Genomic DNA, 70402 nt, shown 5'->3' on the forward strand with positions numbered 1-70402 from the left:
ATGTGAAGATAATCCAAGTAAATGAATATACCACAGTGAATTTAGTTTGCTGTTTGCCTTTTTTTCCTTTGCAAAACACAATAGCGTCTTGAAATAAGGAGATTCCTTCCAAATTAGTCTTGTGGTAAAGACTGGTCATTTGTTGATATCCCACAGCCTTATCTGGCCTATATCACAAACTACTTTGATGATATAACAAATAAACGACTTTGAATGTCAAGCTGTGACGCGCTTTTCCTGCTGATATGTAGGGATCGTCTAAAAAGTGCATACAGCAATATGTAAGACTGCAATGTCATTTAAATTACAGGACTAAATATTATTTTATTGTGATCAGAAGCACTCACTCATTTTCACTTCCAAACAAACAGCAATTGATGCCTATATTTAATCAATCATTAACACACTACACACTCGCGAGATAACTTTTCTGGATTTGATTTTTGATAGCTGCCATTTTTTTTGTATTTTCATACCACATAACACGTTTATATATTTCATATTGGTGTGAATATGTTGTTTATGGTTGCTTGTTTTTTTATAGCTCCCTCAATTTGTATTGGATTGACTTTTATATATTCAATAATATCCCCACGTAACTTTTAGTGTATTATATAAAGGAGCAGAAATCGGACACATTGGTAGCAATATCCATCTTTATTCATCTTTATAATCGGCGGCTTACCTTTTTCCATCATGGGCCATTTCTATTTACACTGATATAAAGCATAAATATTGAACTACTCCTGAAATGTAGGCCTAGTTCTAATATCAAACTTTTTTAGTCTTATATAAAATAATTTAAATGGAACAATCTTTCTCAGTAAAAGTCATACAGATTTTTGACAACTCAAGAACAAAGTATGACCTCTTCTGATCTTTCCACTGCAGTGGTTCCAGACACAACAAACAATCACTCCAGTTCAATAAGTGCTAATAAGTGCTACACTTTCCAAAAAATACAGCTATCTTTTTTCAAAGACTGGATGAGCTCTAATCCCTGATTTGAACTTTACAAAACTTTACAGACATCACATTTTAAAATTGTTATCCTACACAAGGGACTCTTTAACAGCAGTACAATGTAATACAATATAATTATGCAGCATTAAAGTAGTTTAACATGAATTCAACTTGAATTTAACCTAAAGACCTGAAGAAGGCTATTGAAAGTTCAGTGCTCTGTGGTAACGAGGTTAGAGCTGAGAGGTGGTGGCTGCCTGCAGAATATCATGCAGAGAGGAACACAGGTTCTGGAACAATGACTCAGCATCCGTCTGAGGGTCAGCTTTCCAAGCAGTGATGGACATCACAATCCTAAAAGGAGAGCAGAGTTAATATTTAAATTACAATGTTTAAAATGGCAGACATAATCATTGTTTGTCAAAGATCCTACAAGCCCCAAAGATGCTATGATGCCCAGCCTTTTAAGCAGACACTTTAAATATGAATGTTTGATAAAAAAGATCTATATTCATCAGTTGCACAGTAAAGGCTACTTAAGGTAACTTATCAAAGTACCTTCCTACCTGTCATCTCTGATATTATAGAAGCAGCCGTATCCATGCGGTACCATTGGAGCCCCAACACCAACAACTGTTTGGTACCCAACCAGACTGGACGATAACACAAAGTTACCACCTCCACCACTGTGGAGACACAGACACACTTACACTCTCACACACCGCAGGGTCCTCCCAGTTGACTATACCAGAGGCAGCAAGGATACACACTGAATTACAAACTGCCTGCCTTAACAATAACACTTCAAATAGGCAGTGATAAGATTTAAATCCATGCATTTTCCCTTTTGCTCTGAAAGCAGAAATCTAACTATATTTCTTAAACATCAGAAGCACCAATTGTTTTGAAGAATTCATACATGCCTAAACATAAAAAGGATAGTGAGAAGTACTTCGGAAATACACGTCAGCATTGCTTTCTATGACAACTCCATCGAACGCTAGGTAGCTGGAATTTAAGTTTAGCTGGTGAAACTTTAGTATCGTTAACTCCTTTTCACCCTGTCCCTCAACAAATCAGACTCTAGCATGGTCACAAGGGGCCTGCTGGGTCTAAAAGAAGCCCAGAGTTCACATTGTCAGAGTATTGAAGGTAACTAGACAAAGAGTTCACATGGTCAGACTATAGAAGGTAACTAGAAAGAGGGTTCACATGGTCAGCCTAGAAAAGAAAAACGTTCTCATCCCAGGTGCGTCCTGGTGAAAGTGGTCATCCCCTTACTACTTAAAGGATGCACTCTGGGTAACCAATGATTGTATCTTTATATCTATACATTCTGCTTACGTGGGAAACCACTGCTTTGTCTGCATATTCAAACCAAATGTAAAATATTATCAATGGATTTCTTATTTCAAGTAGTGTACCATGCGATGCAATGAATAATTGCATAATAAACTCTTAATAATATCTATAAATAAATACATAAATACACAAAGGTTAAGCAGGTACTGCAGGCCTAACCACACCTCTTGGCATAAAGTGGATCCATGAAGAGATGTGGCGAAGGAAGTCCCTCCTCCTTAGCGACAAGATACAGGCCCAGCAGATGCCTGTCAAAACCTGCAAGCATAATCCATTCATTATTAGTAGTTATAAACTATTGCAATAATAAATACTGTTTAAAGCAAACGCTTTAAATCATTTCGCTCCCAACAAGAAATTAACAACCACATTAAGATGACTAATAATGTCCGTCAGAAAATTATAATTAAATAATCAGTGCCATTAATTACTGCGATTTTCTCTGGCAAAATAATGACGAAAGACACAAATAAACCTCATGTCACAGAAAGAGGAAACCAACCTTCTCCGTTCTGGGCCAGAGCCATGAGTTTGTTATGCTTGTTGAACGCCTTCAGCAGAGCTTTCCTCTTCACATCCTCCTGAGAGTTAACATGGAGAATAATGTAGGATGTATACATATACTCAATTCCTTATCCTTCTGTCACAAGCTCTCTCTCACACACACACACACACACACAGTGCACGTGGGGTCGGTCATGGCCTGACACCAGAGGACGGCCTCATGGGTGCAGGGTCTCATGGTCTCCGTCCGGCCGTGGTAGAACCTGCGCGTCATCGCGGCCTCATAACAACTTCCTGGTCTGAAACAAGGGAGAGAAGAGTTGAGTCCAACAGGTCAGAGGATGTGTGGTGATGATGATTGAAGAAGGGCCAGTTTAAGTCTCCAGTACCTTCCATGCTTCCGGTAGTAGGCTAACTGCATTGCCAGTTGAACAAAGGTATCAGGATGGAGTTTCCTCTGTTTAATGGCGTATTTTCCAAAGGAGGTGAATGCACAACACACGAGCTGTAGGTTGTGTGCCTGGGAAATCAAACAGATGAGATTTAGTCAGTGTAAATTACATTTAGATGGGTGATTATAACAACCAGTGTTGCCTACTGTCTTACCGTTTCCAGGAAGTGTTGTTTGGCAAGTTGGACATCATATCGTACTCTGTCATCCAGCCTGAACAGCAGCTCTTCAGGGAGAGATATGTCTCTCACCATATCTGAACCCTGGTAAAACAAGTATGGGTAATCCCAAGGAATTTAGTTCCATTCGGAATTTGAAACAAACAATGGAATGTTTCAAGCCAAAAAGACTGTACAGCTGAATGGCTTACCTTCCACTTCCCATCAGAGGCTCTAAGTCTGCAGTCTATGTAGTAAGACAAAGACACCATAATCATGCCGTCATAGGGTGCATGCTGGAACAGAGTTTCACAGGTTGGGAATTTATGAAGAATGGCGTGTGAGATTACAAGAATAGATTTTGAGATGAAAACTCACGTCACAGTTGCATCCAAATGTTCCATCTGCATATGAAATGGAGTTGTACGATTTGTCTCCCCAGCGAATGGTGGGGTCACCTGCCAGAGCGGCCAAAGTCAGCTGAAATGCCAGCAAAAAAATAAAAGCTCATACTGTCAAATGTTTTATCAGTCAACATCACAATACACTGGAAGTGTTCTAGTGATCTGGTTCTGAAGTACGTACCGGGGTGTAGTCTTCTGCGGTGGCATAGGGTTTAGCTTCGTCCAGAGAGACAACAAACAGACTGCTTTGGATGATCTCCAGGATGCTGGTGTTGACGGGGTCAAGGCTGATCAGATGCTCTCTGGCCTGGGGAGGTGGACAGAGGGGAGCTGATAACTGAGGTATGGTGAGAGGTTTGTCGCTACACAGTTGAGTTTAACAAACGCCTCTAATGCGGTACATGACAGCCTCACCTTGGCCCAAGTGGTTCTCTCTTCTGAGGTGAGGGCAGCGACCCCATCTCCTTCTGGCCCTCCTTCACAACACTCGGTCACATACTGCAGCTGCCTAAATACAACAGAACACACAAACATACAGATACATGCAAAAGCACATTAAAGTACTTTCCTCTTGTGGTACTGAAGCTTCAATATATTTATGCGTGTGTGTGAGGGCGTGTGAAACCTGAGCAGCTCTGGAGGACTTAGAATCTTTCCTTCATGAAGAGCATCAAAAGTAAAGATTCTTCCACGACGCAGCACCACAACATGGGAGGGACAGGGGCCCTCACTCTCTGGAAGAATATCCCAGAATAAATGTTACAGTCACACTAACATACTCCCCCTTGTGGATAATCACACCTACTGCTGGACCTCTTCCTACTCATGCCCATATTACCAATAGGCACTAATACCCTAAGCAGGCACATTGCTCAATTACCGCTTCAACTCCCCTCGATGAGTGGTCAGTGTTGTCAGATTTCCCACCCAATCTGGCCGAATCTGGCAACACTGTGAGTGGTAGGGGAGGTGGACTTGCAGTAAAGAAATGTAAACTGTGCTGGTGGAGAAACCTCACAGCTTTAGTACTGATGTTCAAATCAATCTAGATAACCTTGTGTGATGTTTTATAATAGCCTGGCTATTGCCAGACCAAGCTCAATCGTAGATTGCACGTTGATCTGGGGAAGCTGCTGTCATTTTCTTCAGCATAAGAGGCGTGATCAGTGGGCCTAGTTCAACTGACTCTGTACGCCATTGGCTGCTTGCCGTCGCTTCCCTGTCGTCATTGTTTTAAACCAGCCAATAGCGCGCCAGGGGGAAAAGCCATCTTGGTGATTGGCACCGCAAAAACGTATGGAAACTAGAAAGAAATGTATTGTTCTTCTCCAGACCCTTCGGCAGGGCGAACTCAAATCGCCGGCAGAATGGGCGGGGCTACCCAGTCTAGTTTTATTATGTATCACCCTCCAGACCAAATATAAGTTTTATCGCTGACATTTCTGATTTTATTTATTCTATTGTAGTGGGGTAATTTTTTATCAGGACCTCAACTTTAATCAGCACATTAAGGGTCTTGTTTAATCCACCCTTTACAAATCAGAAACAGTATGTCAGTCAAATCAAGGCTCCCAAAAAACATAGTTGAATCAACATCCATATTTCCTCCTGCCTGGACTACGGCAACTCATTTCTCAGTGCGTTTATATGACACTCAAGAAAATCGAATTATTAGCTTAGTCCGACTATGATTGGATTATTAAGATGCATGTATACACCTTAGTCAGACTAAAATCGAATCTAATCGGGTTGCTCATAGTCGGATTAAGGCCCCTAGATCATTCGATTGATAGTCGCATTAAGCGTGCATGTATACGGTCAATTCGATTGAAAACGGATTTTGCGTTCTGTGCATGCTCGAGATCTTTTACCGGGGCCGTGAGCTGGAAGTATAAGGAGACGATAGTTGTGTTGTTGTAGCCATCGGAAAACGAGAAACAGCGATTTATTTAAAAAGGTGGCAAAGAAGATTGAGGAAGCTGGTGTTGTGCCAATGAAGTTAGCCCCTATAAGAAGTGTATCATCATCAACATGCATTCAGTACAAACTACGCTTCTGTTAAGAGAGTAGCGTATGTGTGTCCGCGAGAATGGCAGTGTGTGTGTGAGTGACTTCAGCGAGTGAGTGGACGAGCGAGGAGAGCGAGCAGTTGCGCGTGTCAGTTTAGTGAATGAACGAGTCCGGTTGTGTCTGTGCAAACGTGTACTGTAAAGTTAGTGGAATTACGAATAAAGACCACAACAATGACTACACCCTACCGCTTCATTCCGACCTATAAGCAGACCCACTGTCGGTCAAAGTGAGGGGTGTTACCCCCAAGAGAACATCGGCCCTGGAGGGAACGTCTCTCCTGTGCTCCTGGACTACAGTCTGGGAGCCGACAGCAGGAAAGGATTAACACTTTGAGTTTTTCACCCAAGGCTGAATTAAGTGTAAATCTTTCTAAATGTTGGTCATCAACGAGGTTGTAAAGTAGTAACTTCGGGCACATCTGTCAAAATAAATGTTTTTTTCTTCCAACGTGTTTACGATGTTTATTCACTGAAGTCCAGATTGAAACACGACATGGAGGAGAAAGGGATTGTTGCCGTATGCGGACGCCCGGAGGAGCTGCTCCGCAGCTGCCGTAGGAGTCTGCATACGACCGAGAGGTCGGAACAATCGAACGTCAGAGAAATTACATGGACCAGAAGTGAACTGACAGCTGTCTACTGAAAACTTCTTTCTCGAATGCCGCCTGAGTTTCTTATTGCTAGTGACGTAAAGAGGTCAACCGGTGGCTCCCACTAGTTGCAATGGGTACAGCGCCACCTATCATACCGGGGTATGAAATGCGTTGGCCAATGAATCGATTTTCTCACCGCCATGTATGCTTGGACAATTGCAGTTATCCGATTGAGGTGCATAGTCAAACAATGGCTTTAATCGGATTAAGCCGTGCATGTAAACGTATTGACTGACTTGCCTAACGATGCAGCAGTTGCCTGTTTACAGTCGTTCCAGAACATGCAGTACGACTCCTCACAGCACTGAATGTAGGTGACACGTCCCTCTAGTCCTGGCTGATTACACTGGATGTAGGGGACACATCCCTCTAGCCCTGGCTGATAACACTTGATGTAGGGGACACATCCCTCTAGCCCTGGCTGATTACACTGGATGTAGGGGACACATCCCTCTAGCCCTGGCTGATTACACTGGATGTAGGGGGTACATCCCTCTAGCCCTGGCTGATTACACCTGATGTAGGGGACACATCCCTCTAGCCCTGGCTGATTACACTTGATGTAGGGGACACATCCCTCTAGCCCTGGCTGATTACACTGGATGTAGGGGACACATCCCTCTAGTCCTGTCTGAACACTTGCTCCCCATCCAGTATAAAAGTAAATTCAAGAGTGTTGATAACTTTCAGATACCTAAATGATTCAGGCTCCACCTAACATTTCAGAACGCCTCGACATTTATTCTAATCAGAGAATCAAAAGTGGTTAACAGTTCCAGGGTCAAGGCTTAAAACAAACATGATCATGCTTTGACGCAGTGGAACAAACTCCCCCTCAGTATCAGGTCAGCACAGTCAGTATGTTTGTGTTTATTTATGAAGCTAAATATAGTCAAATGCTTTAAAGGAGACATATTATGGTGTTTTCCCAACAAGTAAACATAGTATTTGAGTTATATAAAACATGTTTTCGAAGCTGTTTGCTGGAAATAGCTTTTAGGAAAAAGAATCTTGCCTACCACTATTCCCCTCTTTTTTAGTCCCTTGAGAATGCACTGTTTCTGGTGTCTGTAGCTTTAATGCAAATGAGCTGCTGCCCATTGACCAATGAGCTGTCAGACTGAACCACAGCATGGAGGAGAAGGGATTGTTGCTGTTTGCGGACTCCTGGAGCTCTATATCTATATCATATAATATAATATAATAAAAATAATATTATATATGGGTATTTATTTATATAACATTATATCTAATATCACGGCCAAAAGCTATGTGCGCCTCGGATGATATTATGAATCATAAAGACTGCGTCTGACGTCTCTGGCACTTCCACAACAAGCAAAGACTCGTAGTGGGGCATATTTCGGCCATGGTTGACAGGAATTGGGGGAAAGGAACTTTGGCCTTGACTCTCTGAAGTCCATGAACCATGACATGGAGGAGAAAGGGATTGTACTCCGGAAGCTGAGCTGCCGGACTTGCCGCCGAGCTCCCCGCGCCAGAGCTGCCGGACTGCCGCCGAGACCTACCCCTGCCGGACCTGCCAGCTTCGGCAGCAGTCCGGCGGAGAGAAAGGGATTGGGAAGTGGGAGGGAATATTCAACTGTGACCCCTTCCTACGCAGGAGAGGCGCCGAAACTGACTCACTCGTTTGGCAACTGTAGGCTGGGTACTTTCAGAAATGCATATCTCACTCAAAAAAACATGTCCAGACTTTTTTCAAAGTTTGTATGCGTATGGAAGCACCAGAGACCCAAAACAACACCCCAAATCCCAGGAAAAGTGTTGTTTTCATAATATGTCCCCTTTAATGTTATTTATATTTTGGTTTTATTTCTCTATGTTTGACAACTTCTGGAAATCCCCGTTTTCATTTCATTTTCTGTGTGTTAATGGTCCGTGGTACAATTTTGCTATGTTTGCACTTACATTGCATCGTATTGTATTTTGTGTAGCACCTTGTAACTTTGGTTTTGAAAGCCACTTTAGAAATAAAGTGCACTATTATACTTATTTATTTCTGCAGGATGGAGCATTTTACTTGTTTGTAGAGTGAAAGATAGCGATTTGGACCAACACATTGGTTTAAATCATTAAAGCAGGAATGTTACCTGTTTTAAAGTAGTTGAGGATGGTATCCTTGGTGACTCCAGGTACCTTACAGGTGCAGAACAGCATACGGTACTGGTCCATGTCCAGCCCTGATCTGCCAGCCTTATGAGGAGCCATCCTCTCCCTAACAACAAACATGAAGACCATCCATCTCATTCAGCCCCTGCACCATCAGGCACAGAGCAAACACCCCTTTGATTGGTGATATCTGTGATCTTACGTGCGGATCAGGTCCCAGAATTGCAGCGTGTGCCACAGGCCAACACTGTTCCTCTGTAGCTGAGTTCCCTCAGCGGGGGGCCAGCAGTGCTCCAGGTAGGGGGCCGGTCCTCCAAAGTTGACGTTGAGCTGAGAGGGGGTCCGGAGCTCCAGGTAGGCCGTGTTCAGCCACCACTCCTCCAGCTGGGGGGAAGGGACTCTTGATAAACGCACCACATCAACTAAACGAACCCGTGACAACATGGGGACTAGCCCTCACCCAGTTCCTCCTGGTACTCGCTCTGTGGAGTAGTTTCTGCTGCAGGACTTGACCAACGCCCTCTTGGAAGCTCCTGACATTCTCCACTGTAGCCTCGTACTCCTGCTCGGTTGCAAATGGACGCACTGAGGAAAAAACAAACCCTCCAGAATGAGTGCTCCGGCAGCCATATCATGGTAGTAAGGGCCCTGGTGTCCCAGCTCCTCCTGGTGTAACCACTCGGAAACCTTTGCTTAACACTGAAACCATAAGTTCCGCTAATCCTTTGTGGAGCTGAAGTTCAGCGTAAATCATTCAGAATAGGCAAAAGTTAAATTTACATACACTTTTAAGCAATAGAAAAGCAACAACAATGACTACACCCTACCAGGTTATTGACTGTTAGCAATGCTTCCCTCTGGCAGACGCCAGCGGATCATCCAGACTCATAAAGGGTTCGTACCCCCAGGCCATGAAGCTTCTCATTCAGCAGTGAATCATTACCTAACTGACCACACACCTGCACAGCACATTCAATGGTAATCAAATTACCAATCTGGGTTTTCATTATTATCTATGCATAAATATGTACACAACCACTTCACATGCCAATATTCTATTTTTATATTGTAACCTAGCCTGTGCTTCACTGGGATTTGATAAATACAACCCTTGGATCTAGTACATTAACATCGCATTCCCCCACCAGGTTTTGTCGATATAAACATTCAGAGCACAATAAGGACGATAAAACACGGTCTCTTCTTTCTCACCTGCATCCAGGTACTTGGACAGACTCCCCTCCAGCGAGGGGACCGGGAGTGGAGGGAGGCTGTCTTGGTACTGAAAGGTCCGCTCTTGCAGAGGATCTGATAATTCATTCGTCATCTCTCTTTAAAGTGTTGTAGGGACGAGCAAGTTTTGGTTTGAGTTAATTATTTATTTCGTTTTTATAACATTTAAGTATTTAGTAGGCTATATAAAAGAAACGCCACAACTGTAAATGCGCAATCCTAATTGTACGGATCAGTTCTATAAAATCTTAAGATAAAGTCGGTCACATTTTTTACATTGGTTTAGTTGAGAGGTTCAACTCACCCCTCTCGATTGCGCATTAATGATGATCTTATCAGTTGTTTCAGTTCTGGTTGTTTAGTGCGCAGTATGCCCACTGCGCAGACTGCAGTACAACGTTTGTTTTTGTGCTTGAACACAAGTTCCCGGATGGTGTTATTGCGCATGACTGCTATATCCTGTTATTTCTGTTAGCCGTTTTTTTTTCCTGCACTTTCCTTCCCTTGAGGCATTTGAGGATAGGAAGTTATTTTAAATATGCAAACATTGCAGAGACTGAGACAGAGATATGGCTTAAACAGGCCATATTGTATGACATAAATATTCCCCATTCCAATACGCATAGGGATAGATGAAGAATGAATGCAAATGTTGTTCCAACAATATTAGGTGCACTGTGTAAGATTTAGACAGGTCTACTTAAACCTGCAATATAATCTTTCTACTGCAGCTATAACTCAATGAGAAAACTATCTGATCTAAAATTTTTAAAGACACACACACACAGGCAAACTAAAAGTAAGACAATAACTTCCAATATAATAATGTCTGAACACAAAAGTACACAAAGTAATTAAAAAAAAGAGTAGGAAATGTTCAAATGTTTATTTTGTAACATATTAAGAAGTTAGTTCATCATTTAAATAACATATTGTTCAATTAGTGATCCTTTGCAAACAAATAAAACCATTAAGAAAACCAAATTGCATGATATTTGTTTGGGTGAAATGCAGTGATCACACATTTATGGTAACACAACATAGGATAGCGGCTTTGTAGTATGGGTTATGTACCATGTATATGACAGTGGTTTAGCATGTTTTCTTTAATAATCTCACATCCCATGTTTTTGGATTAATTCCTTTGCCAGTGCGATGTAGGCAGACATGGCATCTTCCTTTGACATTCCTGAAAGAGTGTGTATAAATGTAGACAGAAGTCAACAACAAATTTCTGTTAAATATCTCCCTCATTTGAATAAACCCTTGGCCATAATTATCATAACTGCAGCAACAACACAGATTCATGGTTTAAGCATAACTTTTTATCCCTTTGCCAGCCAATCTCTGTAACATAAATATAATATAATAAATAAATTGTATTTGATGTGTCCGAAATGCAAGCCATTAGAAATGTAAAGCGTTTTAGTATACCTTTCCTTGTGTTCCAATACTCCCACTTTGCTTTTCCTTTCATATCAGTCATCCCAGGTTTATCTTGTAAAAATATGAGAAATACATACAGTTTATCAGACAAGTAAATTAGCTTTACAAAATGTTATTATGAAATCACTCTAATTTCACATCCCATAAATGTGCCAGCCCCGTCCTGCATATGAAGACATACCGATGTTGATGTCTCCCACGACAGCTTGTTTATAAAGGCCATACAAGTCCAACAGCTGCAGGTCCGAAGGCCTGGTCTTCAACTTCTTCACATCCTCTGCTATCTTCTCAAATTCAGCCTTATTAAGGGAAGGATAGAGACACGTTGGTGACTGAAGCTTGACGAATGGCATATTTAGTAACACAAGCACGTGTGCATAAAGATTTACTTCATGTTTTTGCACATTCCGCTACCTCATCTACAAAATGGGTTTGCAGAGTCATGTGTTGGAATGCATTTTGTAGAGTATATTGACGTACAATATGCATTAGTAGTCCTTAATCCAATAAAATTGGTATCCTATAATATAATGTATTATATTGTGGTAACTACTGTGTATTCTGAAGCTTTTTCATGCATACAATGGCTGCAAACAAATCGATATTATCATTCATATTGTAACAAATTCTGCCCACGAGCAATAATTATTATATGATTCTCCATCTGCAATTTGAGACAGGTGTATTGCATAATCATCCCATCGCTAGATATTTGTTACTTTGATCCTTTGCTTGTTAGATGCCCATTTTGGTTGATCTCATCGTAACAGACCCATTGCGGTGCTTAGTCATCACGTTGGCCAATTGATACTAACGTTACCACAGGTTAATGTCGAACCGAGCCTACAGATAAACTACAGATTGCTACAGTTAAACTCCGCATCAGCTAAATATCATGGATCAAGCCTACCTGTTGAGACATGTTCTTTCCTGATTCTTAATGCTGTTCACCATAGGACTCGTCAGCCTCCAGTCTCCAGTCCCTGCAGCGGTAACCTGACTGAGGCTGTCACCCAGTGAGGTTCGAGAAAAGGGGGCGGGACAAGAGAGTCCTCTCTCTGATAGAGCCCTTTCATTGGTTGTCATTCATCTTACGGAACAATGCAGCATAGAGCAACATATTGACATATAAGACAGAACTAATAATGTGCATGGGCATAATCGTGTCTGGATTTGGTGTTTTTGGCCAACATAAAACAATTGTACACTTCATAGGGCCAACATAACCACCTGCCCAATCGAGGCTCCATAGCAACGCTGGCCAAGTCATTGTTGTGTTTTCAGATTTAATAAAGTTGGTCACGTTCAAACGCAATGGCGGCGCCCGTGAAACGAGTCATGTGTTGTTTTCTGTGCTGAGGCGTTATTAAAACGCACTCGCTGGTGGGAGAAAGACGAATTAATATCATTCGCCACCGCTGCGTTCAGTAGGTAAAGTATGATCAATGATATTGAATGGTAAAAACATGCTTGATACTTGGGAGAACCTTTATGGTCTCAGTTCATGTGTAGGCCTCATTACGTTTCGTATAAAATATATTACGAGATTGTTCATTGTCTGTCTGTTGTTTGAGATAATGCTTGGTTGGTTAATGTTGGGCTACCGTTACTTGTATTGTGCGCGTAATTGACAATGACCCGATAGTCTAGTCTTGCAATTGTAATAATATAGTAATATGTTTAGTATATGTATATGTTTGTGTTGTTCTAGATCATCATGGCTACTCCGGGCAAGGCAAGCAAGAAGGAAGCGAAAAGGCAAACCCCAGCAAAATCTTCCCTTAACACACCTTTCAAAAACCAATGGCAACCACTTTCCAACACGAATTGGTGTTCCATTAAAAAGGGGATCAGATGTAAACTGGAATCAATGGAGTTTAAGAAAGTAGAAACAAAGGGTTTTTGCAAGTTTAAAGAACGGAAAAACAAGACACCATCTGTATCCCCAGAGTGCGTTGCTCCAGAAAGCAACGACGCAAACGTGCTGAACATTCCAAAGACCGGGTGGACCGACATGTCTGCCAGAAGACAGCTTGCAATTGGCATCAATGAGGTGACGAAGGCCTTGGAAAGGAACCAGCTCAGGTTGGTGCTTGTGTGCAAGTCGGCCAAACCAAAACACATGACAGAGCACTTGATTCCACTGAGCATATCAAGAGAGGTCCCGGCCTGCCAGGTGGCAGCGCTCAGTAATATCCTTTCTGAGCCGCTGCGATTAAAAAGTGTTCTTGCCCTGGGTTTCCGTCACTGTAAAATAAAAGAAGAGGACCACTTTTTGGATCTTGTTACCGACATCATCCCCATGGTGCCACCGCTACATGTTTCCTGGCTACAAGACAAGGGTGTCCCTATTGGGACTGATGAGGAACTGTTTAACAGTGACAAGAGGGGCCAAAAGCGTAAACTGGAGGACGAACGTGAGATCACTGAATGTGACATCACACAAACGGAGGTATCAGAAGCTGTGTCTGGAAAACTTCAACCCCTGTGTGTAAAAAAGGTTATTCCTAACCAAAATAAAAAGAGGAAAAATAAAATCAAAAAGTAGAAATTTCCCTAGATGAGTTAATCAGTAATCTCTTGAACCATTGACTTTTTTTCATGGATGGATTGAAATGTTTGGCTTTGACTTAATAAAACGGCAGCATATGCAAATCTTTTTTAAAGTCAAGTTTATTTAATCGAATATCCATGCTGTTTGAACAGACGAGTCTTTGCCGAAGAGTAAGCTTTCTTTGCATGGGGCCATGTCTAAATTATGCTGGTACAAGCTTTGAGTTTCACAAACCTTAGTGGCTTTGAATAAAAATATTGTTCTTCATTGATAACGCTTTTACCACAAGAAACTTTTCCAAATAAGGCAGTTAGTCAAGTTGTCAGTTTGACTAAAAAATAATACAGAATTGTAAAACAGACATGCTTGTAATTCATACAAACTTCTGTGGGAGTGACATCCATGACCAAATACATGAACATGTTACACTATCTGAATGACTCGCTGTATATACCCATTTGAACCTTTGACCTGTAGTAATTTTCAGTGCACCTTTCTTGTTATCCTATAAAGGTATGATGAACAAATATTTCACAAAGAGTAGTTATACAAATACCCTAAAACTTAAACTTTGTTACAGAGCCAGATCAATATTTAAAGCAGTGAACTTAGATTGGGTTGTGAAGGAAGTGGAAGAATTTTGGAGCTCAACGAAACAAAACATTGCCTTTTGAAAGTATCACATTCTAACTGCTCCTAACAGTCCGCCACACTGACTGGGGGTGGCTGACTAAGGTTGACACAGCAGTCTTAAGATTACTGTCTGCTCCTCATTTCTTTAAAATGATTCAGCTGTCGGGCCCCTCTGGCTGATGGACAGGGTTGTATTACTCAACATTAATGATGTATTTTGCTATAAATGTTTGGGAAATACTGGACGTCAGCACACATTAAGGGAAACTTTAGCCATTAGCTACACAACACACAAAAAAAACAACTTAAGATGTTGACATAACCTTTCAAAAGCAAATAGCCTACTGAAACTTTGTCCCATTTTTAACTTGCCTTTTGCATGTTGTTTACTGTTAAAAACAAACTCTTGCAACTTTCAAATGGGCCACTACCAGCTGGAGCAGTTAGGTTTCAGTGCTTTGCTCTAAAGGGCTGGATTTGAAGTGCACCTTTTCCACAAATATAACAGGCTGGTAATCAAAGCAGATGTCACAAGCTTGTATCTCAAGTATGGTAAGGTGAAAAAAAGCATCAACTAAGTACCACCGAAGTAGGCAGGCATTGCATGGCTTTTTAATCCAGTCCTAGAGACAAAGCGCTAGCCTGTGTACAGGTCATCCTCGTAGCTTTGAGCAGATCCACATTTTGACCACGTTTGCCTGAATAGGACACTCGAGACAACGCTAAGACTATGGGACTTGGGTGAATGGTCAAATGCATTGAAGACTTTATACAACAAAACAAAGATCCATCCTCAAGACAGGTTGGTAAGGTTAATGACTAATTTATAAAACGAGGGAGGGAAAAAAATGCGTCCTTGAAGAATTGAAGGCCCTCCACCCTTTCATCAAGGACCCCCTTGCTCAACAAAGAACTGAAAAATTGTGCTTTATTAATGCAATACATTCTTCATCAAACCCCCCGCTGGACCCACAGCATCTAAAATGGCATTACAAACTCCAAATGTCAATAACATCTATACTACTTAAGAGGAAAATGCTTTGGAACAGTCCTTCCAACCCTCACACTCACTACAGGAATAAATATGATCTGGCATCAAATGTACAGATAACTATATATTTAACAAAAAAAAAACATGTATAAATGCACCAGTTGGATGAGTCTTTCCTTGAAGATGGTCTCTTGCGTGCATGTGTGTATGTAGTGCTGTGTGTGTGTGTGTGTGTGTGTGTCTGTACATGCTCAGATACCTTGCAAATTATTTTCTTAATGCATCTACTAGGTTACATTGTTTCAATAAAGGGAACAGTTTCTACATTTGTGAGGCTGCTTCCATGGAAACCACTCTATCCTTCCTTGCAAGAGCCCCTGACAACGACTAGCTGCTGAAGGAGGGATTTTCTTGTCCAGCTCACCAAAGCACTGTATGTGGTAAATAAACTTTTTACACACAGTGTAACAAGTACCAGAGGAGGCAAATGAGCCAATCAGCTTCATACAATAAATGCTTGCAGTTTCATAACAGGTAACGATAATATAGCCTTACTGGTCAGAGAGATTAAAACTGCAGGACAAAGATTGTGGGATTAAAAATGTTTTCAATATAAATTATATTTAAAGAATGTTTTTGCAGACCCATGTAACAATGCCCTGTAGAGAAACACCACCAGGATTCCCTTTATGGAGGTATATAGGGGTCAAATATTGTTCTGTTTAGCAGATTTGTGTGTGTGTTTGAGTGTGTCATGTTGCATCTCTAGCACTGTAGTGTAGGAATATTTCAGGCATAGCATGACTTCACATTCAGGATTTTGATGATTAAAGAGTTCCCCTCCGGGTGAAAAATAGTGAACATTCTTGATGAGAACCGATTGACGGATGAATGCTTCAAATATCGCACGTCTCCCATTCACCTGTTGGACTTTAGTGGAGTCGTTCCCATTGTCTAGCTCAGGCTACCAGCGTGTCCGGGGTTAGGTACAGGCTAGGTTCACTGCCAACCCCCTTCAGTGGAGTGTGAGGAACATTTATAGAGACACGCTACTGAAGCACAAGGCCAACCTGAAACACAATAACAAGCCAGTATTCAGAAGCACATTTAGAACTTGAGAAATGTAATTTTAACTCTGACATAATCTAAATATGAGTAGCATAGACGGCTGCAGAACAATTTGACTGAAATGGAACCATTGTTGGGGCAAATTTTATAAAAGGGCTCAGGTAGAGTGCAGCATGTCAACATGCACATTGCTTTACTGACCTTATCTGCATCCATAGAGGGGCATTTCCAGTTGTAAAGGTAATACTGCAGGTTCCCGTCTCCAATACCAAACTTAAGCTTCTCTAGGAACACCTTGTTCTCCATCAGATCGAGAGCATTGAAGACGTCAAATCCTTTCTGTTTGACACAACAAATAGGACAAATTAATTATTTATTATTATTATTATTATTATTATTATTATGACTGTAGGGTCAATCATCGCTGACTGATAATTCCTGTTAATCAGCGATTATCAATTTTAGTTTCAGAACGTTATTTATATTTGCTGCAAAAATCCATTGAACCACTTTGAAATCCCACTAGCAATATATCTGGCTCACAAGTTTGAGGTTCTTCATGCACTTTGAAATCCCAATAGCCATATCTCTGTCTCACAACTTCGAGGTTCCTCATGCACAACAAAAAGCCAAAAGGTCATTACCATTTTTGCCAGGATCAGTGAGTCATTCATGAGGTCAAGAAGTGGGGTTTGTGTGTGGACGTTGTAGAAGGAGTAGGCCGCCTTCAGACTCCGGTGCAACGGGTGGTGCATTACAGTAGAAGGCAGCGTGTAGAAACTAGTGAAGTCTGTTAGGACACCGCCAGCTCCCTGAGAAGAGACAACACGTAGAAATGTTTCTTCATCAGTAAGCAAAAATAAAAAAGTATTAACAGACATATACACTTTAAGTTAACATAATGTTATCCTTGCGCTAAGGGTCTCTAAATCAAAACAATAACAAAAGATGTAGTTTGATGACATCAAGGAAATTGTGTGGTACTCATGGGAGTGGTTGTTCTCACCACCATTTCCGGTGAAAAATGACATGACACAAAAATACTGTTCACGAATGAGTGTGGAATGTATAAGCGGTTAATTCAAGTCACATTTAGCCACGTTAATAGACGTGATGTCATACATTCTAATACATAGCCGCAAGTAACTTAAGCTTGCGTAACGTTAACTTGCTAACGTAGCATTAGATGAGTCAACTACCAATACGGCTGTAGATAACGTTACAGGGCTTATTCAACTGTGGGTAGCCCAGTACTGTTATCCGTGGTCAAAACTGTCACAAATTCTTTCGAATAATTTTCCAAGTACGAAATACATCAATAAATTGGGTCTCCACTGGATTACTTTCACTCCTTTTACCCTGTAAATAAGAGGGAGATGGGATGTAACTCTATTCACAGGCGACCCAAGGAAATATACCGTTACCTTAAATTAAATGGAATAAAATTATGGATTCTTCTTGGTCTGAACTTTGATTCAAACATTTGGGGAAATGTAAAAACACAACTCAACTAAATATATAACATAAGTCTAGTCAGTTTCAGATATTTTTATGCGGGATTCGTTACAATACCGCAGTACACACAGTACCCCTTTAACGTTGTGTTAGAATGTGTTAGAATTAGCAAGTGAGCATCAAATACTAAGCATCGAGGTATAGATGATAAACCATAATGAAGTTGTCTCTCTCCATACCTCCACCACATATGTGTCTATGATGTTCTCCTGGGGCAGGAACCAGTGGGCAACCTCCTCCTCGCCCATAGAGGGCGCCAGCTGGAAGCGGCGCAGGTGTTTCTGCAGCAGCTCCGTTACCTGACGGACGTCGTGCCTCTCCATTGGCCTCAGGCCGGGGGTCTTGGTGCTCTTCAGGGAGTGAAAAGAGGAAGAAGACACACATCTCTCATGGCTGCTGCGGCGACAAGGGACCATGTGAATGTGCGGTGATGCCGGCCGTTACGGCGCTTACATCTGGCAGCCGGTAGAGCTTCATGGTTCTTTGCAGGGTCATGTTTCTGCTCAGGTGGGAGAACTTTACTTCCACAAGCTTTCTGGGGTTCAGGGAACGATGCCAGTACCTGTGTGCAGAAACACAAAGCATGTATCAACGCAAAAAGTCTGAGAAGTTCCATCTTGGGGTTGACACTGACAGGTGAGACTTTGACATGCCTATCATGAAGACCACTGTATCCATGGTGTACCTGCATGTGGACACCGGTTTGGGCAGGACCACTCCGGCTGTGTAGACAGCCTGGAATATTCCTTCTAGATTCACCCTCCGTGTGATCTCCCTGATGAGCACCGGAGCCACGCGCTTTGAACGCAGCTTCTTGTGAACGCACAGGAAGTTGATTTCAACCATCCTCTTTAGCCTGTAACAGGGAGGGCAAGATAAAAAGCTAAAGCCGCTGGTCTTTCAGAGCCTGTCTGATGCGTAACCTGTAGTCAAGCAATAGATTATCGTTATTATGGGTTAATATATGTAGGGCGAGCCGCGCCTCTTACGTGTCATAGATATGTATGCTAGCGGGGATGGCGCTGATGAATCCGACCAGCTTCTTGTTGGATGTTACCCTCACTCCACAATGCCACTGGGGGAGCCAGCCGGGGGGACGCAGAGCCCTGGGGGGGCCACAAAGAACCAGTTCAGATAGTATAGGCAGATTCCTTCAAGATATTTAACTAAAGGCTGGGACTAACTGGCAATAGCCAAAAGATATAAGGTTCATTCAGCAATTCTTACCATTTGAGAAAGTTTGGCGAATAATCAAATCTAAACATGTTGTCATCATCTTCCACGTAGTTTTCATTTAACAGCGTGTACAACTCCTTCAGCTAACAGAAATACAGAGAGAGAGCACAGGGTAGTTTTGGGTGTGTTCATTGCTACAGAAGTGTTGTAACTGTGGCCTGGTGAAGGCACAGGCAGCAGACGGCACTCACCACGTCTGCGTTGCTGAGATCTAGGGTGTCCCACATGAAGCCTTGCGGTAAGGAGTAGGGCTCTTGTCTGATGTTCTCCTTGTCAGCCTCGATGGGTCCATGGCTTGTTACTACCTCGTCTGTATGGTTAAATAAGGTATGGAGCATTTAAATCTATTTAAAAGATAAAAATATCTACCTGCATTACTCTTCCACACTGTATACTATATATATATTGTTTATATGTTTTGGTATTAAACAAGATTTCAAGTAAGAATTTTTCATAATTAAATTAAGCCTTTTCTCACCTAAATGGATCCATCTCTAAAAAATGTTTATTCCACAAATCTTCCCCATTACACCAAAAACATCTCAGCTAACCTGAGTTGCCATGGAAACCGTTCAATGCAACGTCAACAGCCAAATGTGTAATAAAGCAAACCTACTTTTACAATGCAATGTAACTTACTCCGATGGCACTTTAAACCTTAGTGGAGCATTGTGATTCAGTTAGTCGGTCAAATGAACTAAACCATAGCTCCAAGGCCACTCAACTAGCCCGTGGATCAGGGTTCATTTCTACACAACTAAGAAGTTTGTCCACTGAACAGCACATTCTATTTTGAAAGTTCTCTAGCACAAACATAATTTGGGTTCAATTTGTTTAGTTTATAAAAATGCACACAATGCTAAGGACTAACACAAAACTCATCTTTACAAGTATGAGAAAAGTATTAATTGTGTTATTGTTATTTATTCATCGAATCAGGTGGAAAATGGAAAATCTTGGCGTAACTAAAATATACATACTTAGCTTGGGCACAGGCTGCGTGTCCCAGAACTGGTACTTGTGCTTGGCTGCTTCATCGATGCTTTTGGCAGGACCCTGACACGACAGAAGCTCCATCGCTCTCTGGATGTCCTGTAGCTTCTGCATGGGCAAACCAGGGTTCTAGAGGCCAGGACACAGAAAACAGATGGACACATCCACCAAACAATACACACTCAGTGAAACAGCATGAAGAACAGGGCGGACACCACGGCGTCACATGGTGCTTTATTATGGCTCCCATCACACCTTCATCTCCTGAGAATCAGACGCAGAGTCCGATTTTGTTCCCCCGGAGCTCGTCTTTTCTTTCTTTCTTTTTTGCTTCTTTTTCTTCCTCTTAGCCCCCAAATCTCCGCCTGGGCTCCTAAATAAAACACACAGACGAACTCCATTAAAAAAAACGATTTCTAGTCTAGACGCTAAAACAAGCGTAGCCCAATCACACCACAGGCTAACGTTAGCCTTCGACTGGGTGTCATTCCCATGCAGCAGCACCAGCATGCTGGCTAGGAGCCGTGCTAACCCTTTCATTTACACGTGTGGCCATTGAGAACACGTCCTTCTACCCGTGTTTCCCCAGCAGTGTATCCAGCTTAGTCGACCCTGAGTAACACATGAGGGTTGTGGGGATGTCCACCAGCACTAGCCGACCACTGCGGACCGCTGCGTTAGCCGCTGCCCCCGTCGCTGCCTCCACAACACCCATGAGCGGCGTAGCGTACAAAGAGGCTGTCTGGAGAGCCACAGCGGTTCTGAATCACAGGAACAGGCCATCCTCACCCTTGCATGTGTTCATTTTCCTCTTCGTTGTCCCCGTCTATACCACAGGTATCCTGGTCGTCCAGCTCCAAGCTCTGCTGGCTGGCAGCAGACTCACTGTCCTCCGCCATCATGAAAATGTAAAAAAAATGGTCTGCTACCGTATGATACAGGGCAGGAAAAACAAAGAGGATGACAATGGAAACAGCGTCTTCTAGCGGATGTTATGGGAAACATGGATGCGCCCACATCATAAACTCTTTATGACCAAATACATTGAACAAAATAGTACGTTTAGTAACCATAACTGTTTAATATAATCGTACATATTCCACATTTGGTTCAATAACACACACAAGACAGGTGTTTTGCTGTTTATTTCGAATAAAAGGCTTTCAATATAACAAGCAACCAATAACCACACACAGGGTGTTGTCAGTCAAATATAGTGCAACACAACCCTTGGCTTAATGGTTTCTCTCGGATACAAAAAGAGCGCAGAGTCATTTGTAGCCCAGCACTAGATCACAGATTACTAGACTGGGCAGCGAAAGGAAATTGACAAGAATAAAAAACACCCGCAAACAAACTATTACTGTAATCAGTTCTATGACTACACAAACCTGGATTCTTTGCCATCGTAGTGATTTAGAATCAAAGAAAACTCTTAGTCTGGAGCAATGCATAAATGAAAATATACATCACATCATTTAGTCCCACAAATATTCAAGTTATCATTGACACAACTGAAAAAAAAAAACACAGGCAATTTATTATTGTCACATTGCATCTTTGCTTGATTCCATGCTACATTGGAATTGCATAAGCTATACATGTACAATTTCTCAGAGGCCTTGGTTTAGCAGAAAGGCCTTTCAGAGTTGGAGTGTAGTTTGTGTGAAATAGTGGTTAGGTGCATGATTTCATTCATCATAGAAAGGGGTGTGAAAGGAGGGGCGGGGGGACTTGTCGATGGGGTGGGGTGAGGTAGCAGAGAAAAGCTGAAGGCAAAAGAAGGTGAGAAATAAATAACAGTATAACGCTAAACAGATGCGGAGAGTCAACTTGTTTAAAAGGCACTTGGAAGACAAGGGAGAAAAAAAAAGCAGAGGCAGCAAGCTCAAGCAAAAGCAGTTTTTTTTGGGATCGTTTGTAATGATTGTAATTCTGACTATAAGGCAAGTCAAAAGAATGTGTAACATATATGGATAAAACCCCAAAAAGCCTATCTTCATGTAAAAAATACTTCATGTTGGCCATTCAAAATAAAAGAGTAATAATAATTACAAAAAGAGGCATCTCAAGCAACTGTATAAAAGTGATGCATAGCCTTCAGAGCATAATATGCCAGAGTCAGTGGTTCAACAACAATAATAATACAAAAAAATAAGAATATAAAACGTATTTAGAGCCTAGCCATAGTGGTTGGTCATACTTAGCATAGCAGTGTGCATCACAACATGTCGCAGTGATTCAGCTTTGGTGAGCCTAAAGTGATGATTGTACGCGTCCTTAATCTCACTGCAGAAATCCAACATTCACAACTAACAAACAAACGCCGGGGCGACAAACCCTTTTCCTGTAAAAACGTACAGGGGACCTCTCTCAGATTGGCTTAATTAACTTGGCTAAAGTATTTTGTTGCAATGCTTTGTATGGATGAAACATGAGTCGATGGTCCTGACAGCTTGCCCTCCATCATCATAGTGTTCTCCCTCAGACAGCATTTAGGAATTGAGGGCGATATGGCTCAATAGAAAAGTTCCTGCACACACACACACACACACACACACACACACACACACACACACAAACTAACCTCTGTTCATTTTTCTTCATGGTTTAGTCATCAGCCCTGCAAGACTAGCAACAAAGAAGGCATAAATTCTGTTGTGCATAAAATAAAAAGAGTATTTCTTGGTAGGCTGTGCCTGATGATGGGTGGGGCCATGTGTCTCTGTGGCATGGCGATAACTCTGTGACATGGGGCCATTGAGAACGGGGGGGGGGGGGGGGGGGGGGGAGTAAACTTCTACGGTGGTCCTTTTTAAACAACAGTGACCAGGAAGTTAACATCGTTGGAAATCGTCCCATTGGAGAGAGTTCAGAGTGCCTTATGTTTCCTCAGTGCTTATGTAAAACGGGAGGGCAGGGGATTCATAACTAAACGCACTCAATCCTTCATGTGAAGGAGGCTTTTTGGATAGAGGCCGCTCTTTCTCATTGGCCAAGCAGTTTGGTGTTGGTCATTTCAGGTTGAAGGACAGCAGGGGGCGCTCTTCTCTCTTCTGCCAGGGGCTCTTCTTGTCTCCGTCGTCTTCGGGAGAGGCTGCCAACAGGTCCTTCGGACTCCTGAGGGTCTCTCCTTCTTGGAGGGGCGAGGGAGGTGGAGGGGACACTGAGGAGGAGGAGGTGGGAGATGGGGACTCGGACCGGGCTATGACCTCCTCTAAGGTATCTGCATGGCCCTTGGCCACGTCCGACCTCAGGTCTCCCACTGTGCTGTCCTGAGGGCTGCACTGGGGCGACTCCCCCTCGCTCCCTCCCCCCTCCATGTCGTCCACGTACACCAGCTGGGTGTAGGTGGCCATGGCTGGGGGCGGGCTCTTCGACGTGTCTTTATTGCTCTCCCCGATGTCCTCCTTCTCCTCCTCCCGGCCCTTGCGGCCCAGTCTGGGCTCGTTCAGATCCACCCCAGAGTCCAGGCTGGTGTAGTTGGCGTTGCGCCGTCTGCCACCACCAACACATCCCCCTCCCCCACCTCGTACACCTCTGTCTCCGTGCCTCGGACCCGTCCCTGGCATGTTGCCCTGGCAGCCGGCCCGCTGGAGGTCGATGTAGGAGTGCCGGATGTGGGCGTTGGAGTCGCCGTCCAGGGAGACGAACCAGGCGCGTGGGTGTGGCAGGGGCTTCCCTCCCCGCAGCGCCATCAGAGTCTTCTCAGCCAGGAGCGTGTCCTCGCTGTTGATCTCCACCAGTCCCCCCGCCTCCCCCAGCCCCGTGGGGATGGAGAGGGACTCTGACAGGCCCAGCTCCTCCCGCTCGCCCCGCCCGGCGGGCCCGGGCCCACAGCCCCCGTTGGCCTGCCCCGGGGGCTGCTGGGAGTGGGAGGCGTTGAGCTCGGCTTGGAGGTCCTCCAGGTCGCTCTGCTGATCCGTCTGCAGCAGCAGGGCCTGGCCGCACAGCGGGTGCTCCCCTGGGAGCCGCATGTAGTGGGCCGGGATCACCAAGGTGGGTCGCACCCGTGGGTACCCGTCCCCGCCACTCAGGAGGTCCAGGGAGCCGCAGCAAAGCAGCTGGCCCGGCCGCGGGAGCAGGGGTGCGACGGGCCGCTCCAGGTGGTCCACCGAGCGGGACAAGAGGTAGTCGGGGGGGCGGCCCTCCACCACATCGGCCCTGCTGGGGGTGAGGGGAGGGGAGGAAGGTGACAGGCAGGCCCCCTCTCTGCTGCTACCCATCTGGCTGGCCAGCGCCTTCACCTGATGGGCTGACAGGCCGTCCGAGGCGTGGTGGACCGAGGAGGAGACGGAGGTGTACGACTGGCGGTAGCCCCTGTCTGCCGGGGTGCAGACGACCGCCTTCAGGGGGAAGGAGTCCACAGACTGCCGGTAGTCGTGGCTTCGCGGCGTCAGGTTGCCGAGCGACGAGCCGTGTCGACTGTTGTCGGCCAGGGAGGAGCGGCTGTGTTTACCCCGGGAGACGGAATCGTGCTGCTGGTGGTTGTTCTGCTGCTCGTAGGACGAGGGCTTCAGCATGGGCGTGGTCATATCGGGTTCAGTCGCCGTAGACACCAGCTCCACCTACAAAATACATTATGAAGAATATTGGTATTCATTCAAATGCGAGCCGGATAGTCTAGTACGGGCTAGGGGGGGGGAGAGATTCAGAAAATATTCAGTTTGGTTTATATCAAGGTTTTGGGGTCATGGTTTTCGGTTTGGTACGGTACTTTTTGAAGAAACAAGGGAGTGTCTATACTTTCATATAGATGAGAGATAGAGATATAAAGATATATATGTAGATACATATATTCTGTTTCTGTCTTCTGTTTGATATAACGAGTGGTAATGAGTGGTGCTGCAAGGCCTACCAAAGCTTTGAGGAGTGCTGGAAGTTATAGCGCGGCTGCAGCGCGGCGCTGGTGTTGGAGCAAGACCCATGTAAGTTCAACGAAGAAACACTGCTTTGATCGTATGGGGGAGCTTCAAATGATCATAAAACTAAAAAGTTGGTTTAAGAGCATGCGCAGAAATGCACAGAGTATATAACCTTGGCAGCCTGTTATTTTTAGTAGGCAGGTCTTTTTGGTATTAGGAGGAGAAGCGCGAATAGTTGGTTTGTGAGGAAAGAGACGTCTGCTGACTGATGAACTGATGGATAAGTGTCGGGACTGCTACCCTCCCTGGAGTCATAGAGTTGCATCAGTGGCGCTCACCTCGCTGCTGATGTGGTTGAGGTGGGACATGGAGGTGGCCTGGTCCCTCTTGCTTCTGTCCAGAGCAGAGGAGAAGGTCAGCTTCCGTTGGGACCCTCGTGGCTTCACACACCGCCGCCTAACCACCGGCAGAGATAAAGGTTTGTGTCACAACTAACATGTTGGCTCTTGTTTTGCCTTTATCAGAACACATTGAATACGTTGAATACGTTCTATTGCAGGATAATATGAAAATGGATTAGGAATTGGGTCCGAGTTGGTGATAATTCAAGGGAGGTATAGGTGTTCATATACATATACTGTATTTTTGTAGAAACTTAAAATAAATATAACTTGTATCCAATTAAATCCATCGCTTTAGAGAAATATTGTTTATATTTAACTATTTTAATATTTGTCAGCAGGCTAGCAACTTTGAATAAACAAAAAAAGTCCAGACCACGATATGTTTTGTTTCCATGCTGCACATAAACGTGGCACTGAGGCCAAATGATTTCACTGTGTGAAGCTGCATTCAGCACTAGCCTTCAGTGTACCATGGTTTTAAAATGTATGGTTTTGTCTGTCCACACATGACATCATCATTCTGCTCTTCCCTTTGGGAATGATGTAAAAATGCAGATGTGATAAGCTTCTGGGTAAACTCCTACACACCAGAGCCCGATCGTAGGACAAATTGGCAATGACCAAATGACAATGCTGAACTATAAGTGCAGAAATGATTCTCTCCAGTTTGTGAATTTACGACCTACACATCACATTTACCATTTTATGAGATGATCACACACACCCACCCACCCACACCCACACCCACACACCTGCAGTAATAGAGCAGCAGGCAGAGCAGGCAGAGCAGGATGAGGGCCATCCCGCCCAGGATGGCCAGCAGGAACACAGTGTGGTATGTACTGATGTCTTTTGCGACCAGCAGGCCTGGGGGAGAGGAGAGACACCAGAGTGAATCAGAGGTGAGCCGATGGAGACACTGAACTGCTGGTGTCAAATGCACAAGGTCACCCTCTTACTGTATTTATTGCTTCCAAGTTCCAAGTACTTATGAAAAACAAAATGTTGGAAAATTAGCTGACATGCCTTGGCTTAAATTACAAGATTCGCCACTCCTTATATCGTGTAGAAGTGTGTATATTTTCTCTTGAACACTTAAAATACAATCGTGATTAAAACCATGATTCAGGTTGAGTGTTTGGAGAGTGAGGATCAATAGCGTAACTGGGACAGTGTGGGAGGAGCTGCTCACCGGAGTGCAGGGGGGACATAGCCGCCACCCAGTATCCCAGCTGAGGAGCGATGTAGGTCATGCTGAGCTGCTGACCCTCCCTCTGCACGTAGCCCAGACTGCTCTTTAACCAGGCCCCTGTGCACACGCACACAAACATACACTTAGTCATTTAGCAGACGTTTTAATCAAAGGAACTTTCAAGTGAGGCCAAGAACCACATTTGAGTAAAAACAAGTTTAAAGAGATGCATGACCAACCAAAGACCAGAACACGCAGGCATGAAGGTACACTTTGAGAATCTGGCAGCATGTTTCCGTCAGACACATTCTCAGTCAGTTCTTAAAAGGCTTGTTTGAATAGCAACCTTGCAATGGGCAGCTGGCTCTTATCAACCAAGAATAGATCTGACATCACCGTGCTCAACTACACTGCAGTTGTTCATTTCAAGATATTTAGGCACCAACAACTAGACTCCACCCCTAAAATTCTTGGGGAGCTCATAATATCCGAGTAGTAACATCTTGGAAGCGTTCAAATACTCAGGCCAAATGTTTTTGCAGTTCCACATTTCACCACAGGAGGGCAGTATTCACAAAGAGTCGATCGTTGGATCGCGTGTTGAAAGCCACGTTAATAACAGCACCGGGGTCTGCGTCACAAAATAACCTGCGGGATTGATTGATTGTTTAACACTAAAAGATTAGAAGGAAACAAAACACACCGTCAGGTCTGTGACCCTCGTCTAGCGCTCTGAGAACGTGAGAGCCAAGTGCCTCTGTTATTTATAGCAACGTCAAGCAAAGAGCTGTGTGTTTATGCATCTGCATCAGAGAAAGGAAAGGGAAAAGGGAAGGAAAGAGAAAAGTCTGAGGAATAAAGAAGAGGGAAAAAATATTATCAGGAGGAAACGATGGGGGGGAAAGAATAGCGATGGAAACAGGATAAAGCAACAATACTGGACAAGACAGGAGTGTGGTAGAGAAGGGACAACTGAGTGACTCAGCACCCTCCTCCAATACTCTATCCCTCTTGGTCATCAGACACACAAACATACACCTTCACACACACACACACACACACACACACACCAAGAACTAAATACGGTGCTAGTCTACCTATGTGGAATGGGGACATGTGTGTGTGTGTGTGTGTGTGTGTGTGGTGTGGTGTATGTGTCTGGTGTTGTGTGGTGTGGTGGTGTGTGCGTGTGCGTGTGTGTGTGTGAGAGATTTAAACATGCTGCCACTCAACCCAGGAGAACTTGGCAGCAGCTGTTTGCCAGCCCAAAAGCTCATACATGTAACCAAAAGTCCATATCATCCAACTTCTGCCTTGTTATTTACGGAAAACAATCTAAGCTAGGGGAGTTGTGGACATCTGTGCTCTCCCCTGCTCTCTGGGCCGCATGTTTTCTAAACTAAATCCCCTTGCAGACACAGCATGGGGAAGAGAACTTGATATGTTCAAGTGTGACCTCATCCTTCCTTGTCATACAAAACATTCAACGATGCCAATATGACTGACAGTTGCACAAGTAGAACAGGTTTCCACAATAAACATTGGAGGTTTTCCTGCATCCACTAAGAAACTGGTTGAATCGAGTGTCTTGTTCAGAAGACTGTTTTATACTTTGTGTCTGAAGCACTGTAAGCAGTTGTTCCAATTTTTACTCAGATCATGCGCACATTGGCATGCAAAAAAACTCAGACATACCACACAGTGACTTCCTTACTGGAGAAAATCCACTTGGAAGCTGGCCATTTTGCTGCGTTATTTATTTGGCTGGTTGCTAGGAAACAAAGGCCTATTCGAGTGAAGGGGCTAGCGATTGTGTCTGTTGTGGAAATCCAGCCTCAGGCTCTGTGTGGGCTGCCATGGTATATATGTGCGGCCGTGGTCTATTAAAGCCTCTTTCACTGGGTTACTAGTGTTTGTGCTTAGACTTAGGGTTGAAATCCCGAAAGGCCATCAGAAACTTGAGATTATATGTTTCTGATTGGCCTGTTATATAATATTAATAAATCATATAATGCACTGAAGTATATACAACATTCAGATTTAAAAGAAAACTGTCTATAAGTATTCAATTGGTAGACTTCATGCAATGACTTAAAAGACCAATAAAAATAAAAAACTCCCTTTCCTCTTGAAAACAACATTTATATATGTAGAGTTATAGTTATTCTTCCAAATTGGAGGTAATGAACCTTTTGTCAAACCCAAAACCAATCCCAGATTATTTAATATAGTAAACACAAGTATTTCTAATGGCCAAGCAGGCCAACGGTTCCATTATTGATTTCCAACATCGATCCCAAATTACCCTCAATTGACAAAGCCAAGGAGAAAGGCCGCATCGCATTTGGCTTCTGTCCATCAGCAAATCACTGCCGGGCAGTGGGAGAGCCGGAGGAGCCATGTGTCTGTGCCGGAAGGCTGACCCTCAGGGCCGCGAGACCGCGGAGGAGGGCCCCGGCTCAGGGTTTGATGCTCTGCATGGGCCCGGTGCCATGGAGTCTCTTTAGTGTGACCAGGCGCTATCCAGGAGATTACACATCAAGGCTCCGACCCTGAGCTGCCCTAACACCATCCACACTAAACTCTGTGCACATTTCTGATAGATTAATCGGGAACCTAATGTGCTGTTGCGAGTTTGTTTTTTGGGGGAATTTGAATAAGCGTATTAATAATTATATTCTTCAAACGGCTACAGCGCTGCAAGCTCTGCATGGACTGTGAGCTGTTTGTGTGGGCTGACAGTATTACTGGTTGATTTCACAACAACAAGTCTGTGGAAGTCTTGGCATCTTATCTACCCCAGACCTTCATGTGATGAATGTTATACAATGGACACAGAGACTAAGAAACACACAAACGGTGAGTTTCACAGCTAGTCATGAGGAAGCCCTCAAAATATCGCTGCTTAGGAAATTGAGGCAAGACATTGTGAGTGTGATAGTGTGTGTGTGTACTCAATCATGTGTGTGTGAATGTATGTGCGTTTACCCAAATGGGGGTCAAATCTCCACGCTGGGATGTGATCGTTCTCCTTCAGGCCGCAGTCAGCTGGCAGAGGCACGGAGATGGTGATTGGCTCATGGACCTGCAGCTCCACTCCGTCGCTGGCCAATAGGTGAACAGAGATGGCCGCCACAGGGGTCAACTCTAATTTCTTCTCAATCTCTGTGCGACCCACAGGAAAAGCAGCAGCAGAATAAATGGTGTTAGAACAAGACACACACACACACACACACACACACACACACACACACACACACACACACACACACACACACACATCGATGGACTGAGGCTCAAGGGGGGTGGGGTAGAGCGTCTGATGGCGGGCAGGGTGGGGGTGTGTGTGGGTGTGCGGGGGGCATTAAATGGTGCAGAAGAAAGAGTTGTCAAGGAAAGGACGGACAGGAAGGGAAACAAAGCAGCAGTGGCAGGACAAGGAAACGGGGGAGGGAGTGGGGGGTTGGAGACAAGAGCTGTCACAAAGGAGGAGGTGGGGTGAGGCTGGTCTTGCCCGCAAGGAGAGCGGGCACAAGTCAAGGGAGGGTTGGGGTGAGCTTTTAAGGCTTATTCAATCAGAAGGAGATGGAAGAGCCTGCTATCACACACACAGAAGTGTGCAGACCTGAACATGCACACTCATACATGTCACACTGTGCCCTGAAGAAGGACTCGGGAGACTCATGGAGGAACAGGGAGAGCACACACACGTTATTGTATTTCAGGAGGTCAGATAGAGGGGCCTCTCCGGGTTTTTGGTTTTCGATCTCTCCCTCTCCCATCCCTTCCAGCATTATCCACTGTCATCCTCTCTCTCTCTCTCCCCCTCTCCCTCCTCCCCAGTCATACTCAGCCTCATTCTCTCCTGCTTTATTTATTCCTTACTCAGCGCTGCCTGCTGCAGAAAACAGGATTGCACCTTAAGCTCAGCAGTAGTATGGGTGGGGGGGTCTCACCTGTGGCATTGGTCCCCAGGCCGAGGCCCTGCAGATAGGGGAAGTGCTGGAGCTGTGTGGGCGAGCTGGCCACTGTGAGCAGGGCGGTGAGGTTGGCATAGGACACGTTGGGAGGCAGAGTCAGGGCCCTGCGCTGGAACTGCACCCACGGCCCGGTGCCTGGAGCACACACACAGACAGACAGACAGACAGACAGACAGACAGGGTGAGGCCAAAATAATACAACAGACTTTTTCAAAGTAGCACAGGGAACACACACACACACACACACACACAAAGGTTTTATCAGATATGGGGAGCTGGCAATCTTTCTTCCTAATGCCTTTGTAAAGGAAAGCCTTGTGAGCTGGCTTAATGGAGGCGTTTAAGGATCGATCCCCTTAAAGACAATGATACAAGGCTAATTATATCCTGAGCTAGGAATTCCCCTTTCACTGTGGTTTAGGAATGACTTTTCTCCCACCATTTTCTTGTGCCATCTCACCTTGTGTAGCATAAAGCATATAGCACTGTGTCTGCTTTACGCTGGACTCACTATGGTGATGTCATGGCGGTTCCAGTGGAGCCCGAGAGCACATTCTTGGGCAATGACACACAAAGCCAGCTAGTGTGTGTGTGTGTGTGTGTGTGTGTGTGTGTGTGTGTGTGTGTGTGTGTGTGTGTGTGTGTGTGTGTGTGTGTGTGTGTGTGTGTGTGTGTGTGTTCATGCAATCATATAATGAAAATAGAAATGCAAATAATCAATGATTTGTGCCTCAGCTCATATGCTCTTCTTTAACTTAAGTTCTCTCTGTGTAAACAACATTGATTGAAGACTGATGTTGCCAAGAGCCATCCAGTCTGGTCTACAAAAATAACCCCTCATTCACTCTCTTTCCCCCCCCCACTCCTCTGTCCTTGTCCTTCTCCACCTCTCCCCCCCCCCCCCCCCCTCCGGCCGGCCTCCTCTCCTCGTCTGTTCCTCCTTCTGTCAGACAGTGTCCCGCCCCTCCCCCACGCTCTACGGCTCCACCCTGCCCACCGACCACACTCTGCACCTCCTCCGCCCCTGTTCTCCCCGTTCAGTCTCCTCCCTCTGTCGCTGGCTTTATCTCTCCCCAGGGCGCCCCTGGTTTAAAACACGGAGACAAACGCCCGGGCGCGTGTGCTCTACGCTCGGCCCCCCTGGCCCGGTTCATATGCATTGTGTTTGTGCACCGCTGCCCGGTGTGGATCACTAATCATGGAGTGCACTCACACTCCCCTCCGCTACATCCAATGACCGCCATCACTATCAGTCATAGAGAGACAACAACAGACCCCATGGACAAAAGAAACACTTTTTACTCAAAGTAATTGGGGAGGGGGGGCTTATCCAATCTAATTACACGCTCCTAAACAAAAGAGCTGAGCGAGGCCAGCCAGGAAAAACGATCCCTAGACGGAGGTCTCCGTTTAGGAGCTCAGACTCAAAATAGGGCGGGCCCTTTTATTTATTTTTTCATTTTGTTGAATGTGGGGGGGTCACTTGGGTCAAGGACAAGCAGGCATATGCATACTTTTGGGGAATTAGAGCACACACACACACACACACACACACACACACACACACACTTACCTTGAAAGCCAGAGACGATCTGGACGACGTCATCATACACCATCAGGGTGGCGGTTCTCTCGGGCAGGAGCTCCAGGCTGAGAGAGGAGAAGACTGCAACACAGCACACATTCACACACTGCACAGGACCATGCAGGAGTCCACACCAAGCAACCCAATAGAGCCTGGCACTCGGAAACCACTTGGGCCCAACCAAGAACAACAGACACAGGTCTCAATCAGTATTATACATCATTTAGTAAATCCTCAGCCTGCATTGGTGTGTGAGGCCAATGAGGGGAGTCATGGGACAGGGTGGAGCATAAACAACACTTCATGACCTTTTGACCTTCTGCCCCAGAAATTGTCCACCGAGCAGGGGAACTCTAAAGTACATGTAGACTTGTTTGTTCCAACCTGATGTTTATTTTGTGCTTGAAGGTTTTAGGAGTAGTTTCTTTGTCCCAGAGCGCGGTGCAGGACACGAGTCCGACCTGACATACTTCATTTCACTCCTCTTCCTTCCTTCTTTCCATCCCTCTATTGTTCAGAGTTGCTAGCGTGCTAATCCAATTGGCCGCCGTTCCGTTGGCTTATGATAACACCCCCAGCTCCCTGGCACACCTCGCCTCAGCACACACACAAAACCTATGCGGAGCCTTTGGATCAATGTGTGTGTGTGTGTGTGTGTGTGTGTGTGTGTGTGTGTGTGTGTGTGTGTGTGTGTGTGTGTGTGTGTGTGTTAAAAGAGGCTTAGTCCCCCTTGCTGGGTTTTGGCATCCATTGTAATAAATTAGTAATGGCACACTCCACTCATCATTAGCTTGCACACCTGGTGCAACTCACTAATTTTCTCTCCCTCTCCCCCCTCACACACCCACCTCTCTATATCACACCTTTTGACTTCACATACAGCCTCTAAGACAGAAAAAACCAACCTGCAAGCACTTCCTTAATTCAAAAACCCTTCAACCTGAATGTGCAGATTAAGTTCAGCGCTGGCCATCAATGGAACATACTCATACTAAAGAGAAGGGACAGAGAACACGACACACACTCACCAGGGAGTCTGGAGGGGGTCCAAGGGGTGGACCTTGGCACATAGCCCTGCTTGGTTGCGGTGACGACCAGCAATGTCCCGAGGCGGTACGGGAAGCGCAGGTAGGCATTGCCCTCGGCTGCCGATGTTTCCACGGCGACAGAGGTGTGGTTGCTAAAGAGCTCTATGGTGGCCCCTCCCAGAGGCCGCCGGGTGCTGGCATCGCTCAGGTGAACTTTCAGCGTCACCTCTGGGGACAGAAAGACAAAACAAATTAAAGAATCGACCAGTGTGTGTTTGTTGTTGTGAGGATCGTCTTTGTGAAGTTGGATGATACAATGTGTGCGCACTGCTGAAGGAGCGAGACGACATTGAGATAACAATGTATTTACTTTTGTTACTGTGAGTTTAAACCCCGGCAACACTTTAAAGGACCATTCCATAGTCCAACCAATCACAATAAGGATTGCCCTCTCACTGCTCCCCAGTCTGCGGTCAGCAGCCCTTGCTTCTGAAACAATGGACTGCTTCCCTCTCTCAAAGAAGCCGTTGGAAAAAACTGTTAGATAAACAACTGCAATAAAACACCTTGTATGATGGAGTTTGCAGGTCTGAACAAGTCAACTGGAACTTTCTTTTGATTTAACAAACAACAAATTAGCAGCAAGGGTTTTATATTACTGTTATGCATGTGTAACAGACAATTCGGGTGAATGAGGGTCTTTCATGGATATTGAATACCTTTTTTTATCTCAAGTAATCTACTCCTCTGCTTAATACAAGATCAAGATCAAACTCTCTCTCTCTCTCTCTCTCTCAGACTGCAGTGCCTTCTAAACTAGCACCGCCTAAATGCTAAGTGTGCAGAATACAGCATACTCAAGCAGGGTGAATTCACACCATCACAAGATTGGACCACCCCGACTGACACATACTAGGTGACTTTTCCATATAGAAAAGAGAGAGCACACACACCTAACAATAGAGGTGACACAGCACACCACACACTCTCCCAATGAACTCCCCAAGACCAGTCCTGATTCTCAAAACCAAACGCTCCCCAATCACATTCGCAGCATCATAAACGTCTTTGGTGCCAAGAAACATGGCTGACATCCCAGCAATGCAAGGCGACAGCCAGCTCGTCTGGAGCAGTTAGGGTGAGGTGTCTTGCTCAGGGACACGTCGACACTCTCTACCTCCTGAGCCACATGCCGCCCCAATGGGAGATGGTGGGAACTTAAAGATGGTCTGTACATGTTGCCTCGTTAGTTGGACTCTATAGTGCACAGCCGTAACCCTCTCACCTTGTCCACCATGGCTTCTGTCAAGAGTAGCACTCAGCATGGCTCCCTATTGGCCACATGATTCTAGCTTTCCCACGAGACAATCCACTCACTGCGTTCATGGATGTCCTCAGGATTCCGCCACACTCAATATTGAACACGTTTAATGTTTGCGTTTTCAAAGTATTGGGAAGTAAAATCCAATATTAAAACAGGATATTGTAAATTTGCTAAATAATCGTTAGAACCATAAAAAAATCTGGGGGAAACCGGGCATGAAATCGGGCAGATTATCATTGAGCATGTACCCAGCAATTCTGACCCACACTGACCCGTCATGTACTGGTCACTGGTAGAGTGGCCTTTTCCATTCCCCGCAGCTTGCCATTCACCACCCCACCTCACTGCCACCAAACAATGTCTCATCGATCCACTCCGTCTCACTCGCCTCTTGGGTCCTCCTGCCCTGTCTGTATGGAGCTCAACCCCCCAGCAGCAACATGCTCAGAGTCCCAGCCACCCTCTTATGTCTTGGACCATGTAGAGGAGTTCATCATGAGTGCAGGCTCCACCCAAGAGCGCCACACAAGATTAGAGCGCAGAGCCATAGTTATAGAGAGTGCCTTGGATGTGGCAGAGGTTTGGCTGGATAAAGTGTCAATCTTGAACTCAACACATTATTACCCTGAAAGCCACAGTGTGAAATGCTTTTCTGAATGGGGCTCTGGCCATAATTGCTCCATAACATACAATGCTACTGCCGCAGCAAAGGATCATAATAACAGAACGATGGAGCCTCCAATTTAGATTGTTTTCAAAGCAGTGTCGTGAAGGGGGGGTAGGTAAGGTTTAGAGGGGGGGGCAGTGGGTTGGAGAGGGGGTAGGTGAGGTTTAGAGCAGGGGGCCAGTGGGGTGGAGTCTGGGTTTATAAACGCAAAACCTCACTTCCTTTACGATTCCCAGTGATGCATCAGGGATACCAGCTGTGCTCACTTTAAGGAACTCCTTTGGGAGAGCCCCGACACACACACACACACACACACACACACACACACCACAAAATGCAATAGGTCCCTCTCAATCCTCATCCAATAAATCACAGAGCGATGAAATCATTTTTAAACCAGCACAAAGACTCCCTTCTGTGTGTGCATGTGTGTGTGTGAGCGAGTGTAGAATATAGTCATTATAGACAGTTGTCTGACCAGTGATCGGTTTTCAGATCATTCATCCGAGGCCACGACAGCCCACCCAGCAGGGTGCCACGTTTTGTCTACCTCCATTAGTAATGTATGGCATGCTTGTACCAAGACAATGACATTTTTTTAATGTTTGTATGCTTGGTTCTGCCAATGTTAGGCCATGTGGTGGTTATTCACTGATGAAATACTGAAGGTGAGCTAAATGGATGAAGACTAGTGGTATGACAGGCTAATGGTATAACAGGTTAGTGGTATGACAGATGACAGATGGGTTGATGAGGTGAATAGGGGGTTTCAATATATGGAGCAGGAAGCAGATGCACACTTCCCCTTAAGGAAGCTTTGTGATCAGTCTCCTTGTGTTAAGACACTTTCCCTCCTTTGGCCTTCCAAGCACAGTCCATCCCGGACTAGAGGCCCTTTACTACAGGCGGATGAGAAGGTTCTGATAAATATAACATTAACATCCACATTATTGTCAGAAAATGTCCAGCACTGCACTGTTCATACTCCAACCTGAATAGGCTTCTATGAAAATTAATAGATAGATCATATTTTTCATTTTAAGCCATTAACAGTATCTAATTAGGCTATAAAAATAGCCACTTCTCAAAAGGATGTGGTCCAAAGAAGAAAAATAAAAAACACTTATGCATTTCTTCTTATATGATAGTAAGGGTTTTCTTTGGATTGACAGATTATAAAAATCATAGTCAAAGTCAATAAATACAGGCTTATGAACTCCAAGTTCTAACACTTAACAATACCAATTACAATTACAATAAGGGAATTTAGCAGACGCTTTTATCCAAAGCGACTTACATCGGTTTATACACACATTGAGACGCCGACGGCAGAGTCAACCATGCAAGGTGGCAGCCAGCTCGTCAGGAGCAATTAGGGTTAAGTGTCTTGCTCGGGGACATATCAACACTCAGCTAGTGGCTTCATCACAAGTGCCATTGTGTATGCCCCCTTGTCTAGTCACAGTATACAGCTTTGGGGGTAAGTTAAGTTAGACAGGAGTCGCTTTTCTGTAACGGTATATTTGTGTATTCATATCAAACTCCACTCTGGTCTAGATTCAAGTACATTACAAGTAATACTAGTCCTCCATTGAATGTGTTCAGGCAAGCAGCTCACAGACCTGCTCTTATTACTGCCATATACGAACTAAGGCGCAATGCAACACCAAACTATAGCCCAGAACGACAAGCCAATGATCGTCGGTTCATTGGTTGAACCTCTTCCTTAAAACAAATCGATCGGCTGTTTTCAAACTAGACACACAATCATGTATAAACGTGGCATCATTATCCAGCCCTCCTTTCTCCTGTCTGGCTGGAAGGATTATAGACCAGTGGGTTGCTCCATTAACTCAGTAGGGGGCAGAGCTATTAGCCGACGTCATTATCTCCACCAGTACGAAACCCAAGACCCCACATCCCAAAGTCTTGCATTAGAGAACACATTACCCCGTATGAACACACATCGGCTTCTCAGCTCCTTCCCCATCATGAGACCAATGTTGTTGATTCCTGAATACTATATATAAATTATATAAGCAGTCGACCACAAAGGCTTACTAATGTGATGTATCCTAACTGTGAACACTGGCAGTAAACACTCAGGACTCATCTTACATGGCTAGCTGATGACAGCCCCATGCCTGGCTACGAGGGTTTCCATGGTGAAGCTGCAAAGCTATCCCTATTATGGGCAGGGGTAATGCGAGTGAGATCTATACTCGCATTACCACAGCTGTGCTCTCTGCTGGACCAGGACAGCCCCACCCGGGGACAATGGAAGGTCGGTCTCACCTCCCCGAGAGGGACACGGAAATATTAATATCAAAAGATTTTCTTTTTATTCATCATCATTTTTATTGGCTTTCTCATTAGTCGACACACAGCAGTGGCACAGTCTGGCGATGCACCAGAGAAGAGCCGAAGCATTGCAGGTCGTTAGGGAGGGCCATGTGTGTAAGAAGTTGACCAGCATACCTGGAGGAGAAGGGGTGAAGTCGTAGAGCGATAACAGCCCTTCAGTGACATGCTGAGGCACGGGGTCAGTGTTAACCTGGCGTTAATGCATTAAGGTACTCCTGAATCATTAACCTGAGCCTGATATTATGGACACGTGGACGGACACGTGAAGCAACTAGAACAGTGGTAAATGGTTGTGTTAAAACTACACAAAAATAACTTATACAATACTGCATCTTCATTCTTATAACGTGATTTCATGTTGATCTAATCGACCTGTGCGTCTAGAACTCATTGGGAGTTTATATGGGGACCAAGACCCCGTGGCGGCATGCCTCCATAAAAGATTAACACAATGAAGAGGAACACTTGATGGAATGGTTTAAGTATAAAAGCGTCTACACATTCATAGACTGTCGTCTTCCAGACTAAAATAATGTCACCATTGCTGCATTGTTTAATAACTTGTTGCCAGTTAAAATCTGTATAGGGATAAATCCCTACCATCACTAGAAGAGACAAAGGATGCTCTCGGGTGTGCGTTTTGTTATAAACGGTTGACTCGGACGGATGGATTAAATGGTGCTTGGCAAAATACGCAACATGAAGTTGGGGATGCTCGCCTACCTCGGCTAACCCGCTAACATAAGCTAAGGGGCTAGCAGTACCATTAGCCAGCAAGTTAGCAGGCTGCTGGGTGAGGATGTAAAAGGTAAATGTTCAGGCGGTCTGGTTCGGAAAACATAACATTTTAATTGACTTTTACCTTCGGCGCCATTGTCCTCCTGTAGTGTTTTGGAGACGACCGTGGAGATGAGGTATCCCAGGAGGGAGAGCACAACCACACTGGTCCCCTCCACAGCCCGCATCACTGCAGATGTGTTTCAATAGAAAGGATTATGAAAAGTAACAGCAACCAAATAGGGCTATTCTTAAACTCGGCGTCTACATCAGCAGATACTCCATGTTTCAGAGCCAGCGGTGCTTCGGTTTGGCTTTGATGTATGTCCCTCTGCCCGCTTCGCCACCGCCAGTCCTCTCGCTGCTCCGCTGGTTTTAGGTTCAGGGAAGACACAGCCCCGTTCCCATACCTATGGCCAGGCAGCGCAGCACCAACAGGCGGCTACACGGCTCCTGCCCTAGTCAGACCCACGTCCTGCATGGAGCTCTGCCGCCCCCTGCAGGACATAGTGTGTATTGGTGTAAGAAGCGCTGCAGCCTCTGAGCAATATGACCTAGTACGCTCATCGGCAATCAGTGGCGTCACTAGGCTGTTTTATTCGGGGCTAAAGCCGCGGATATAATTTAATTAGCCCCGAATATAATTTTTGGTAAAAAAAAAATTATATATAGATATATATTCTTTCTTCAATATGTATTATTTACTGGTAACTATGTAATACATTAATTCAATTCAGTGTAGAAGTGATAAAATGATTGATGATCAGTTATTTAGAAAGAAACATGGGGATTCCAGGGACATCTCAAAAACATAACCAGACTATTTACTACCACTAAGTGAATTAACCTATCCTATCCCCATTCAGATCCATATATATATATATTTGTGCTGTCAAGCGATTAAAATGTTTAATCGCGATTAATCCCTTTAATGTCATAGTTAACTCGCAATTAATCGTAAATATCCCTTGATTTCATGCTGCTAGCCTTTTAGTGAGATCAGAGAGTGTTGAGAAGGTCAGTAATAAAATATATTTGGTAAGATGGATATAAGAAAAGAGACCCGCAGTGAATTCAACCCGGTCCACTTAACATCGGGTAGGTGCATGACAGTGGTAGGCCTACCATAAAACTTCAATAGCCCAGACTTTTATTTATTTCAATCACTGAACTTTCAAACAAAACTGTTGCTCAGCAAAGATGGGAAATACTATAACATTTATTATTCAAACCAGTATGAATATTCTTACCGTACGTAGGCCTATACACATTACCAGGCTATCGAATAACGCCTACACACACACACACACACACACGGTGGCGGAGCGGTAATCGGGAGAGTCAGGCGAATTCCCGGTGGGGCGTTAACGTTTCGGGGCTGTCGGGCTGATTACTGCGGGATAACAATATTGCGTTTATAAAAGTTCCTTGCAGTGCTGTCCGGCAGCCTGAGCTGTGCGCCCGCAACCTCTCAGATGCAACAGCCACTCACAAACTGTCAACGTCTCAACCAAGTCGATTTTGTCTAGAGGGGAGTAACTGAGCGGCCCCTCCCGAAGTGGTACAGCCCAGGTGGGACTTGAACTGCGATTGGTCAGAAAGACGTAACAGCTTACGACAACATTGAACTCTCGTGCAGGTTTGAACAGAGTGACACACAAACACACACACACACTTTATGGAGTTTTTTACCCGCTCCTTATCCTTGCTTGCACCAACAAGTTTGTGCGGCGTGCTTGTTGTTTTGTTTCCGGTGTAGCTAGATCCGGTATGGGGTTGTAGTTTTTCTAACGTGACTAGTTGTTGTCACGAGAGCGTTAATCGCGCAATAAAAAAAATTAACGCTGTTAAAATTGGTTTGCGTTAACGCCGTTAATAACACGTTAAACTGACAGCACTAATATATATATATATATACAGGGTGCGATTTGCCGGTGGGGATGGTGGGGATTATCCCCCCCTCTGGTTTACACGTCCTACCCTCTGCTGAATTATTTTTATCCTCGGTGGGGATAAAAATTATCCCCCCCACCCAAAGTATTTTCACCATTACATCGTAATAATTAACAACCAAAATACACAGGGTCCGTCTTCATTTTGAAACATTTTAAAATGTTTCTCAAAATTATCCCCCCCTCTGGTTTTTTCACAAATCGCACCCTGTATATAAATATATATATATATATATATATATATATATATATATATATATATATATATATATATCTTTATATATATATATATATATCTTTATATATATATATACATATGTAAGGTCTGTTTCACTTCATTTTACTCTGAAATAACTTGAATGGAACTTTAGATGTTTGGGGATAAGCAGGGGTGGGCTGTACTATTAGGCAAACTAGGCATTTGCCTGAAGCCCCGGGCCCCATTGAAGGCCTTTTGGGGCCACCAAAATGACCTCTTTATATTTTGTCCCCATGTTTATTGTTTTTATAAAAATCTCTTCACAATAGAGGCATCGGGATGTCTAATTAGTCATCTTTTGACGGTCTTTCCGTGTGCACCCCCCTTCAGTTGGCACTACATGGACTATTCCATGTTACGCTCATCACGAGAGAGTTCACAGATGAGAACAAACTGAGAGAAAGGAGAGGCAATAAACATTGAGACTGAAGAGGTAAATGATGACATCTTAGGTTAACAGTCAGTGTTATATGTGTCCCCATTATTGTTCTTATTGTTTGGTATGCATTTTTTCATTTTTTCAGGTGACACAAAATAGATCACAATGCCCTGTCCAACCCCCTACTGGAAACCTAAGGTAAATAAATCATTAACATTTGCATGAAAGAAGGATAGTGACTTTTGTTCATCCCTTGTTTGGAGTATCTCATTATGCGATATAAGGTACATTAGCCCGGTAGATGCAGGGGCCCCCAAATAACTGTTCGCCTGGAGCCCCCAAAGGGCTAAGATCGCCACTGGGGATAAGCAGCACAGCAGTCAGGTAGCTATTTAAAGCTATAATACACAGCGTATTTTGTTTATTTAGGTAAAGCATTATGAAAAAATTAGCATGCACAATAATGCATACAAAAAATTTAATAATCTTTTTGTTCCCTCTGGGCTAAGCCCCAGATGTTTATGAAACCTAGAAACGCCCCTGTCGGCAATACATTGTAATTATTCAATACCTAACAAATATTAACATATGTATTAATAATTTATAAGAATACATTCAGCACCAGACCTATTATGTTTTAACTCATTGGCTTTATTTCAAAAATCCATAAAGTACCCCTGTCTCCGTGGATATAGGTCTAATAGTTGGGTAGTGGGATAAAGGCTATAATTTAAAAAGAAAATTGAAATTCTAAAGGCATCCCAATATAAATAAGATGTGGCTCTATTTTTAGTATATATTTTTATTGGGTCTAATTCCTTACAGAAAATCCACTGTTGAGGAATTTGTGTCCAATAATGGTTTGGGCTGAGCTTGTCAGGCATTGTTACAAACGTTGGCAGGTGATTACAAAGGATAGCTGAGGTCTTAATTAAATTGATCCTGTATTAAAACAGGGATGACACCGCAGTATTTTGCCAACTGTCCTCTCCTTTAACACTGACCCCACTTCACAGCATAAACATATATGTATTTTTTATTTCTTCGTCTTTTTGTTATGAAGACCAAATCAACAGGTAGGCTGTTTAAAGATCCCATGGCATGAAAATCTCATTTTATGAGGTTTTCTAACATTAATATGAGTTCCCCTAGCCTGCCTATCATCCTCCAGTGGCTAAAACTTGGATTCGGTGTAAAACAAGCACTAGATATCCTGCTCGCCTTTGAAAAAATGGAAGCTCAGGCGCGTTGATTTGGAATGTGGCCCCATATGTTGTCATAAGTGGCCAAGTTACCTCTCCTTTCTGTGCCTTGCCCGCCCAAAGAATTTGGCCTGCCAATGAGACAATGAGCTATGACCGTGCGAGCGCCACATGTGTGTGTCAGTGTGTGTGTGTGTGATTACACACACTGTAATGCAAGTGTTGTACACTTCTTTGTTAATTCAGTTCAGTTTAGTTTAGTTTTGCCATTTGTCCAAGTACAGGTGCACATGGGCATTGGAATTCTTGTGTGGTTCACTGAGTCAATGATATTTAAAATAGAATAGCACATAATATTAAACACATGTGTGCGTCTCAATGAGTCAGAGTCTAAGATGGGGTATAGTTTGTCAGTCCAGCTTGAATGTCCTCTGCCAGCAGTCTGATGGCTGCTGGGTAAAACTGTTATATATTCGCCCCTCATCTTCACCGGTAGGAGCAGGGTTTTTTTTCGTTTCCAAGAAGGACAAGTCCCTTCGCCCCTGCATTGATTATAGGGTACTCAATGACATAACGGTTAAGAACAAGTACTCGTTGCCCCTCATAGACTCTGCCTTTGTTCCTCTGCGGGGGGTACAGTTTTTACCAAACTGGACCTCCGTAACGCCTATCACTTGGTCCGCATCCGAGAAGGGGACGAGTGGAAGACGGGCTTCACTACCCCATTAGGTCATTACGAGTACCTGGTGATGCCTTTTGGACTTACAAATGCTCCTGCAGTATTTCAGGCCCTGGTCAATGACGTATTGAGAAACATGCTCCATCAGTTTGTGTTTGTGTACATTGATGATATCCTGATTTTCTCCCGGTCCCTCGCAGAACACAAGCTGCATGTCCGTCAAGTACTGCAGCATCTCTTGGAGAATCGGCTAATCGTCAAGGCGGAGAAATGCGAATTCCATGTGCCGTCTGTGACCTTCCTGGGATTCATTATCGGCCAGGGGAGGCTGGAGATGGATCCAGGGAAGGTAACTGCTGTAGCTGATTGGCCTACTCCCACCAATCGCAAGCAGCTCCAACGCTTCCTGGGATTTGCAAACTTCTACAGAAGGTTCATCAGGAACTACAGCCGCATCGCCGCATGTACCACCTGTGCGCGCAGCAAAACGACCAACAAACCCCGGTCGGGACTGCTTCGTCCGCTTCCCGTCCCCAGTCGTCCGTGGTCCAACATCGCCCTGGATTTTATTACCGGTCTCCCTCCATCCAGAGGTAACACCACCATACTCACCATTATTGATCGTTTTTCGAAGGCAGCCCACTTTATCGCCCTACCCGGACTTCCCTCTGCAAGAGAGACTGCAGAGCTAATGATTTCTCAGGTTTTCCGGATACACGGCATCCCTGCAGACATCGTCTCGGACCGGGGTCCCCAATTTATCTCCCAGGTGTGGCGAGCCTTCTGTTTGGCTCTGGGAACCACGGCCAGTCTCTCTTCCGGATATCACCCACAGACCAACGGCCAGGCGGAGCGGGCAAACCAGGAACTGGAAGGCATGCTACGTTGCGTCACAGCCGCCAATCCTGCTTCGTGGAGCCTTCACCTTCCCTGGGTTGAGTACGCACACAACACACACAGAAATGACTCTACCGGAATGTCTCCCTTTCTCTGCTCCCTGGGCTACCAGCCCCCGCTGTTTCCCTCGCAGGAGGCAGAGATTGCTGTTCCTTCAGTTCGGTCCCACATCCTACGCTGCCAACGAACATGGAACAAGGCTCGGGCTGCGCTGCTTCGGGCTTCCACCCGCTCCCAGCGACAGGCCAATCACCATCGGACACCGGCACCTCATTATGTCCCCGGCCAGAGGGTCTGGCTCTCAACTAGGGATCTCCAGTTGAGGGTAGCGTCTCGGAAACTCGCTCCTCATTCATTGGACCTTTTGAAATCGAGGCCATCATAAACCCTTGTGCTGTGCGTCTCCGGCTCCCTCCCTCTCTTCGGGTTCACCCCACTTTTCATGTGTCATTGATCAAGCCTGTCTCCTCCAGCCCTCTGGCGGTCGCTACGCCTGCGCCACCTCCACCGCGCGTCATTGACAATCACCCGGCGTGGACGGTCCGGCGGTTGCTGGACGTCCGTCCTAGGGGGCGTGGTTTCCAGTACCTGGTGGACTGGGAGGGTTACGGACCAGAACACCGTCAATGGGTGTCACGGAGTATGATCATGGATGATACATTGATTTCGGATTTCCATAATGCTCACCCTACTGCCAGACGTCCGCCAGGTGGTGCCCGTAGAGGGGGGGGGTACTGTCACGGTCTCTCCTACCGGATCCTAGCTGCCACTGGTTTTCTGTTAGTCTTGTCTGTCTCTGTCGTCATGTTCTGTTTCAGGTACGATCAACAAGAAGCCCATGCTGCACAACGTTTGCGCTGCAGAAGCACGTCAAAGACCACGCGGTCTTTCTAAGTGGACAACTGTCTCCAGAGCCTTTCAACACCCGAGTCTGTCAAGCTCCTCGTGGACAAGATGCGGCAGTGTCTAGCCTCGGGAGGATTCGAGATCCGGCAGTGGGCAAGTAACTTCCCATCTGTTGACTCCCATCTGCCTTCCACTGCCAGATCAGAGAGCAAAGAGCTATGGCTAGCTGAGAAGAGCAACAACGCTCAGGAACCAGCTCTATGCCTATGGTGGCATTGTCCGATCAACTTGGCTACAAGCCCAAGCCGATGGAGAGCGAGATTCCCACCATGTGCTACGTATACAAGGTGCTGGCCAGACAATATGATCCTCTTGGAGTCATCATTCCCTACACAACGCGGGCCAAGGTCCTCGTCCAGAAACTGTGGGCGAAGAAGAGGAGCTGGGACGACCCAAACCTTCCTCCTGACATCCTCGAGGCCTGGTCCAGTTGGGAGAGGGATCTCCCCGAGCTGGCAAATATCTCCCTACCGCGAACCTACTCACCACAGGACATCGCCACTGAAGCCATAGAGTATACAATGCATGTCTTCTGTGACGCCTCCAAACAGGCATACGGTTCGGTAGTATACCTCACAACGAAGAGTGATGACACTGTCCATGTCTCATTCGTTATGGCAAGGTCTAGGGTGGCCCCAAAGCACCAGCAGTCGATGCCACGACTAGAGCTCTGTGCAGCATTGACAGGAGCCCAGCTGTCCTCCCTCATTCATCGAGAGCTCACCTTAAGCATCACCCAGACCTTCCTTTGGACTGACTCCACCACCGTCTAAACCTGGCTGACATCCGAGTCCTGCAGGTTCAAGGTCTTCGTTGGAACCAGTCTCAGAGATTCAGGACTTGACATCCTTGCACACCTGGCGATATGTGGACACGGCCAACAATCCAGCCGACGATCTCACCTGCGGCAAGACCTTGGCTGAGCTGGCGGCACCAAATCGGTGGATTCAAAGGCCATCGTTCCTCCGTGGTCCACCTAAAAATTGGTGTTGTGGCATTTCTCTATCAGATATTGCGTCTAAGACAGGTGAGATATTTAGATGCAAAAAGCACACAATACTTGTAGGCAATTGCTGTTCATATATATTTGTAATAAAAGTATGAACAAAGATACATCTCAATATGCATCAACAAATAATAAAAACAGGCATACAATAATAATAATCTGAGGCCTCAGATGGGAGTTCGCCCTGCGTCTTACTTCATACTCTAAAGGTATGCTAGGAGATGTCCACCAAGTATTCCAAGTAATGAGTTCTTATTCACTTGGGTTGGGCTCTGGAGGGGGTCTGTCCCCCAATAAACCAAAAGCCTTTGTTTACCAGATGGTAATCTTTACAATCAAAGCTCCCCAGGATGCCATTAAAGGGGGTCGCGGCCGTGCCATGTAGCCTTTTGCTTCCTCGACGCTAGCCAGGGGGTCGAGGAACAGGCCCACACATCAAAGGATTGCATGGAAACAGATTACATCACACGAAAGGAGAGGAACAGGCAGGAAATAAAATGCATCACACAAAACTCAAAGGGTCACACTTTAGATGGCCTACAAGGAGTGTAGAAGGCAGGCAATATATATGCATCACACAAAATAGTAACAAAACTTAAGTTCATAGATAGACAAAAACAATACAACATGTGGATTTTCCATCACATTGGCCATCGCTTCCCACCTCCACAGAGCCAGAAGATGCTGCTGAGCTCAAGCAAAGTATCTACTGTTGTCTCACCCAGACGAGTCTGGCACCTCAAACACCAGACGTCACACAGTTCGACAGCTGGACAGACCTGGTCAACGCCACCCAGCAGTTCTTTAATGGGGCAGCGGCTGACCCATCCTTTCCTCAATCGGACCTTCTTGATGCAGAAGCCCTCCTGCTGAAGGCCAGCCAAGCGGACTGCTTCCCAGAAGAGATTAAGTGTCTCAGGGCTGGCAAACCAGTACTGCCCAGCAGTAAGCTCAGTACGCTTACACCGGAGATGGATCCGACAATGGGTCTTATCCGAGTCAGTGGACGCTTTCGTCGTATGGACACCTCCTGTTCTACTGACATCCACCCCATAGTTCTCGATCCCTGCCATGCGTTAACAAGACTCCTCATCAAGGACGTGGATGCACGACTACTCCACCCAGGGCCCGGTAGGGTCTTCGCCAAGATCAGGCGCAAGTACTGGGTCCTGCGTGGGTGACAGGCTATCAAGCACCATCAGAGGACTTGTGCGGAATGCAGGAAATAGAGAGGGCAGCTAGTGGTTCCAATAATGGCGGACCTACCTCCTGCCCACCTGCGGATCTTCAGGCCTCCGTTCTTCTCGACGGGAGTGGACTGCTTTGGACCATACGTCATCAAGGTCGGGCGGCGCAGTGAGAAACGATGGGGTGTCATATTTAAATGTCTCACCACTCGATGTGTCCACTTGGATCTGCTAAATAGTATTGACGCTGATCCGTCAATACTTCCTCCTAGCATTGAGGCGATTCATCGCACGTAGAGGCACCCGTTTCGAGGTACTCTCTGATCAGGGAACAAACTTCCGAGGTGCAGAGAGAGAGCTGAAGGAGGCGTTTGCTGCAAAGGAACCACAGCTACAAGAGAGCCTTGCCAAGCAACGAATCAACACGCTCCGGACCCTCACCAGGAGACGGTGGCGTCATTTTCAAATGATGGTGGATCACTTCTGGACACAATTCCTCAGAGCTACTTACCGTCTCTTCATGTCCTCCAGAAGTGGCGCAAACCTACTGATGATCTACTCCAGGACACTGTCATGATGATCATCGATCCTTAGCTGCCACGTGCTCATTGGCCCGTTGGGAAGGTGGTCAAGTTGAATGCCAGTGCCGATGGATGCATTCGGTCGGCTGAGGTCCAAGTGGGGGACAAGACTTACCTGCGACCAGTAGCACGCCTTGTCCAGCTGCCAGCTGTTCTGGACGCCAACGCCGATCCAGGGACTTCTGTAGCACCTTAGGGAATTTATTTTGTTAACATAATAGCCATGCTATTCAGGGGGTGGCTGTTGTAAATTCTCTGTTAGTTTGTTATATCGTATCGCATATATATATATATATATATATATATATATATATATATATATATATATATATATATATATATATATATATATATATATATTAGGGCTGTCAATAGATTAAAAATTTTAATCTGATTAATCACAGGGTAGCTGTGGATTAATCACGATTAATCACGATTAATTGCCATTCATAAATATGCCCGGAATTTCTGAATTTCTCTGTATATTGTTGTAGGAACGGAAAGATAAATGACAGAAGGTGGATATATAGGCATTTAGCATGTTCTTTTATTCATGAAAGAATCCAGATGATGGTGTTATTAATAATGAAAAATCGAACTTAAACATACCACACCATATTTCAATTTTTGTTTTGTGCCAGTCTCTTTGCAATGCCTATGAGCATATAACATTTTTATTTTTATTTTTTTAATCAAACTTAAAGATAAAAGTCATCCCAAACGTTATGGGCATCTTAGCCATTGCTAAGTTTAGAATGGTTAAACATTGGTTGAACATTTTCCCTTTTTTAAATTAACAAACTACCACACCTTCGTACAATAAAATGTGTCTCTTGGCTATTCTTCTTTTAGCCAGTTGCTGAGGCAAACTAACTGGCTGACATTTTCTGAAAGTAAGGCTGACCGTTTCTTTTGCACGATGTGGCCTGCCACTGAGAAGAGTCTTTCACATGGAACTGTGGATGCAGGAGTCGCTAGATATTAGCGAGCCAGCAGGGCCAGCTTGTCATGGGCTCCTGAATGAGCAGACCACCACTGCAATGGACAGTCCTCCATACTAATGCAGGGCTCTGCCCTGTACCTGTGTATGTCTCTGCCAGGCTGCACCTCCTCATCAGAATCTGAATCTGAGCACATTTGTAGGAGCAGGCTCATTTTCTTCTTGGGTGGCCCATCTTCAGAGGTCTGTGGAGACCTTCTTGGTGATTGTTCATGCAGCATGCCTCCCAGTGTGGTCCACACCTCTTCTCTTTCACTCTTGGGCAAAGTCTTTAAAGCGTGGATCCAGGGCCGTTGCAAGCTTGAGCCATGTGTTGTTGGTCTTTTCTTGGCGGGAGGCTAGGTCTTCTTTGAATGCCGTCTTAAATCGCACCACATATGCAGGGTCCTCATCAGAGACCTCCATTACACGACGCAAGTGGCAGAGGGCAGGCAGTACAACAGAGCAGGATACATAGGCCTCCCCACCCAGGATCTCAGTTACATACCTGCAGTTGAATGAAACACACACACACACACACACACACACACACACACACACACACATCATTAAGTGATTACAACAGAAGTTGGTAGTTTACAAAAAGGTAACATATAATTTCAATTTAATTAATTACACTTTATTTCAAACTATAGGCCTATTAATAATTAATATGTGGATTACTTACCGACAGGGCTCTAGAAGAGTCTCAAGTCTTTGCACCTTGTCCCATTCTGGTGGTGTCAGCATAATGAGTTTGTGCTGCTGTTGGTCCAGGGTTGCTTTTATTGCTGCTTGATTGCGGTTCAGACGCTTGACCATATCCACCGTCGAATTCCAACGTGTTGGAACGTCCTGGACCAGCGGCTCCTGCTTCTGTCCAAGGGCAGCTTGTTGTGCTTGAAGCTCCGCGGTGTTTGCCGGACTGTGTTTGAAGTGGCCCACAATTTTGCGAGACTTGGACAATGCACGCACAAATCCGCTGTCAGAGAGGCTCACCGTGATGCTTCTCTGTAGGATGTGAGCTATGCAAGGCATGTGCTCAAATGTCAAAAGTCTAGCCGCAGCGATCATATTGCGTGCGCTGTCGGTCCCTATAGTTGTGACTTTTCGTTCTATTTCCCACTTGCGCGCTACTGTTAGGAACTGCTCTGCACATGCTTCTGCAAAGTGACGCTCTTCTGTTTTCATTGTAGTTAGCGCAAACGACTTCAGTTACCATTTTTTTGTGATATGATGTGCAGTTACACCCAGGTAATTGTTGTTACTCACAGAGGTCCAGTGGTCTCCTGTCAGGGCGACATAGTCAGCTACAGCCAAATCCTCTTCTTTCTTTTTCTTTTCCGTTTTGTAGAGGTCGTGGATTTTAGTCATTACTGTGCCTCTTGACGGTGGCTTGTAGAATGCGTCGCGTGAAGCAACTTGTAACACTTCCGCGAGGCCCTTGTCCTCGACAATATTAATCGGCCGACAGTCTTTTGCAATCCATTTGGCAATTTTTTGGGTCAAGTTCTCAGAAATAGACTTACTTAATGCACGGCCTTCGGTGAGCGTTGTCTGAACTAAGCCCCCTGGTCTTGCCCCAGAACTTGAAGAGCCGACAAATGCATGCTTAGCGTTGATATGGTACTTTAGGCTGGAAGTGCTTCAGTGAAACGAAAACTCCTTCTTGCAGAGTGTGCAAATCACTGCTTGTTTGTTAAGTGTTCCATCTTTGTTTTTTTTAAATTCAAACTTTCCATCCAAAGGGCCAACAACTTCTTTCGGTTCAGTATCCATCTTGTGTCTCAGTCAAAACTCTAGAGCGGCAAATAGCGGCGGCAAGTGCTGGAGCGGGAAATATTGGGCGGGTCATTTTGCGCATGCGTTAATGCATTAAATAAATTAATGCGTTAATTCCACAAATTAATCACCCTGCGTTAACGCGTTAATTTTGACAGCCCTAATATATATATATATATAATGTACATTGTTATTTCTATTCAGGCACTTGGGACAGCCCAGGTCCGGTCCAGGTAGGGTCCTAGAGTTTTACTAGGTGCATGAGGCTACGTCAGAGCTTGTTGCGCCTCGATTGCATAACCTGCCACGACAGAGAATGCGTTTTTGAAGAGTGAGCTAATACTGAACAACGTATATTTATGTAGGATAAATGTATTATGCAGTCCGCAATTCTGTTCCATATAGTGGCCGTGATTTTGTGTGTTTGAGCTGGTTTCCGCTATTGTGTTAGTTGATTCACTCACTAATCGGGCAGCTTTTTTATAAGCCTGCACCTCGTGTAGACATTGCATATGTGTACGTCACTCTGCCGGGCCGTTGTCGACTGTTATATTGCACTGTGTTAACGTGTGTATGTTGAAGCTATTTATGCCAGTTATGTTTACATAGCATTTATGGGATGTTGTTAGTACTAAAGCCCGGTGTTTTAGTATGTAAATCTTCGTAATAATTATTTGTCTATTTTCTTATTCTGTCTTACAGAAAACCATTCATACATTCATTCATTCATTCCTTCATTCATTTGATTATTCATTGAAGCCATCATTGATGTCATTCGCCTGTTCAAGATATATAAACAACAAAAACTGTTCCCTGTGTATGCGTCTACTCTCTGACCGAAGTTGCCGTCCTGGATAAAGTGGTCCCAGCACACACACGCACATTCTTCAATCGATATATTTATCTGTGCTCAGATAGATACATACATACATATATATAGACATCTGGAATAAAACACGTGATCGTATGGTGGTTAATTTATGTAACAACATGTGAATCCCACATTTATGAAAGCCCACCTGTTTGAATGGCAACACATAAATGGTGTCAACCATCAGCAACTGCATCTATGTTCAGACCTGTGCAATAAAAAGTAACAATTATAATCAAAAATAAAAACCAAACATAACCGAGATCCCGCTAGCGAGCCCACAGCTAGCAATTAGCTTTAGCTCAACATGCGGTCGGGAGTACTACTTTAAATATAATCATTGTCATTCCTGCACATCAATGTCTGTTACTTTCCTATTACATACAGTTAATATTTACATTCAAAATACACAACACTGGTCGGTACAGAACGAGCCAAAACCATTAAACACATTAATATTGTTGGCCACATCGCTCACGCGTACTCACCTCCAGCTTAGATATATTTATTTGTGGAGGCGTGCACGATGGGTGAAATGGACAATCGATCGTTGCACCATTCAGTCACCAGGTGGCAATAAAACGATACATCATTATAAACATAAATTTTGTAGTAATTCAAACTAACATTTCTAACCCTGTTACACAGGGCAACATCAAGGTAGTGATGGGTCGTTCGCGACCGAATCAGTTCGAATGAACGAATCTTTAAAAATAACGAACCGAACTGATTGTTCTCTCTCGTTCGTCTCATTCGTTCTCAGACTCAACTCCTCCCAGACCCATGACTTGCTGTTCGTTCACTGACTGTGAGTGGTGAAGAGGGAAGAGGCTTAGTGAGCGAGCGTACGATGATACGATTCAATATCAGTGAAATGGTAAATGCATGCTGTCTTTGTACTTTCTGTGTCATGGCAGATTAATCAAATATTTGAATGTCTCGTCAATCTCTCTCATTCTCTTATGGTTCGTTCTCCAACCGGGTCCCCCACCATCATTGCTAAATCAAATATATTATCTTGCTGATTTTTAAACATCCAATAATCAACTACAACCCCCATCCCGCTGCGTTTTATTAAAGTTGTAATGTTGTGTTGATTGATGACCGACTTCCACGATCGTCTGAGAATGAGAACGAGGGAGGAGCTGACTCAGCTGAGAACCGTGCATTCCATGATTCGATTCACCGCTACCGGAAACGAACAAACAAACAATTCTGAACGACCCTTCTTGGCGAACTGACGACGCAAACTGAATCAAGGAAAAGAATCATTGAATCCATCACTACATCAAGGACAGATTTGCTTTCGCATCATGGGAGCCAGCCACGCCCTAGTGCATGACGTGCCGGACGCAGAAATATTCTCTTTGTCTAGCATTGTTAGCAGTGTAGCATCATAAGCGAGGGGTCTGTCTACGCATCCCTCAGCGACTTTAAGTGATAAAAAGTCAACACAGTGCCTAAAAACCATCAATGTCATTCATGTAAAGTAAAAGGAAAAACCTCGGACAAGAGAAGTTAACGGAAGTGTGGACTGAGCCCATTCGGATGCCAGGCCGAAACAACATTTGCTTCACTACGACTCCTTTCAGCTGCCCACCCCTCCTTCTCCTTCAAAAAAATAAAACACTTGAGGTGGTGTTTTGAAAAGAGAAAACTTACATTTTATTAGTACATGGTATAAAGATAATTATGAGCCTTTGATTGATATCCAGACACATTCCTGTTCCCCACTTGTATTGGAGTGAACGGAGATATCTGCTTTTGGGCCCCTTGAATCCCTCCCGCTTAAACAGCTACAATACCAGGCCTGGCTGCTGAGCACTGGTGGATGGCGGAAGTATGCACTGTTCCTGGGGGCTTGCCCAATCCTCCTCCTTGACCTGCCTCTCTCATCCTCATTTGCAGCTACAGACACAGAAACGGCGAGTTAGGGGAAAGCTCAATATGCGACTGACTCGTAGTGGCTGTAATTCCGCACAACGGCTGAATTTCGGGAACGTCTTCAAATACTGTGTTAGGAGCCCACTAATTTCTATATTAAAGCATCCATAAAGTAGCATGCCATGAGACCTTTAAATGTAGTGACCTCTGGTGTACGCTGTCTGAAGACGTCATAGACGTCACGTCAGGGTACGGAAGAGGCTCGCGCCTTCCATCTTCTCCTCACTTTAACTGTTTTGCGCGTGCGCCATCCAGAATAATGAGTCGGTTTTGGTTTTATTTTATTTTTTTATTTCTTGCAATTAAAAGTCCTAGTTTGATCGTTTTTGTTTTTTTTGCGGTGTATGTGTGTATTCACTACAGAACGAGGTAGATGTGGACACAAATACTCTTCTACATGGAAAAGTGGTTGCTGCATGCCGGTATAGCGTCGTAGAATTAGCTGGATTCCTCCAATGGGCTTTTTTTTTGCGTAATATTTATCCGACCTTTGTTTATAAATAGCCATCGTATAATAACACATGACGTCGTCCAGATATCGTATGTCCTTGGCAACGTGGGTCCTCTTGGCGTCCTCTGGCTGCAGGACTGGGTTGTTCCCATAAATTCACTGGACCCATGATGCGGTTACGGTACAGAGCAGCGATGAAAAACAGTTGATAAACTCTCTAAAAGGCTGCACTGGAATTACGGTTATCCACTCGACCAGAGGAGCTACAGAACCGACTGCTTGGTAATTTTAGGATAAATAACGCCTTAAAACAAAAAGTTAACGACAGGAGCCTAGATAGTTGTTATAGCAAACCTCTTTCTCTCACCAGGAAGTGTACAGGATATTGGAGGATTATTGGATGTTATTATTATGATTATTATGCAGGTTCTAAGGTTCATTAATATTAATGGGTTATTAGTATTGAGTATCATTAAGCTTTGTCTACTGTAGTCTACTTACTGCTTTACTTGCCTCGTATTCCCCTTTATTCTATTTCTTTTCAGTTTTATGCAAACAATATCTCAATATCTTCTCCTAAAAGGTAACTGTTATGTTTGTCTTATTCCACAGTTCTGATTCAAGAGCGTCAGGGACCATCATGTATTAAGAACTGCGTGGAACTGTCACTCATGGGTCTCCTACTATCGGTTTGGATGTCAGAGATGACAGATGATGGCCCCGCCTCCTCTTCATCAGCCATAGAAACACTGGCGGTCCCAACCTCCTCTCGCCTGTCAGTCATGCTGCACTCTTCTCCCATTGGTTCAGGGGACGTGCGATCACACTGGAGCACCTCTCACTGCTCTCCTCACTTCCTGTTGTCTCCCTGTCGGGAGGAAGTGACCCGCACGCCTGTTGAGCAGAGCAGTGACGGGGTGAGGGCTGCGGAGGGGGTGAGCGCTGGGCTGCACGTCTGGGAGGTGCTCTGGAGTCCTGCTCACAGGGGGAGCCACGCAGTCATCGGTGTCTCCTGCGCTAACTGCCCTCTGCAGGCGTCAGGGTACAGTGCCCTGCTGGGAGGGGACCCCCAGTCCTGGGGCTGGGAGCTGGGAACCAACCAGCTCTGGCATGGGGCTCAGTCTCTGGGGAGGTATCCAGCGGTCCACTCCAACACTCAGGGTGTGGGAGCGGGAGGGCCAGAGATTGGTTTAAAGAGCTCAGGGTCAGCCGTGGAGATACCAGAGCGCGTACTGCTGGTGCTGGATGCCGACGCAGGGACACTGGCCTACATGGTGGAGGAGAGCTTCTTCGGCGTGGCGTTCGAGGACCTCCCTCACGGAGTGGAGTTGTTCCCTGCGGTCAGCAGTGTGAGGGGCGGAGCCTCCATACGACTGCGCTACCTTAACGGTGCCACTAGTGAGTTATATATTGTATATATATAGTATTGAGGCATAAGTACATGCCGCAAAGAAATGTACAATAGACCCTTTACAAATAGTTTATACAATGGACAAACACAGGTGTCGCTTTAGTCCACTTCTCATTCCCTGATACATAAAAGAGGCAGATCCATAATTGTTGCCTGACCCTGCGATGATACCTCTGTTGAAAGGGTCTAAAGAGGGAAAGAGCTGTTCTGTTGGTCGTAGGGGTCATAGATCAGAGCTAGGCCTATAAGTCATCCATATCTCCCTGCATCATGTAGACAGTGGTACATGATGTCTACTAGACACTATAGTACACCTGCTACTGGCTAATCAAGTGCATTGTTGTTGGCTTACCTTCTGGCTTGTTCTTCCCTCTATCTAGGCGACCCCCCCGCCCTGATGGCTCTTTGCAGTCTGACCATCCAACGCTCTCTGGGACCACAGAGGAAGAATCTCACAAACACACTGCCCATTCCCCCTGTTCTCCAGCAATACCTGGTTCCAAACCAATAGCCTGCACACACACACACACTTACACACACACACACACACAGGCATGCACGCACAAACACACACACACACACACACACACAAACTTTCAACAACTGAATACAATGGAACACACAAACATAGGCCTTAGCTGAAAATGTACACTACTGAGGTATTTGAACTAGTACTATTTACTACTTTTATGGGATAATGAATCAATCAATGATTACTGGTTTGATAAAGTGTTTTTGCGTGTTTATTTTTTGTATAAATCTCTTGTAAAAGCGGATGTATGTAAAACATCTAAAATATGTTATTTTGCTGTAAATACTTTTTTTCACAATGTGTATCTATTTATTAATTCTAAATAAAGAACCTTTCCATTGTAATGGTGTTTGGTTTGACCTTTGTTGATGTTATTTTCCTTATTTAACGCAAAGACGAGTAAGAGGAAATAGATGATGAGTGGTTTTCTGCACATAAAGACTATAGAAATAAATATGTAGGCCTATTCACGCTGTGAATAGCCTGAACAATGTGTAATGTACTACATTAACCCATAGCCTGTACCAAAACAAGGTTTGAGTTATAACATTATAAATGGTTTACATGCTCTTTTAAGACCAATGCCGTGTGTGTGGTATTTTGAGCATTATGCATAGCCGGCTACGTGACGTCACACGATATCTGGCAGAGGAGGCTAATGCCGCGGGAAACTAGCAGCGTCACGAAACGGCTGAATAAATATAACCGGTAATTTATACGAAAGATCATTTCATCTTTTCAACTAATTTATCATACATTCTGGGTTATAAAGCCAGCTTGCAACTTCGGCAATATACCTCAAAAAACGAGCTTGGTGAGTTTAAACGAGCTAAGCTGTACGTGCCACTGGAGCTAATAATAAAGCACACGGCTAAAACCTTGTTTTGGTTGACCAGTGATTCAGTGACTAGCCTTCAGCTGTTTCCCAACACTGACCATGGCACTGCAGAATGCTGTCAGAAGGGAGGTGACTAACCAGGCCAGCCTCAATGGAGATGAGGAGGAGGAAGAGTCACCTGAGGTGAGAGACCCCCACTGGTCAACAGGTTTATGCCACCACCTTTGTATGTTCGTTCACATCTTTTTCCGTATGCACAGGTAATACTGAGTGTGTTGGCACAACATGGACAAGTGGGCCTGTGCTTCTATGACAGCAAAGATTATACGTTGCATTATATGGCTGACACACCAGACAGCACTGACCTTAACCTGCTGGAAAGAGGTATAATGGCAAGGACGCGATGTGACACAACAACAAATACAAACATGGTCTTGCCCTGCTACCACATGTCTTTTTGTTTTATATATATATATATATATATATATATATATATATATATATATATATATATATATATATATATATATATATATGTGTGTGTGTGTGTGTGGGGGGGGGGACATTAATCTAACCTTGTGTTGGTACTGATAGTATTATCTGTGTCCTTTCTCGGTTTTCTTTTGTGTTGTTTTGAAGTCATCCAAGAGATAAGTCCCCGTGTCATTATCACGAGTGCCAAGCAGGAACGCAGCATGGTGCACTTCATGCACACATTGGGTGAGCAGCCGGGATTGTATTGGGTATCGGGACTGAGAAGTGTGACGTGGTATCTGACGTGGTTGGTCTTATCAATGGAATATATATAGTTTTCATACTATCCATTTCGAGCAGACAATAATGGAATAATTTTGTGTGGCTCTTGGGTATTGATACCACACACAAATTATCATTGTGGCTAAGATACCAGTACATGATATAAAGATCAGTCATATGCAATGTTAAAATACTTTTCTGTGTTTTCCCCTCACCCTTTAATGTACCCCAGGGTCAATTCCAGACTACAAACCGGAAGTGGTCACATATCCATATGTGGACTTCGGTAAAAATAAATCTGACTAAACCTTTAATAAACATGCAAGGGTCTGATGTACTTTGAGATGGCGTTGTTGAATGGATGAATCACAGGACTCTTCAGGCCCCTGAAAGCCTCCTATGTGGCAGGTCTGGAGGTCAGTAAGCAGAGGCTTCTGTCTGCCCACCTTCCTTTTCTTCCTGCCTCCATCACAGAGAGACTCTCCTATCTCACTTCCTACATGTCCTTCGACTCCCCCCTCATGGTGAGCTCTCACTGCCCACACAATGTCCTGTCAATACGTCCATCAGTGTGTGGATAGTCACCCCCTGTGTTAGTGTGTGTGTGTGTGTGTGTCTCTGTCCGTGGTGTGGTTACATGCATGTCTGCTGTGTGTGTGTGTGTATGTGTGTGGTAGTTGCGGTCATTAGGTGCTCTCTTGAAATGCCTGGACAGGAGGAGAGTGGGTGTTGAGCTGGAGGACAGCAGTGTTGGGGTTCCGATCTTACAGTTTCACACCTACACATTGTAAGACACACAAACACACACATACACATGTTCAAGAACACAGAGTATTTACGGAAACAACCTACCATGGACAGTTCATTTGGAGCTATGGATTCTGAAATGTTTAGAGTATTTGCATTGATAGATGCATATGTTTCTTTGTTTATGTTCAGTACTCACAGTAAATTGCACTCGCGTGGGAACTAATCAAGTAGTGTTTTTCCGCAGTTATATTTGGCACGCTGTCATAGTGCTGTTACTTATAAGTGTTTTTGCTTTAAAGGTCATATCAGTGAATCAGTTCTTACTAAAACATCAAACCAACTGTTTCAACAACATTGACTGCCGTTCCTCACCAGCACATCCTTGTGTTCTGATCCTTGTGTTCCCTGGTGTCTGTCCACAGGGAGATTAAGGACCTGCTAAATGAAGTCCAACTGTCTCATTAAGATCTCTGTTGTCCTCTAACTGCCTCAACTGTTGTGTGTTTTTTTCCATTCTAGAACAGGTGTGGTGTATGTGGACAGAGACACATACAGGTAGGACGGCTCTAACGAGTCCATGCACATCACTTTTGGAAAAATATTGATGATTGATTATATCATATAACAATATTTAATATAAGTGAATATGGATTTCTTTTTTCGAATGCACGTGTTTCAGCGTTCTGCAGATCTTCAAGTCAGAGCTCCACCCTTCAGTGTACAAGATGCAGTCTGGCGAGAAGGAGGGCTTGAGTCTGTATGGTATTGAGATGTGACCTGTGCCGTGAGGAGTGGGCCAGTGTTCTCTCAGATGTTGTTTTTGTCATATCTTACAAAACATACTATGTCCTAAGTGTGTGTGTCTGTTTTGGTTGCAGAGATACTAAATCGCTGCAAGTGCAAGTTTGGCTCCAGACTGCTGCGGTAGGATTGGAAGACGAAAAACATTATGTCAATATAACTATGGTGGACATACGTAATGAGTTTATATTTAATCCAAATTAAACAATCCAGGTCTCCTGTTTGCGTTATTTGCGGTGGTTCTGGTTCTTGTTGTGAAGATGAATACCATATTTTCTGACCAGCCAAGGACACAGAACCACCCAGATATAAACACAAACCAGTTGTTTTGCATTCAGTTTCAAATTACTATAATTCTATAATTCTTAAAGCACCAGTGGGCAGAAGAGAGTTCCAAAAGTACTGAGGTCTGGCATTGTGCTGATGGCATTCATTAATAACCATGAAAGTCCACCATGCCCTCTTTTGGTATACCTCCTCTTCTTTTGAATAGATAGAATAAATAGATGAAATGTATGCTGTGAGATAACTGGTTGAAGAATATGTTGTGGATTGAACACTTGTGTGTCACGTGTGTCAGCCGGTGGTTCCTGCGGCCCACCAGAAACATGGAGGTGTTGCACCGCAGGCAGGAGGCCATCCGCTTCTTTGCGTCACCGCGCAACTCTGACATAGCCGGCACCCTGCAGTCCTTGTTGCGCAACATCCGGAACATTCCGGTACACTCTGATCCCTCGCTTCCATTTCAGCAGTGCTGTGTCCACCTGCACCACGATAGTTTTGCTATCACAGCTGCTAACACCAGAAACTGTGTGTGTGTGTGTGTGTGTGTGTGTGTGTGTGTGTGTGTGTGTGTGTGTGTGTGTGTGTGTGTGTGTGTGTGTGTGTGTGTGTGTGTGTGTGTGTGTGTGTGTGTGTGTGTGTGTCAGACTCTCCTGCGCAGAATGTCTCTCTCACACACTAAAGTAACAGACTGGCAGAGTCTCTACAAGGTAGGAAGTGTGACGCTTTACAGAATAAAATCACAAATCCAACAAAATATAAAACACAAAATAAAGTTCATGTGTATGTGTGTGTGTGTGCGCATTAGACGGTGTACAGTGCAGTGTGCATCAGGGACACGGTGCGTGTCTTGCCTCAGTCTGTTGGGCTCTTCCGTGAGATCAGCGAGGGTTTCTCTGATGACCTTCAACACATCGCCTCCCTCATTAGCAAAGTGGTCAGTTCTCGTTACGCAGAACCATCTGCTGTCATGCCATCGTCCCTCGAACTCCCCATCTCTTTTTTTAAATCTTTAAAGCGCTCTGTCTTATGCACACAAACCCAAGACCGACATGCATATTATATTCATGGCACCTTGGATCAACCGTCCACAATGTGTGATCTGTGTTCTGTTTTCGTCGTGTGTAGGTGGACTTTGAGAGCAGCTCCACGGAGAACCGCTTCACCATCAAGCCGAACGTGGACCCTGCTATTGATGAGAGTAAGTCTGGACCTGCTGGTTCAACAGCTGTCTTCAGTAAGAACAAAATACGATTGGATGAATGTTAAGTGTAAAGTGAAAGAGGTCTCAGCAAGGACTGTCTCCTCAGAAAAGAGGAAGATGATGGGGCTGTCTGACTTCCTGACGGACGTGGCCAGGAGAGAGCTGGAGCACCTGGACTCCCGCATGCCCTCCTGCTGTGTCATTTACATTCCTCTGGTACTGCTTCATTCTACCAGTGGCCACAGTACCTGAATGAAGACACCTTCAATCTAGTGTTTAGCTAGATTTAGATGCTCACACAGTGAGGGGATTACGTTGGCATAGCAGACTTAATATTAATGGCTAACCCAGACTGAATCAAGTGGCTTGATATTTTATGATGAATGTTAAACGTTATCCTACTCCTCTTCAGATAGGCTTTCTGCTGTCGGTGCCCCGGCTGCCCAGCATGGTGGAGAAGGAGGATTTTGAGATAGCGGGTCTGGACTTCATGGTGTGTGCCAAAGTGGATGGATATCTGGTTATCTGTATGTGTGTGTGCGTTTGTGTGTGTGTGTTTGTGTGTGTGTGTGTGTGTAAGAGCATGCGTATTTTCATGCATGTTTATGTGTGCACGGATGTGTAATTGTGTGTGTAGTTTCTGTCGGAGGAGCGTCTCCACTATCGCAGCCAGAGAACTAAAGAGCTAGACGACCTCCTGGGAGACTTACACTGTGACATAAGAGGTATGACAGTCGGAAGAGGCTTCTGTGGGTTCCATCATTCACAGGTAATGAGTGTAGTCCATGGACTCTGGAGTGTGTTGAGTTTGGCTGCAGATGTGTTTGGTTACCTTTTTGTCAGACATGGAGACTGCAGTCATGACACAGCTGCAGACGGCTATCCTGGAGAAAAGTCCCTCCCTGTACAAGGTAGCTGTCGCATAACCTTTGCTTATACTCTTCTACTACGGTGGCACCTAATATGGAGGTGTAGTGAGGTGGATGTGTTTGCTGTAAAGTTTATAATCTGGAGGCTAGTGTGGTGGATGTGTGTGCTGTAAAGTATATGTTCTTGAGGTGTAGTGAGGTGGATGTGTGTGCTGTAAAGTTAATAATCTGGAGGTGTAGTGAGGTGGATGTGTGCTGTAAAGTATATGTTCTGGAGGTGTAGTGAGGTGGATAAGTGTGCTGTAACGTTTATAATATGGAGGTGTACTGAAGTGGATGTGTGCTGTAAAGTTTATAATCTGGAGGTGTACTGAGGTGGATGTGGAGCTGTAAAGTTTATAATCTGGAGGTGTACTGAGGTGGATGTGTGGGCTGTAAAGTTGATAATCTGGAGGTGTAGTGAGATGGATGTGTGTGCTGTATAGGTGCTTGATTTGAGTGCAGAGCTGGACTGCCTGATGGCGATGAGCAGTGCCTCGCAGGAGTACGGCTACACCTCACCTAAACTAGCAGCCCACAGGAGGATACTTCTCACACAGGCCAGGTAGACAGGAGCACACACACAGAGTTGATCAGGATTATATGGCCAAACTGACACATATGCTTCCATCTTTCATTGTATGAGTGCAAGTTTAAGATCCAGGTTTGGCTTTGTATTCCAGACACCCACTGCTGGAGCTCTGCTCTCCTGTGTTTGTGGCCAACTCTTTCCAGAGCTCAGAGACAAATGGCAGAGTCAAGGTCATCACTGGGCCCAACTCGTCTGGCAAGAGTATCTACCTCAAACAAGTAGAGTAGATGCACAACAACTTCACTGCCTCTGACCTTCGGATTGTGTTTTTGCACACTGACTGCCACTGTGACCCTGGTTTTTTGTTTTCCAAATCAAAATCTATTTTTGTATGCAAGCTCAGACAAGCATGTGACCCACTTGGGGATTGTGACCCTCAGAAGTCAGACATTTAACCACATATACGCTAACTTACTAAGTACTCTTCAATTGACTCAATAAGGTGGGCTTGGCAGTGTTCATGGCTCTCATTGGCTCAGATGTGCCAGCAAAGGAGGCAGAGATTGGTCTGGTGGATGGAATATTCACCCGCATGCAGAGCAGGGAGTCTGTGTCTGTAGGCCTCAGCACCTTCATGATAGACCTCAATCAGGTACACACACACACACACACACACACACACACACACACACACACACTTCATTGTTTATACAATACAATATGTATATTACATGTCTCTAATTACCCCTTCAACCTCTCTTGTCAATTGAACATCCACTGATCACAGCTCACAGTCTAACACAAACACACACATGCCTACACACATACATGCTGAAATCCATTCAGTATTTTGTTGTAACAGCAAGGTTCACATTCTAGATGGCCCATGCTATCAACAGCAGCACTGGCAACTCTCTCATTTTGATTGATGAATTTGGAAAAGGCACCAACACAGTAAGAAACATGTATATGCACGTGTAACATTCCTTTATTTGAACAAATTTGTTTTACTATTAGTGTAAACATAACAATTAGGGTTATTATATAACACTTCATTATGATGCTAGGTGGATGGGCTTTCCTTGCTGGCGGCATCGATCTCACATTGGCTGGAAGAAGTTCCTGGAAAGGTTCCCCACGTGCTTTTGGCGACCAACTTCCACAGTCTACTCCAGCTTGGTCTGCTGCCCTCCACCAGCCTCCTCTCTCTGCTGGTACGCACATGACCTGTCCTATTCCTTGGCTCTGTGTAGTAAAATGCTCAATAGCATTTAGTAGATGCTCCTATTCCAAGAAACCGCTGAGGACAATCAAACCATACCATGGATATTTGTATTGTGTTTCGATTTGTGTTAGTGCCGAACATCAGCAGAGCTCTCCTCATGACGTCATAACTCTTAGGGGTGACCCTGAACCTTATCTGTGGTGGTAACAGAGTAAGGGATTGTGTGTTTTAGACTCTTGAGACAGCGGTGGATGGGGATGAGCTGGTGTTCCTGTACCAGCTGAAGGAGGGCATGTGCCAGTCCAGCTACGCTGCCAACATCGCTCTACTGGCCGGCCTGCCCACCAACCTCGTACAGCGAGGGGTGGAGGTATGCACGCACACGCATGCACGCACACACACACACACACACACACATGATACTTAGCAGGCTCATCAGTAACACTTTATGTCATAGGTTGTAAATTATGTAAATTAAAGTTATTAAGAATACTTTATGTTTGCTATAAGTGCTATGTTATAGCTAGATAGTTATTACACAGCACAAATGTATGTGTGAAGACATGAAGACAGATGTGAAGATGAAGCCTATTGCAACCGCAAATAATGCATTTGCCTCCTTTTTATCACACACACACACAAACGCAAACCTTTCTGGTCCCAGAGCAACGTGTGACTGATGTCACTGATGTTTCTGCCAAGGTTTCTGAACTCTACAGAACAGGACAGACCATCAAGAGAGTGGACAGACACTCATTGGACGAACATACCAACAGGTAAGTTTATTAAAAAATACAACAGAGGACATTAAAGGCACCAAAACATGTTTGGATCTGTGTGCCTTTACAATATCTGCACAGATGTCAGTGGCTGGTGGACAAGTTCCTGAGTGTGGACCTGAATGATAAGGATGTGGATCTGCAGAAGTTCTTGAAGGAGGAGCTCCTGCCCTCTGCTGGAGATCCTCAGTAGTGCAGGGAGAGACAGCTGGCTGCACACACTGCTGTCCTGTTGTTAAGTTGCATTGGTCTATTTAGTTAATAACTTTGGTGGAGTTGTACAATTTATGAAACATCTGATTCAACTTTATTGGCTTTCTAAGGAAAATTATCTATTTCTAATGACATGTATACAATTATTTAACTCCTATTAAAAATAACACTCTGTATACCTAGTTTCAATAAATGTTTAAAACTATTTATGGTACAATTAAAGACATTTTGAAAAACAACCAATAAAAGAAATTGGATTGTGGCCTGTGTGTCTGGCAGTGCATTCAATTATACTGCGTTAATAACACATTCCACCATCTGGCACTTGATCCAGCCTTTTATTCTGTTTCTGACAGCAGCAGTTGACGGTTAGATAAACGACTCCCTCCTACTGGAAGGAATGGCGAGAAAATATTATGATAAATACATTAACACTCCTTCAGCTATTGAGCTTTAACATTAAACAAAGACAACTGATTTGTCTTCAGTCATCATCCAGTTGATGGAGGCTGTCAGGCCGCTCATTGAACAGACAGCCGGGTCCACCATCTGGCTGTGCAGTCCGTCGGTGGGGAAACAGAGAGATGAGCTAGTACAGTCTGGGGGGCGGTCCTGTGAGGTACCAGAGGCCGAGCGCGGGGGCCGTCAGGTAGGAGCACAGGCCGACGGGCCGCGCCGGGTGCGCCGCATTGCAGAAGGCGGTGTCGCAGCAGTGCTTGGTCATGGTGTAGAGGGTGGCGTTGGGGTACAGCTCCAAGCTGGTCTCGGCGCTGCACTCCTCTGTCTTCACACAGCCCAGCGTCTTCACTTCCAGCAGGTCCACTGAAGGAGACACACCAGCCATAGCAGGAGTAATGCCCGTTTACACCTCGCTCGCAGACACTGATTATATTTGCACTTGCTCATTAGCACAAAGCTGTCCCTCCCACAGGATTATATAATGTAGTCTGTCTGCTGACCGGAAAGATGTAAAAACTAAGATGAAGAAGAACACTGATGAACATATATTCATTTAGTCAAGCATTCACACATTAACATCTGTGTTCTTACACACAAGTATGGCATTAAACACATACTTCGTTAACCTACATTATACCGATTAAAACACTGCTCCCGCTGATAACACTGATGGGCCTGCTCCTTGATGTAGCAGGGCATGGGGAGAAGACTGGTGAAGATCTACGCTCTAGAAGATCATATTTGGGTTATTGTACCACTACTCCACTGATGATGAAGAATGAAGGCGAGGGAGGAGGATACATTACTGTAGTGAAGCACAGTTTCCGCATTATAGCTTCATATAAACATTATTTAACCTGACGGGAAAAAACAATCATTGTGACTTATGCAACACATTGCGTCACACTGCAAAGGTCAGGAGTACGATTCCCACTGGGGCGGTCCATGCAAACAATGTCTGCACTCGTGCTTTGGATAAAACCGTCCTTCAAATAGCATGTACACACACACACAAACACACACACACAGTGGTAGGGGCCCACCTGCCTTCCCGCGGCCAGTGAAGCACCTCTCCCCAGGGCTGCAGTAGACCCTGGTGGTATAGCAGGCGTCCCAGAAGCCCAGGTCACAGCGGAAACACTCCAGCCCATCCTCCAAGCCCACCTCCTCTATGATCTCTGGCTGATCCTCCTCTTCCTCACCTGAGCAACCCACCGGGCAAGGGAAGATTTGCATTAGGCAAGGTTAACACATAATAAAAGGTTCAAGGTTGGACTAAAGACAGTGGTGGGTCCTACTGGAGGTGACCGCAAGCCATCTGCATTACACATGCAAGCGCATGTGTTTGATGCTAGCACAATAACATGTGCGTATATGTATTATCTATCATTATGTATTCAACGCTGAATTATAAATAAAGACTTTGAAAGTCTTTTGTAAAATCTGCCAAAGGCACATCTTGTTGAATCGATGTCACGTTGTAAATAAATGACCTAATTAAAATTAAAGTGAACGTTCATTTCTCTCCTCTACGAGAATATCTTGAAATCAGGGGGATTTGGCCTAAAAAATGTCTTCATTAATGTTTCAAGACATTTAAGGATTCAAGACAATACAAAACAATGCTTTGCTGTGCTTAGTCTAATAGGATGTGTGTCTATTTAGGCCTTGAGTTTATCCAGTTAAAAACGCTGGCTGCTTCAAACACACACCACCAGTGGATAAAGACCTTATCCGCTCTCCAGGCCCGGCGATGGGTTACACAGAAGGCTTGCCTGCCTTATCCCCTCTTACCTACATGGCTGCTCCTCTCTTTCAGACATCTCAGACATGTCTGCAGGAATAGAGGCAAGACTAGGGGGGGCTTGTATCCATCAGCCTCTCGTAATAGAATTACACTAATTGGGTCGTGGCAACAGAGTACATGGCCTGAGATTAACCTTGATGTAAACGATACTCACATTCACTCTACTAGTTTCCCTTGTCCAGCAGTCACAGATGGCACTTACTGTATGTTAAAGTTAACTTTATACCAGACGAGGGAGGTAGAGTTTAACAAACAGCTATCCACCCATTACAGATGGCACCTGCTTTCGCACTGAAGATAGAATTAATGGGATTCCGATAAACATCTTAATTCCTTATGGCTCATGGGTCATCATCATTCGTTAATGTCAGCCCAGCGTGCAGGAAGGAGTCATTCTTTGGCAGCGTTATGGCTTGTGTTGGATCTGACCAAGCATTAAAACACATCAGATAGGCCTACTTTGTTCTTGTTCTTCACAATGCTGAAATAGCAAGTGGAAAGTGTGTGCGTAAGGGAGCTCTAAAGGTCCGGTTGCTATGAAACCTTAATAGTGGGGAGAATTAAGTTAGCTTAAACTCTTCTTTGGTATCGTTTAATTAACAGTTGCGTTCCTTACCTTGTGCATGTGGGAGCAGCATGATGGCCAAAACAAAGAAGATGATTTGCTTCATTGCAGTGAAGCTCCGAGCTGACTCGTTCTCCTAGAAGCACTGCTGCAGAAGTACAATTGGATTAAGCCGCTAGGTAGGCACCTGTTATACACAATGGACCAATCACAGATCTAGGAAGTCTACTACGTGAACACACCAACAGGAGTTCAGTTCAGTAGGAAGTGAATGCACAGAGCATTTGTTTATCTGCATTGAAATGCAAATAAATGGCATATAATGGTGTTTTTTACGTTGTGTTTTGTGATAAAATACACTTGTTCAACAACCAGTTGAAGCAATTATTAGCTGACATGTGTGTCAGCTAATGTGATTATGACATTGGCCTGACTGAAAGGCATGCCACCCGACCTACCCCAAGCGCGAGAGGAAACCGTACACAGAATGGTCTAACGCTCAGAACACTTGCTTTCTAATGGCCAATTCATCAGTCATGTCATCGGTTGTTTCAACTGACTAGAAGAGAAAATATTTACCTTCTAACTGAGATCAGGTTGGGTAATCCTCAAGAAAAATGTCTATTGCAACCCTTTTCTGTCCTGAAGGACGAGTGAGAGCCGCACATGTGTCCGGAGTCAGCACTGGTGTAAGCAGCTTATAACATAGCAGCTGCTCAGCTTGTTTATGTATCAATGCAAACACATGACTAAGTCATTTAATTCAGTAATATCCGCACGGTGCACCCCCCAAAAGAAAACCATGAAACAGACCCCGCAAATGCCTGAATTGAGTAATAGCCCACACATGATGAGCTGCCTGCGTTCTCTTGCGCAATCATTCACAGTCTTTAAATATACGCAGACACATTACATCTGCAGGCAAACAGATGCATGAGTTATCTCTTCTGTTTCCTTGAAATGTCTTAAAGATAAGTAAGGAATATTGGGTCGGCGTGGTGTATGTGAGATGAGTGTGTGTGTGTGTGTGTGTGTGTGTGTGTGTGCGTGTGTGTGTAGGTGTCTGCGTGCATGCGTGCGTGCGTGCGCGCGCGTGTAAAGGAACTATTTGGACAATGAAGGGGTCTTGGAGAGATTGTGGAGATTACACATCTGCATGTAATCTCGTGCTTCGGGATTAAATCCCACTTGGTTGTAACTAAGACACGACACCTTCAAATTAGCAAATCACGGTAAGGTCTCACAGACCTACTTCATAAAAGAGGTGTGAAATGTTTGTCTTTAAGAAATAAGGGCCGTTGACCATTTAATAAATGTGTGATAAACGCTACTGTTTAACGGACAGAAGGCTGTTTTAGTGCCAACCCGCGGCCCACCGAATGGAGCCAACCGCGCTGCGTACTGTACGCGCTCAGGCTCCCTCACCAGTGCGGGTCACGGGAGGGAGCAGTGGGAACAGTGGGCGCAGTTTGGGCCGTGGGATAATGGAACATGGTGGAAACACAGTGGTGGTGGAAACATTGATGTCCTGCAGCCCTCCTCATCTCTTCCTCATCTGGACGGCAGAGGCGCGCAGCGTGAGCCTGCACTAACAGAGGGAATGCTGTGCAGTCCGAACATACCTATAAAGCCTTTCAGACTGATCCTCAGCGTAATTAGAGGTTGCAGAGGAATTCTGAGGGTAATTAAATCCCCCCCCCCCCCTTCCGGTTTCCGTCTACATGTGGGGCAAACTCAATGTTTTTACCCATTCTTCGTGGCAGAGCGAATTTAATTGGCTGTAGTGGGCTGAGTCATAATAGGATGCATGGGTAACACACAGGCAATGTTCTTTTATTTTGTTGTGGTTGGTACAATTCTGCAGAGTCTACGTACAAATGTGCTTCTAGTCCTGCTTTGAAGGCTGTTTGTGTTTGTGTGTGTGTGCATTTGAATAAAGCGTAGGAATGAGATGATGGAGAGAGGAGAGGTCACGATGGTGGGAGAGCGAGGCGTCAATAACAAAACTCCCAGGACTGTTGATACGAGCCGAGCTCTGTCAGGAATAACTCACAGCAGCACGACCGCACAACCGCTCCTCTCCCTCTCTGTCTCCCTCTCTGTCTCTCTTCAATGCAGCCCCAACGTTTGCAATCCTTCATTCCGTAGCCTAAACACACTCCGGGGGGAATGGTGTTCTGTGGGGGGCTCAGTGGCACTGCAGCATAACGTACAAACGTTACATTCGGGAGTAATGCTTGTGATTGAAACACAACCTGAGAGAGAGAAACACACTGTATTTATAGTTCTGGTTGCGGGTGTGTTTGATGGAGAGTTGATATTCCCCTTATGTACTCATTTTGTGTTTTAAACAATGGAAATGGACTGAATGTATCCTGAACTAATGTTTAGCTATGGGATGTATAACTTCTGGGACAAACAAGTGTGTGTGTGTGTGTGTGTGTGTGTGTCAGTGTTTGTGTACACGCTTGTGTGTGTGTGTGGGGGGGGGGGGGGGGGGGGGGGGGGAAGCATGTGTGTGTATGTGTACACACTTGAGTGTGTGTGTGTGTGGCTGGTTGTGTGTGTGTGTGTGTACACGCTTGTGTGTGTGCGTGTGTCTGGCTGTTTGTGTGTTGGGGGGGTATGCGTGTGTGTGAGTGTGTGTGTGTGTGTGTGTGTGTGGCTGTGTATGTGGGGCTGTGTATATGTGTGTGCATGTGTGTGTCTATGTGTGTTTGTGTGTGTGTGTGTGTGGGGGGGGGGTCGGATTCTCTATGTGACTAAGTCTCTATCTCCCAATGCGGCACCAGAATAGCCTTTTCATCGCTGCTCGAGTCCAAATACGGTCAGGGCAGGACACGTGTGGCTTGTGGGATTTGGGGGAGAGTACAGCTAAAGACAACAGTCTGGAAAACAGAACTAAAGTGCATGGTCTCCCTCCAACAGCCCCGGATGTCTCAAACAGACCATCCCCCAACACACATTTCAAACACCCTAAAATGAGGACCGGAAAGCAAGGGTCTGTGGAATAAATAGGTCCTAAACACAGCCACTTCATGGAGAGATGCATGGTACACATGTTAACTGAGGCGTGAGGCGCTATCAGGTCAACCGTAACACCTTATGTGTTCTGGCATGTTCTCTGACTCCCTAAGAGCGGCGAACGCCAGCTAACACTCCCTGGAGCAGGACGAATGAGCACATGACAGACAAAAATAAACAGGAGAATAAATATGCTTTTTGGGAGGATTTGACAAAGCGATATGTGAAACATGTAATGGAGACGTATCTCTCTCTCACACTCTCTCTCTCTCTCTCTCGCAAGTCCTGCCAAACTCAAACGGATATGGCTCCCTCTGAAGCGTACTCAGAAGTCCCGCCCTCTCTGTCCCCAGGAATGGCCTTCCGCAGCCGCAGAGCTGAGTCAATATGAAGGACGGGTGTGTCAGTACAGTGTCCTCAGACAAATGTTCACTGAGGGACCCTCAGTGTGTTTCCCCCATCAAAAGCTCTTCTCCTTCTCATCTACTGTACAGAGTGTATCGTAGCAGGACAGAGTAGAGACGTGATGGGGCCTGATTGCCCTACGTTCCACTGAGAGGGTCCTCTGCTCTCCCTAGGGGACGGGAGGGGTGAGGAGGGTTCGTATGTTGAAGTCGATCTCACTGGAGTCGCAGGAGTCCAGGGGGGAGGAGGGAAGGGTTTGGGAGGAGGGTCCGGGGGGCTCCTGA

At 44.9% G+C, this 70402-nt stretch overlaps 9 protein-coding genes across 9 annotated transcripts in view; 3 read left to right on the forward strand and 6 right to left on the reverse strand.

The window, feature by feature from the left end:
• Positions 1 to 661: 661 nt before the first annotated feature.
• Positions 662 to 10316, reverse strand: LOC307086604 (peroxisomal carnitine O-octanoyltransferase-like). The gene is made up of 17 exons (XM_079751866.1): positions 10235 to 10316; positions 9910 to 10028; positions 9158 to 9282; positions 8900 to 9081; positions 8679 to 8803; positions 4468 to 4576; positions 4257 to 4350; positions 4024 to 4149; positions 3817 to 3918; positions 3651 to 3734; positions 3436 to 3543; positions 3219 to 3349; positions 3005 to 3128; positions 2828 to 2906; positions 2490 to 2583; positions 1530 to 1649; positions 662 to 1317 (listed from the first exon to the last, which is right to left on the reverse strand). Exons 1-17 carry the CDS (start codon positions 10249 to 10251, stop codon positions 1197 to 1199), a joined length of 1860 nt encoding a protein of 619 aa, XP_079607992.1. The 5' UTR covers positions 10252 to 10316; the 3' UTR covers positions 662 to 1196.
• Positions 10317 to 10848: 532 nt separating this feature from the next.
• Positions 10849 to 12361, reverse strand: acbd7 (acyl-CoA binding domain containing 7). Its single transcript, XM_079755224.1, has 4 exons — positions 12287 to 12361; positions 11558 to 11675; positions 11365 to 11427; positions 10849 to 11119 (listed from the first exon to the last, which is right to left on the reverse strand). Exons 1-4 carry the CDS (start codon positions 12296 to 12298, stop codon positions 11046 to 11048), a joined length of 267 nt encoding a protein of 88 aa, XP_079611350.1. The 5' UTR covers positions 12299 to 12361; the 3' UTR covers positions 10849 to 11045.
• Positions 12362 to 12676: 315 nt separating this feature from the next.
• rpp38 (ribonuclease P/MRP 38 subunit) lies at positions 12677 to 14034 on the forward strand. The gene is made up of 2 exons (XM_079735908.1): positions 12677 to 12807; positions 13088 to 14034. Exon 2 carries the CDS (start codon positions 13094 to 13096, stop codon positions 13922 to 13924), a length of 831 nt encoding a protein of 276 aa, XP_079592034.1. The 5' UTR covers positions 12677 to 12807; positions 13088 to 13093; the 3' UTR covers positions 13925 to 14034.
• Positions 14035 to 14083: 49 nt separating this feature from the next.
• nmt2 (N-myristoyltransferase 2) lies at positions 14084 to 21265 on the reverse strand (the record flags this gene model as incomplete). Its single annotated transcript, XM_079749429.1, has 12 exons — positions 14084 to 16624; positions 16824 to 16961; positions 17267 to 17434; positions 18317 to 18487; positions 18591 to 18699; positions 18823 to 18993; positions 19127 to 19243; positions 19365 to 19456; positions 19565 to 19683; positions 20354 to 20495; positions 20622 to 20739; positions 21156 to 21265. 12 exons carry the CDS (start codon positions 21263 to 21265, stop codon positions 16604 to 16606), a joined length of 1476 nt encoding a protein of 491 aa, XP_079605555.1. The 3' UTR covers positions 14084 to 16603.
• A 1552-nt stretch (positions 21266 to 22817) lies between these two features.
• On the reverse strand, positions 22818 to 38920 carry fam171a1 (family with sequence similarity 171 member A1). The gene is made up of 9 exons (XM_079728812.1): positions 38638 to 38920; positions 33421 to 33648; positions 32381 to 32473; positions 30784 to 30942; positions 29816 to 29992; positions 26828 to 26944; positions 26388 to 26502; positions 25570 to 25687; positions 22818 to 24934 (listed from the first exon to the last, which is right to left on the reverse strand). Exons 1-9 carry the CDS (start codon positions 38738 to 38740, stop codon positions 23381 to 23383), a joined length of 2664 nt encoding a protein of 887 aa, XP_079584938.1. The 5' UTR covers positions 38741 to 38920; the 3' UTR covers positions 22818 to 23380.
• Positions 38921 to 53697: 14777 nt separating this feature from the next.
• LOC307085294 (SPRY domain-containing SOCS box protein 2) lies at positions 53698 to 55549 on the forward strand (the record flags this gene model as incomplete). The annotated part of the gene is given in 4 exon segments (XM_079750017.1): positions 53698 to 53772; positions 53774 to 53808; positions 54247 to 55025; positions 55419 to 55549. Coding segments are annotated over 4 exon segments (1020 nt in total).
• A 958-nt stretch (positions 55550 to 56507) lies between these two features.
• On the forward strand, positions 56508 to 63293 carry msh5 (mutS homolog 5; the record flags this gene model as incomplete). The annotated part of the gene is made up of 23 exons (XM_079752015.1): positions 56508 to 56591; positions 56669 to 56792; positions 57048 to 57128; positions 57397 to 57450; positions 57573 to 57688; positions 57842 to 57951; positions 58434 to 58469; positions 58594 to 58676; positions 58793 to 58838; positions 59296 to 59434; positions 59645 to 59707; positions 59806 to 59934; positions 60126 to 60198; positions 60308 to 60417; positions 60614 to 60694; positions 60839 to 60926; positions 61045 to 61112; positions 61556 to 61674; positions 61793 to 61919; positions 62144 to 62293; positions 62521 to 62595; positions 62709 to 62855; positions 63099 to 63293. 23 exons carry the CDS (start codon positions 56508 to 56510, stop codon positions 63291 to 63293), a joined length of 2298 nt encoding a protein of 765 aa, XP_079608141.1.
• Positions 63294 to 64447: 1154 nt separating this feature from the next.
• On the reverse strand, positions 64448 to 66795 carry LOC307084979 (uncharacterized protein; the record flags this gene model as incomplete). Its single annotated transcript, XM_079749557.1, has 3 exons — positions 64448 to 64680; positions 65361 to 65519; positions 66741 to 66795. 3 exons carry the CDS (start codon positions 66793 to 66795, stop codon positions 64448 to 64450), a joined length of 447 nt encoding a protein of 148 aa, XP_079605683.1.
• A 3492-nt stretch (positions 66796 to 70287) lies between these two features.
• The window catches only part of LOC307085051 (uncharacterized protein), a gene marked incomplete at its 3' end in the record, with an annotated part of 1626 nt that continues 1511 nt past the window's right edge, over positions 70288 to 70402 (reverse strand). Inside the window, exon 2 of the mRNA XM_079749690.1 lies at positions 70288 to 70402. This exon is cut by the window's right edge and continues 826 nt beyond it. Within this exon, the coding sequence (XP_079605816.1) occupies positions 70288 to 70402 (115 nt within the window).

Source organism: Pollachius pollachius (genome assembly GCF_949987615.1).
Source record: "Pollachius pollachius genome assembly, chromosome: 1".
Lineage (NCBI taxonomy): Eukaryota > Metazoa > Chordata > Actinopteri > Gadiformes > Gadidae > Pollachius > Pollachius pollachius.

Coding starts and splice junctions, on each gene's coding strand:
- LOC307086604 (XM_079751866.1), bottom strand. Junction 4,577..8,678: donor CCTCAACTACTTTAAAACAG/GTAACATTCCTG, acceptor ATATTCTTCCAG/AGAGTGAGGGCCCCTGTCCC. Junction 1,650..2,489: donor GATCCACTTTATGCCAAGAG/GTGTGGTTAGGC, acceptor GTGTCTCCACAG/TGGTGGAGGTGGTAACTTTG.
- acbd7 (XM_079755224.1), bottom strand. Junction 11,428..11,557: donor CGTGGGAGACATCAACATCG/GTATGTCTTCAT, acceptor TATTTTTACAAG/ATAAACCTGGGATGACTGAT. Junction 11,120..11,364: donor GTATTGGAACACAAGGAAAG/GTATACTAAAAC, acceptor ACACTCTTTCAG/GAATGTCAAAGGAAGATGCC.
- rpp38 (XM_079735908.1), top strand. CDS start 13,094: ATGGCTACTCCGGGCAAGGCAAGCAAGAAGGAAGCGAAAAGGCAAACC.
- fam171a1 (XM_079728812.1), bottom strand. CDS start 38,740: ATGCGGGCTGTGGAGGGGACCAGTGTGGTTGTGCTCTCCCTCCTGGGA. Junction 33,649..38,637: donor GGAGGACAATGGCGCCGAAG/GTAAAAGTCAAT, acceptor TTCTGTCCCCAG/AGGTGACGCTGAAAGTTCAC. Junction 32,474..33,420: donor GACCCCCTCCAGACTCCCTG/GTGAGTGTGTGT, acceptor GCTGTGTTGCAG/TCTTCTCCTCTCTCAGCCTG.